Raw genomic sequence first — 72,089 nt, forward strand, 5'->3', positions numbered from 1 at the left:
AACTCAACAAACTCAATCACAACTCATCCAAAACAAATCCTATAATCATACCTAGGTATTTCAGAATCTCCAACTCATAGAAAACAAGCTAAAACAACATACTAACCTTCAACTTGTGTCTATCACCTAGTATGCTTCCTAACTTGATTTGTTTGGCTTGAAAATGGAAGAAATTGGAAGATTTTTCTTTGGAGGGTGTTAGGACATGAAAAAGGAAGGTTTGCTGAAGCTTTGGTCGAAATTGTGGCTGAATATCATAAGGATTGAGTTGTGCACATCCTTTGTAAAATGAAGAGGTGTATTGTGTCTTAATATTGGGGTGACACCTCGTGCTTGCTCACAAACCTCAAATTCAGCCCTCCTAAAGTGTAAGTTAATCAATTTAGGACATATGAATTCATTCATTCATTCATTTAAGTCCTAACTCAATTAACCAATCGTTACATCTTAACGACACACTAATCGCCTACTAATCGCACGATAATCGCATTATGCATACAAAACTTCTACTGACAATGAGATGAATCTAAAATGTATGTATTCAATCATGAAAACATATATGAATGTGGGAAGACTCATATGTTAGGGTTTTGGGGATGTGACATCCCACTTACCCTGACCTAGTAAGGGAATTGTACCACAACTTACGGGTTGCTAACGATAACCAGGACTACCTAGTAACCATGGTAAAGGAGAAAACAATCTTCATCACCCCTACCTACCTTGCAAATTTGCTGAAGTTGAAGAATGAGGGAACAAAGATGAGGAGAACTGGTGATCATGAAGGAACTGGGTATATAGCCACGTTCTGCAAACCCCCTGGCCATTCTGGAGAAATCTCAAGTTCATCCATGGGCCAGCACCAAAAGATGGCACACTACCTGCTGACCAATTACATCTACCCCAAGATTAATTGCACCAGCTCAGCGACAAATTTCGAGCAATGCTTCATATGGCATATGCTGACCTTCAAACCCATCAACATGCTAGTTTTCTTAATTGCTGGCTTCCAGAGGAGCACTGGAACTCTTAGGCTGGGCTCACTCATAACCAGAATCCTCAAAGTCCATCAGGTTGACTTGTTCGAGGAAACTGAGGCCCAAGGCTCTGAGATCACAGCTGCTGCGCTGCGTGCCTTGAAATATGACCAACCAATTAAGAAAGGAAAAAATGCGGATGAGGCTGATGAGGAGACAACTGTCCCAAAGAAGGGCAAAAGGACAAAGGCTCCAGCTGCCCGAAAAAGGAAAGCTGTTGGGACTCCTTCAAAGAAGGCTGAGCCTCAAACTAAGAAGCTAAAGTCAGCTTCTCAAAAAGGTCAGGAGAGACCTAAGTCAGCCGAGAAGAGAAGTATGCAAGATGAGCCTGAAATAGAGGAAAGAACAGATGCTGATGAGCAACCTCAAAAGAAGCAGAAATCTTCTGAGCTGACCCCTATTGATGCTATCCCTACTGACATTATTGTTCCTGGTGATTCTCACTTCACACAATGTCTGGGAACCGAAGCTGAGCATCAAGAAGATGATGTGGAATTGGATGATCACTTCATCACTCAAATGGAAGAGGAACTAGATCACGAAGATCAGGATGCTGAGGAAGAAGAAGAAGAAGACAGTGGTTAGGATGACACTGAGGAGACAGCCTATGAAGAGGAAGCTGCTGACCCAACTAATACTGAGTTGGGTGCAGATAAAGAACAAGAACAAACTGACCAGCTTAATGCTGATCAAGAAGAGACTTCTCCTTCTCACTCAGGAGAGTCTATCCAAGCTGACACTCCTCCTCGCAGAAGAAGATTAATAAAGGCAAGTCAGAAAACTGTCATTGACCTACCGATTCAAAAGCCAACTAAAGATCCTTCCTCTCTCAAGTTTAAGTTTTTCAGTAAGCAAACCCCTTCTTCTCAACAAGCTTCTCTTGAAAAGCAAGCCTCTGTTTCTTCACAAAAGGAACAAGCCGACTTGAATGCTTCCGCTAACTCAACGAGCCAAATCGAGCAAGTTCTCGTCAATACTGCTGCTCCAAGCACTGTGCTGACTCAGAATATTCCTGCACCAATCATCACTGACAGCATTAGGATTACTACTTCACCGACCATCACTACTGCCGATCAATCCTCTCTTCCAGTAAAACCAAGTACAGCTTGAAAACACACTTCCAGTCACTGACCCTGTCATAACTCTGACTCCTCCACAAACTGGTCATACTGAGGAAACTAGGCAACATGATGATGAATCCCTCAACTATCTGCATGCCACCGAGACTGGTAGAAAACTTATCAACTCGGTGCAGTCATTAATTAAGGACATTCATCAATCTGCTGAACCTACTGTTGGGTCTAGTAACAATGCATCAACTCAGCTGTCCCAAGTCACTCAGCTCTTAAATGAGGTAAAAGGACTGAAGGATTTGCTAAGTGATATGATCTCAATCCAATCACATCAGCCCAAGCAGGACTCAATAACAAAGCTGGCTGAGCTCCAACTGACAACGTATAACATCTTAACACTCTTCAAGGCCAATTCCAGACCTTGTCAGTTGCGAACACTCATTATGCAACTTCTGATGAAGTTAAGATGCTCTTCGTCCAGCTTCACACTGAGCAAATCAAGACCAACAATCAGCTGGCCTCCTACTCTCAATGCTCGGTGGAGCAAATAAGCGAAGCAGTTCGTCTGCTGAACTTAAATAAACAAGAGATGGACACTGACCAAATGAAGCAAAATGAGATATTGGTCAACTCCCAAAGGATCTTCACCCATGTGCGTCATAACAATATCCAGTGTCAATATTATGACACATCCTTGCTGAAGACCTTTCATCAAGTTTTTGCTGCATTGACAGATTCAATTACTTGGGTAGGTAAGTCACAAGCTTACATACTGAGCCTGCTCAGCGCCGCTGAAATCGGCATACCCAAAGAGGTCTTGAATGAAGGCGTTATTGTCTTTGACGGCATTAATGAAAGTGCCGACAAACTTAAGGAGCTGTCCGCCGTGCTAACTACCGCTGTCTTAACCGACTCTTTTAGAATTCCTGCTCCTCCCGATGCTGACAAAACGGGGGAGAAAGAACAAGCTAGAACTCAGCAGGAGGCTCCTAGAAGTAGCCAGTCTAAGCAAAAGAAGAAGAAGTAGAAATAGGCTAGGCTTAGTTTCTTACTTAGTATGTAGTCTCTATGTTCTTTTATGCTCATCTTTTGCTATGTATGCTGACTACTTTACTTCAATACAATACTTGCAGCTTTTATCCTAACTTGAGTTATTTCATACGATGCTGAGTATTATGTTATTATGTATCTTCAATTACATCAACTGTGTTTACTGTCTATAATACTTGTTGATTGTATCCCATGCTGATCATATGTTTGACATTGTCTTGTATGTTTATAAAACACTGTCTCATAAGACCCATTGAACAAAATGATTACTCAGTGCTCTCTGAATGTTACACCTTCCGCTTAATACTGAGTAAAATAGAATATGTTCCATGAGCTGACCTATATCTGAAAACTGACCTTAGACTTACTCGATTAAACCTTAAAATGTTTAGAGTCAAAACTAAGTCAGTAGCTCAACCCTGACGGGGGAGTTTGCTAAGTAATAATAGGTCAACTATCATGGGGGAGCTCAACACTGAGTTCCTCGCTGAATAGTTTTGCCAACATCAAAATGGGGGAGTTTGTTGAAATACCTTTCCACATGATTTTGATTTGACAAAATTATTTAAGTAAAATTAAATATATTCTAAACACACTAAGTTTAAATGCTTTGATTTATTATACTAATGTGTTTGTTCAATGTTGAGTTAAAATTATTTATAAGACATAAAGAGTAAAAGGCCAAAGCCCAATACGGAAGTCAAAGCCCAAGTCAAAAAGATCAAAACAACTCGGCCCGCGTGTGCAAAACGTTGTCGTTATGTACAAAATGCAGCTCAGCGGAAGAAGGATCTAGAAGACCTTCGTTGAACAACTTCAGAGTGAAGCTGCTGAGTTGAATCGACAAAGAGTACAAGACAGCAGCTGAGCAAAAACAACTTCCAAACAAAGTATTTCCACTTTGGGTAAAGTTCAGAAGACACAGAACGCTGTCTAGTTGACCTTACCATTAATGGAGAGACATTCTGCCGAGCTGACTAAAAGCTGCTCAACACTGACCGAAGACAGAAGATACTCAAATCTGATTGGCCGAGAGCTCTGAGCAAAACTGAGTGACAACGACAGGAAGTCGTTTCCCTCCAACGGTTATTTCGAAATTCGAAATGACCGATGTCTCAGACGTCTCTATAAATTGAGCCCTTCAGTTGCTTCATTCGACACAGAACTTTTATCAAGCCATTACGCTGACCAAAATTCTACGCAAAGTTCTGCAAGAAAAAGCAAAGCAAATTCTTACACCAAATTCTATATCTTTTGTGTAAAAGTCTAGAGTGATTATTCAATCATCTAAAGTGTCTTAGCAATTGTTGTTTAGGACAAATCGTTATCATTTCTAGAGATTAGAAAGGAGAGGTTGAGTACTCGGTTATAGTACTCAGCGAGAGTTTAGGAGTGAGTAGAGGTATAGAGGAAGGTACTCTTGTTATACTCAACTTCTAAGTTGTAAAAGGTTTGATGCTCTACCGTTAAAGAGCTCAGTAGAGAATTCGAAATCTCGGAACGTGTTTCGGGGACAGGACATAGGCTCGGAGGCCGAATCTGGATAAATCTGCTGAGTAATATCTTTCTAACCTTAAACTCCTTAATATATATATTGCTTGCTTAAACAAAACTGACCAAGTAAAGAGGTCACGCTGAGTTGTGTGCATTGAGTATCTGAGTTCAGGAATAGACTCAAAGTGCTATCTCCTGACTCAACGAAAGAAGCTGACTTAGTCATCAGTTGACTAAGCTAGTGTCTTATTCACTCAGCGCACTGTGTAATCATTTTTTAAAAAAAAAGAAGTCAGCCTTAACGTACTTAAATTTTAAATAGTTTCTATCCCCCCCCCCTTTGGAACTAACTTGTTACGTTATAAGGGACCAACAATTAGTTCTGTTTTCTGTGTTGAACAAAAACGTTCGTTGCTCACGGGTTGATTATAAGAAGTTGTGGGCACTTCGTTTGCAACCGTAGATAGTTCTTCATTAAAGGTATTGCTTTCTATCCTTTCTTGTATGAAATAACAATTAACAGATCTTGGAAAAGGGAAATAGATAAAATAGATAAAATTTTATTATTCCGCTACGCCTAGGCTTGTCTATTTTCCTACATACTTGGCACCTTGTTACAGGTCTGATAGGAGATCAATCAAAGTACACTAAGAGCCATCTACGCCCCACAGTGAACTTGGTCTAAGGATTCAACCTATAGTGTTACATGAGAACCACCTATAACTATTCTAACCATATGGTGTTCTCATAGCGGATCAATCCAGATCTTACTATTTCATAAACCATAATGCCCCTGATTTGACATCCAATGTCTACAAATGATGAAACATCATTATAATCAAGGCACATACTAGTCTTTACTCAGTTGTCATTCCCATGAAAGTAATAGATCGGAGATATTTAGATTAGTATCTTATTGCCTTACAATTTTACTTGACTATGTCATTGATGGGTGTCGAATCCATCAAAGATAATCTCGGCTTTTTCTTAACAAAATAATTAGTAGATAAAGCAAGTAGAGGTCGTACCCAATGGATTAATACTGATCTAATCACTAATATAACCAAGCAATTAACAAAAAGTAAATAGGGGGGATTGAAATTGTTGATTAATGAATAAATAAAAATTGCAGAATCGAATTGAAATTGAATGTAAAATTATATGTTGGAATTTCAGTTAAGGGAGATTCCGCAGGCCAAACAATTATTTCCCATCGATCATTGACGGTGAGACAATATATTAATTAACATGATCTGGATTGGTTATAGTCGTTCCTTATTCATTCCCGACCTAATCCTTCCTGAATTTTAAAGCAAATCCAAGTACTCCTAAAGATAAGCCCCTATTCGATTAAACAGTTCTGACTTAGCATTAGACTTTAATTTATCAAATGCATTATGAATTAGAAAGACCTAATCTAAGTTAACCAAATTCTTAGCGACTCCGATTTAACCAAATCACATGTTCATGAGCTTAATCGTTGTTAAGATATTCAGATGATTACAAATCATATTTCCTAACGTTGTTTAATGAATGAAAAAGCAAAAGTCCGGCCGGTCCGTCACCTGAACCTCCAATGAGCTCATATAAATTCAGATGTCTAAATTGAGGAGTAACAATTTCACGATAGAAAATAATGCTCGCCTTTGATTAATCTCTTAACCGAATAAAGTGTTTAGCTACACATAGTCATGGATTCGACTATGATAACCATTAAAGACGATAAAAATAAATAAAGCTAACTAAGAACCCAAAAAGAAAAAAAAACTAAAAAGAACTTCCTCTTCCAAAGCGTAAGTTCTGATATTTTTATAGAGAAAACCCCTTCCTAAAAGTTAGGCAACCAAATAATATTTATCTAAATCAACAATCTTTTCTATAATCTCAAATCCCTGATTTTCTGCCTTCTTTTTCGAGTTGGAAAAAGTCCTAGTCAATTTGAATATCAGCAGATTCGGAGGTCCTTAGTCTTGGGCAAGACTAACTCCATTCTCGTTTCAGCTCCTTTAATTCACCACCAAATTCCTTTCTGATCCAAAGTTTCTTCAATTAAGTCCAATTCTGCTCCTTTTAATTATTTGAGTCCTGTGGAGGCAAATCAAACCAAAACAAGCAATAATACCCAAAATAACACCAAATTAATTAAATAACCTAGCACTAAAGTGGACATTTGAACGTTGAATTGGACACTTATTAGCCATCAACCAGCCAAATGTGAGCAGGTCACTAATTTTTTATGCTCTATTAATCAGTTTGCATAAGTAAACTGACTTAACAGATTATTTCCTTACAGTTAATAGATATGATATATATAATGTCCCAGGACTAGGGCATACTCCAACATTTAGTTCCACCAATTTTGCAAAATTGAATTTTGCGCTACAGATGTTACTCTATACCTGAGGCTGTCTAATTAAGGGTTAAAGAAATGAGAAGAGCTCTCACTTTCATATCCATCCCATTTTAGGTTATCCCATCCTATTGCACTACCACTTAGGTTAAATCCTCTCCACATGTTTTGAGTCATGTGATGATTAGTCCTTCTCTCTTTTAACCTCCAGTTGTGTTCCTTGTAGCTTACACCACTACTTATGCCTTTGTTTTACTATGTTTCCTTCGTTCTCACTAGGCGCATCACCGCCAATTGAGAGCACGGGTTGTGCATATTCACCTGGTAATGTGTGTGTTTCTTAAAGCCTTTGACAAAATAGTCGACACCTTTTCTTTCTGGTTGTCATGGAACCACAGAGCTTACCGGTTCAAATTCTTCTAATATTCAGCCACAATCTGCTTTTGGTGAATTACAACAAACTCTTCATAAGGATTTTGCAAGATGGCTAAATCGTTGCAAGAGTTCATCCATGAAGACGTCCCAAGTTAGTTGCGATGTGTGGACTCATTGAGAATAGTGAACCGGTTGATGGTTGTCACTTCCATACAAATTTTAGTGTTGTCAATCCACAACGCATCAAGTGTATGATTAATTCGGAAATACATCTTTATTCTCCTATTCAACCTTTGGGATCAACACTATCAAACATTGCAACTTGATTACTCTCCCTACTACTTGGGTGGTGCAAGAGGAATGTATGTGGTGCTTTCTAGATTACCCCGTCTATTTCAATGTTTCTTTTTAGTCCTAGGGTAACATCCTGACCCATCTGATTTTTGTCTATTTCTACCCTCAAATATCCTCCTCGAGAAACTGAATCCTCCTCCATCATTATTTTCTTCTCTTGTTTTTTTCACCCAGTCTGAGAACTAAACTCAAAACTCCTCAAAGGCAAACTATATCGAAGTCATGGATTGAGACAACATTCTGACCTAATTCACCATTATGATAAGTTGTTTATCTAACCCTACAACTTTACCATTATGTTGTGGTGTAGAACTTACTTCTAAATACCAGGATTCATGTCGTCGACGATCTTTGATATCCGGTAGATCGGACAAAAAATGATAAGAAACAACAGTGAAAATTTAATGGAAATAGCTCAATGAAAGGTAAGTACTCGAGAATGAAGTTAAGATAGTGTGCCATAGATGAAGAATATAGACAACAAGGATGACAGTAGGAGATTACAATAGGATGTAACAACTCATTTGTAGTAAGAGTAAGTCAAATGTTGTATTCTCTAGGATTGGGAACGATATTAAGTGATAAATTGCCTTAAACAGCTAGTCAAATTATCTTGGAAAAAGGTGTTTCAACTTTGTTAAACATGAAAAGTGAAATTAACAAGAGAATAATTGGTTGAATACATATTGGTTAAGCATAAGCCTATCACATACTTGGAACATGTAGTTGCATCATATTTCCTTCTTATTCATACCAGAATGTTATTAAGTGTGATGGTCTAGGGTTTCTTCCACATTATTCACTAAGGTCAAGTCTCCCTTTCTCCAAAGGTCCTTGATGCTCGTAAAATATATAGCAGTTAATAGAACAAGTGTATCCTATCGCAACAAGTAATATTGTGCTAAGCACGAGATCGAACCACAAAGACTATTTGTTATAATTAGTAAATCTACCTAGAGTGATCTAATTGTTTAGAGGGTTGAATAATAGTTTGGGTTTTGAATAACTAATTAAATGAATTGAAAGCAATAACATAACAAAATAAGGTGAACAATTGACAGGGTAGAAGGTGAATTAATGGATGGCACAATCTAGGCTGAGGAATCCTTTGATTAAATCCTATGTATGGGTTTAGGGAGTTTAGATTTATGTTTTACTAGTGATTGATGGTAATTGCCCTAATAAGAAAGACAAATGTGTACAAGATTTATCTAACCTATTTACATGCATTCGGGTGACGGCTTGATTAGGCATATACCCTAGGTCATGCAAAGCATTAGGTTCTTTGGCAACTAAGGCTAAAGCCGTAGCCCATCCACGAAGCCGCACTCCTAGTGGTCTCTAGCGAGGCCGGATTTACACAAGTTCAGCATAGATAATTCCATGGTCAGGTTCTTATCTATCTATAATTCTATCTTTGTCAGGTTTATAGGCATTATGCACAATATATACATAAAGTAGGCTAGTTGATCGTCATCGAGTCTCATTCTAGCAGTAATCCTATTTCTGACAATTTCAAGGCATTAAGCATGCATAAACTGATCAATCAAAAGGCCCTAGATCCCTAATCATACATATTCATACAATCAATTTCATCCCCATCCCAATTTGGATGATGATCAGTTCATAGACAAACCAATCATAGCAATAGGAAAATAGGAATAATGGAAAACATCTTCAATAGATTATAAAAGTAAAAGATAAAAGAGAGAGATAGAAATCTAAAACCCGCTTTGTCGATTCCGATTACAAAATAGAAGATCACGAGCTTCTCCCATTAATTGTTCTTCAACAAAAGAAAATAAAAACTGAATTAAACCTAATCTAGAAAGCATGAAAATAAAACTAACTAAAAGCTAAAATTCTACATTGTGACGGCTAAAAGAAAATAATGAATGCCTCCTCAAAGATTAGGATTAGCTCCCTATTTATAGAGTTAGGGAGGAAACCCTAATGCATCAAGAGTAAAAATGGACTATTACAAAGTGTTTTAATGGGCTTCAGGCCCAAATCCTGCGCATTCCAGCAAAGGGGAAGGCATTGGTGCGCCTCCCCCCGTCTCGTCTCATCGAGACAGAGCATGTCTCGAAGAGGCGAGGGCCTATCTCGACGAGACAGGTAATGTCTCGACAAGACAGGTCCTAATTGAGGCGATTTTGCTCCGACTTTTATCCGTTTAGGTCTCTGGGCTTCCGAAAAGTGCTCTAATGATCCTTGATGAATCTTAAAAGTGCTCTAACGGTCCCTGAATAATCCGAAAATGCTCCAATAGGCTTGGATCTGGTTCGGAAATGCTCAAATAGGCCTAAAAACACCTGAAAATACAAAAAATGCCAAAAATAACAAAAATTACTAATTTTAACTAAAAGGTAACAAAACGATACTAAAATTAAAAGGAAATAAAGCAAAAACGAACTAAAATGATCTTAAAAACCTATACAAATGGGAGCTATCAGTTCTAAGAACATTTCATCCTTACATTAGGAACATTCAAATTAAACACAAGGAAGCATTTTACTTAATAAAAACTCATGATACTTATCACTTTCGTCTCCATCCATAAATAAACAAGCAACAAGGTAGATCCACATGATAAAGGTACTATCGCATCATTCCATCATAATTAATATATAAAGTGGTAAATTCCATGAAATAAATTCACCTTCAAGTAACCATTTAGGATAAACATTCTATTATTAATTAGGGAAAAAATACTTACAACCACCAGTCTAAGCTGGCTAGATTTGTTATCAGACTACTCCCTCATTTTCATGAGGGAATAAGCAAAAGCTCCTTCAACAAAATGCTTCACTAACTTAGAAGCTTCCAAAAAATATTAAAGGCTAGAGGTAGAAGACAATGAATGTCTTACTTAGGGCTGTAATCGAGCCAAGCTGAGCCGAGCTTTGGCCTGTTCAAGTTCGGCTCGCTATAAAATTAACGAGCTCGAGCCCGAGCCGAGTTTGCTATAAAATGAACGAGCCGAGCCCGAGCCGAGTTTTGGCTTGCTCAACGAGCTTGAGCCGAGCTTCGAGCTTGTTTCGAGCCCAAAATCCTCTTTTGGACTTGGTTCATTAAGAAAATTATCTAACAATGAATTGTTTGTGAGTAAATTGTTAATTATATTTGTGAAGTTTGCCCGCAAATAACTCTTTAATTGTGTACATAAACAATCTCACAAGCAAAGTTCGTGAATAAATAAACAAGATGCTTACAAATAGTTCGTCTATTACTCATTTATTATGTTTGTGAACGAACTCGTCTAATATCAAATGAAATAATATTAAGTTTAGATATTTATGAACTAACACAAAACTATATAGTTTTCTACAAAACTAAAATTTGTTTATAAATGTTCTAATCGAGCCTGCTCGCGAGCTTTCGAGCCGAGTTTTAGCCTGTTCAAGCTTGGCTCGTTTACGAACCGAGCCAGTAAATCATGTTCACGAGCGGCTCGTTTACAAATCGAGCTGAATCGAGCCGAGCTTTTATCGAGCCGATCACCGAGCCGCTCATGAACGGCTCTGTTCATTTACAGTCCTAGTCTTACTAACCAAAAAATGTGCTATTTGTATCAACACAAAAAGTTCCTAGGTCGAAAGGCTAAAAAAGTAAAACAAATGTTCAATCTAAGATTAGCCATTAGATTACAAAATGAGTAATAATTACATTCATAAAGAGTAAAACAAATGTTCAATCTAAGATTAGCCATTAGATTACAAAATGAGTAATAATTACATTCATAAAGTTGCTGCCAGTTGTAATGCACTTTGTCTTTCTCGTTAACCCGCTAACAGAGGATTTCGCACAAGACCCCGAAATTATAAGGACCCCGAAATTTAAAACGTGCTTAGTCAAATATAGATATTAGCTTAAATTAAAAAAAAAATAATATAATACAATAAGATTTATTTACACTCTTTTGTTGCATTGAGTGTATATACGATTTAGATATTTAACTATTCAAAATTCACAACCTTACCATTCATTCTTTTCTTTTTTATATTTTCTTAATATGAAATTATATTAAATATTAACGGGGACCCAAAAAAATTAAGATGGCCCTGCCCGCTAAAAGACCTGATTCTGGATGAAATAAGTTGTTTGACCTTTACACAAGTTGTTTGGTTGAATTTTTCTCAAATGTCACAAAAGGCTAGTTTGCAACAAAACTTGCTGTTGATTCTGATCTTTTCCATAAATGTTTTTCCAATTAAATCTTGTTAAATATGCTCACATCGCCCACCTACGGGGACAAGCTCCGCATCACAACCGTGCTCCGAGATAACAAGTCTCAAAATAAGCAAGACATTACTCTAAATCCTCTGACAACGTCCCTCGTTTATTTAATAAACTCATAACACACACACACTTATACCCCTAAACCAATATTGTGTTGCCATGTGTCTCCATTTCTTTCTTTCAACACCCTTTGCGCTCTTATCTCCTTCCATCACCTCATCTTAGGACTTCAATTTCATCGTATTTTGTGTTCTTATCTCCTTCTATCGCCACAGTATGAAGGATCAACTTAGGACTTCAATTTCATCGCATATTCAGACATTTTCACTGATCATATTTAAGAGGATGGGGCATTTTTGTTAAGGAAGAATACTTGATGGACTTCAATTTCATCACATTGAGACATTTAAAATTGTATAAGTAATCTGCCATTTAAGAGGGTTAAGGGAGAATACTTGATGAATGCTTAGGATTCTCACCCTTTATTATCCTTATTTTAGATTGTACAACTTGAATATGCCTCTATTGTTTCTGGTAGGAAGAAACTTGTGTTCAATATAATGGTAATTATTCTTTTTAAAGAAGAAAAAACGCATTATTTAGGATTGAAAAGTGATTTTGTCAAATTTACATTAATTAAATTAAAGAGAAAAAGTTGGCTGTCTCTTTTTTAGCAAATATTAAAACTAGTACAGATACAGAGAAAAATGCATGAGATCTGAGAGTGAAACCATGTAAGCAAATGAGTAGAGTATTCCTGATTCCATGATAAATACATTTTGATAGCCTAGCCAACAAGTACATGTACAACAACAAACTCTCACTTCTTCAACTTCAACTTGGCTCTTTCTTTCTTTCTTTCTGATACACCAATTTTGTTCTGTTCCATATGCCATTTCATTTAAACACTGAAATTACACAAATTAAAATAAACATCATTCTATCTCTTCTCAACAACTAAGACATGTCGTCATTTATTACTCAATCGTTTTCCCAAAACTCATTATCACAAATGTTACGCCCTTTTCTATGCCAACTAGGATAAAAGAGAGGGCTTCTCATACAACACATTGGACCTCGAATATTCTCACTTCAAGCCTATACAAAACTCACACACACTCCAATTCAGAAAACTCAATTTACAAGGGACAAATTAATAAGCATATAGTCCTCATTGCTCAACTCAATCAAAGGTTTACTCTCTCCAACCTCCTCTAACTCAACATCATTTTTCTGAGTTATCACAACACTTTAGTCCTCATAGTGTATAAGAAACAGCTGATCATTTCAGCACTAACATATGTACCAACCCTTAATTGCCCCCTAAACAAAAGTCCTGTTTCCATTGACTTTCAAGTAAAATGGTGAACACAAAGCTACATACAAGGAAAAAAGTGGCATTTATGAGGTCACTACTTTCAGCAACGCCAAAAAAAAAAAAAAACTTGAAGAGTGCAATCACAAGGTTTATTCCTACTTTCACTCTAAGTGTAGTTAAAGGAAAAGTATAAAAATTAGCCTACATTGATGTAGCATAGACAGTATCAAAGAAATGAAATTACTCCAAGAGGATGCATAAGTGCTAAGAACAAAGAGAGATGGCAACACCAACAAACGACTCAATTTTTTCATTTTGGGGGAACAAATACCTAAACAATAGAAACATTAAACTTAGAAAGACAACAAATGAAAATAGAAAAGAGGGGAGAATACCTTGAAATGCAAAGATTACAAAACAAAGCCCTTCAAGTACTCAGGATCCCGCTTAGCCCTGTCCTGAAACTTCTTAAACCAGCGGTCTAAGATATCCATAGGTACAATCAATTTGCTCCCATCAAGTCCACAAAAAGATTGCATATAATTAAACAGGTTCTCCCCAACTTTCATAGCTAGACGTTCAATTCTGTTCCCAGCCACAACATCCAAGGAGGGCAAGGAGGGCAAGTCTTGGACTGAAATCCCAATTTTGGCTGACAGCGAAGGGGAATCCGGTGCAGTCAACTGCAATTGGCCCCCGGGGTCTGGCCAACTGAGGGAAAGAACAGCAGAGGGGCGTGCTATGGTGACAGCACCGCAGTAGAGAAAGGGAGAGCCGGGAGACTGAATGTAGACAGCTAGGGCTTTATCAGGCGGGAGAGTAAAGTTGTTTAGGAGGAATACGCAGATTTCTCGAACTTGATCATAGTCCTCACCTGACCAAATTAGAATGAAGGAATGAATAAATAAATAAATAAATATGGAAAAGAGGGAAAGCAAGGACTTACCGACGAAAGTATTCATGTCTAGAATCCAGTGGAAGGTGTCTATTTGGGAGAAAGTAGAAATATCCATAGGGAAGCTCCTGTTTGGGAACACAACGCCGAACATTTTGCTCTGCTACAAAGAACTCGACTAGTGAATTGAATTATCAGACACCATAATTAATTATTCGGGAGGTTCTAAGCAGAAATGGGATGGCGAATGTTCCAGTACCATCTAGACTACTTGGGGCTTAACATTGGGCCTCATCACACCCATCACCATTCTGCTCGGAGCTTTTTACATATTCTTCGGTTCAACTATTTTTTCAAATAAGAGTAAATTCTAAAAAACAAATGTGGTTATATTTCTAAGGTGTTTCTATACTTACTTTGTTACATGTCTAATATTTTTTTTTAATTCTAAAAAAAAACCGTGATTATATTTTTATTCAATTGCATTGCATGTCTAATATTATTTTTTGTATTACGAAAGGTTTGAGGTTTTTCGCTTTGTTAAAAATGAGTATTTTTTTAATTTGATATTATAAAATTATCGTTAACGATTTTAAAATTGAAAATTACAATAATTAATGAAGCTTATTTAGGGTTTGATTCTAAACAACTTTAATTTTTAGAATTTTCCATTTTATGATCGTCAAAGCGAAAAACATATGTCCTCTACTAGTCGAAAAAAGAATCAATATGCATGTAATTAACAAAAAAAAAAATGTAACCACATAGGTTTTTTTAAAAATTTACTATAAAAATAATTATATGACATTTTATTTTTTATGTATAACTTTTTAATCCTTTTTATAAAAATCAATACTCAAATTATATTTATACTTTAAAAATGGAGAGATCAAACAGTAAAATTAAATATAATTGTCTAAAAAAATTAATTGAATTTGTCTAATCCATTTATAACCTTTTATTTTCTAGGTATTTTTGTCTTCTTCACTATTTTCACTCAGCCATGTCCATGCCCCTGCTTTTTTACTACTTGCTTGTCATTTTGCAGTCTCATTGACCTAAATGTCTCTATAAGCGTATTTCCGAAAATGCTCCATGATTATGCATACGACAGATGCCTGAAACGATGTTGCTTTGGTAAACACGATGTCGAATTGGAAATTCATTCATAGGTCATAGATTTTTAATACAACCCTTTCTCCTTTTTCTCTAATTCGGTTTGGATCCATTCTCTGCTTCAGCTTGCGTTCATTTCCTTCTTTGCTTCCAAAATATCCCTAACTACAAGGTTGTTGACCGATTCCCAACTTAATTAAGGTACTTTTAAATCCACATCACTTCAATACAATCTGGTCTTTCCAAGATGCAAGAGATCCTAAGATACCCAGCATCATCGACACAAGCCCTTTGATGGGTCAAGCACACCTTAAAACTACTAATGCGAGCTCGCCTGACGCGCTAAGAGGAAATGGACTTCCTCCTCCCGTCCTTCTACGGAAACGACATTCAAGTTTTCATGTTAGATATTTGTTCATACCTTCAGCAACATCGAATTTTCTATGAAACCGACATCCATCTTTCCATTAATGGGTTTGAGCTCTAATAGGTCGATTTCATAATATATCTTTGCCATCAAGTTACTAGATATCCTATGTCTTATGCTTTATTATCATATATATTACATATACAATTAGCTTTACTGCTTTAGAGGCATTCATCTATCCATTAATGGGTTTCAGTTGTAATAGGCCGGTTTCATAATATCTCTTCAGAATGAAGTTACTTTTTACTGTCATCTACCTTACAAATACAACTAGTTTTGCTGCTTTAGAGGCATCCATCTTTCCATTAATGGGTTTCAACTCTAATAAGTCGGTTTTATAATATCTCTTATGTATTAGGTTACTGCATACCCTACATCTCATGTTTTACTTTATTCTACATTACATATACAACTAGGTTTATTGCTTTAGAGCACTTTGTTACTTTTTTTAAATTATTTAAGCCATACCGAACGGAATGGTTGCGACCCATACCAATGATATGTTATGTTGTCATGCTATGCCATATAATTGGAATGTTACTACTATTAAGAATGTATTTGTGTACCATGTGTTTTGTTGCCTTACGATTTCATATGAAAGTGTGTATATTGTTTGAATTAACATACAAGAACTATATTGCACATGGTGATGTTTGTTTTCATAAATGTATATTCTTTTATTCTATGTAAAAGCAAAGTACAACTACCGATTTGCGTTTGTCTACCCTCAATATATGATAACTGTTTCCAGAGCGAAAACTATAATTTTATTATTTTGTTTAATGTGATGTAAGCAAACATAGATGCTTAGTAATTTATGATTTTCATAAAGTATATATGACTCTACGGTATACGAATTGTTTGTTAAATGCATTTAGTTAGATGTAATTAGGAAGCATTTGTTTAGTTTTGGCATATTTCTTTTCCCTACTATCCACTATCCACCTTTGCAAATTTTACATGTTGATGTTGCATTGCATTTTAGCTTCTGTTGGTTTGTTTAAAGTGACTTATTGGGGTATTAAATTCCTCAAAGTTGCCTATTGGTTTCCTTAAAGTGGCATATTGGTATCATCATAATTATTTTAAATATTTATATTTGTTACGGGTTAGAGAATTCACGCCTCAAAACTATTTTATTACTTAATTTGGTAGCTATTAAACCACAAAAATTGTGTTTTTATCATGTTGTAAAATCGTGTACACAGTTGACACTTGTATGTTCTATCCTAAACGCAAGAAAAACTATTATATACATGATGTACGACGTTGTTTAAGTGTCCAACCAATAACTCAGTGTTTGTTACATGTTTTAGCTCCTAAAATCTATAATTTAGAATCTAAAGTTATGTGTACATACCTAAGAGTTTATATAAATAATAAAGAAAAATATATAGCTATTTAATTTTGCATTTTCGTTCTGAAAGTAACATCCAAAGATGGGAGGGAGAAACATTGCCTCGTATGAAAGTTAGTTTTATTATTATGGACCTGCAATTATTTTTAGTTTTCTAACATCATATTTGGTTTGAACTGTAAATGCACAATTAGGATGATCCAGCACATATATTGGCGGAGCCAAACAAATTTTCAACGACAAAAAAATTTTAGACTCCAGAGTAGATATATTTAAAAGTGACTAACGTAAAAAGAGTAGATATATTCAGTTTTCTATAAGGTCAACGACGATTTCTTAAACATGATAATATTTTTACACTTTTTCTTTTATTTTTGTTATAATTTTCATAAATTAAAATTTAATTCATAAATTTATTTATTTGAATATATGTTTAACGCCTTTGTTAATTCATGTGCGAGCGTGCCAGTAATTTTATAGAAAAACTAGAAAACGTGTGTCAAATCTAACTTCTAATCATAGGATTATGAGAAAAGCTTAAAGGACATGAAAAAAGCTTAAAGTTCGTAGTTTAATCTAGAAGACTGATCTTAACTAAACTGAAAATATTGCCAAGAAATGTAAATAGACTGGAATTGAATTGAATAAGCTTGAAATTGAGTAAGTGAAATAACTAGAAAGCTAGAACTTACAGTTGAAAGATGAACGAAATAGTAAATTAACTAAGATTGCAGATTTTCTATCAAAAAAAAAAACTAAGATTGCAGATTTATCTAAAGTCCATTTGAAAAATTGTTTGAATTCTGTCTGGTTTTGTGTGTTTTTTATTGTGTCTTTCTTCCAAGAAATCTCCTTTAAATACTAACTTCCAAAGGCATATAACTGCTCCATCCCCACTACTCCTGATTTTAATCCACTTCCAACTGTTGGTTTTCCATTTTTAGCAAGTAAGTTCCAACTTTTCGTAAGGAAGATCCCGGATTCGCTAAGGTTGCTCCATAACTGTCCAATAAGAAAGTTCTCAACTGCTCAACAAGGAAGTTTCATAACTGCCCAGCAAGGAAGTTCCATAACTACCCAGCAAGTTCTTAACTGCTTTCTCTCTCACACTAACCCACATTTCGCTCCACTAACTTTATGTCCATCATTTCCACGATTTTGCTGCTGTAACTCTTTGATTTAGTGGATAATTACACATTTCAGTCAGAACAATTGGTAAATTATCCAATTCAAACAAAATATTTGGTAAATTACCAAATCGGTCTGAAAATTCATATTTTGCATAATTTTTTGACGGAAAAAATAATTAATAAAATAATTATAAATTCATGCCAGAATAATTGGTAAAATTATTTGGCTCGAATCTTGTCAAGACCGAATTAAGTAATTAATTACAAAATCAGTCCAAATTAAAATATGAGTTAAATAATTACCCATTCCCCCATGTATTAATTTATGAAATGAACTGATACACGGAGAAGACTTGTTATTAATTGGCACAATTAAAGATCTTACTTTCTTGAGAACTTTCTTTTTTGGTCTGGACGTTACTGAGCACCTTTTAGGCCAACGAAATTTGTTGCCCAATGAACTTGATTGGCCCAAAATCCCCTCCCCCCTACAGAACCCATCATGTACAGCATCTGAAGTCATTACAAAATTCCCCTGGTTAATAGCCCTGGATAAGATTCATGGAATTTCGGCCTACCAACCTGTCGAAGGACATGACCATATAATTCTTGCACCATATCTCTCACATCATCCATATCCATTACTGGACTACCAATCTGGTTCTGGTGTGTATTCATCTGCGGAACAAAAGAATCACCACAAGGACTGCTCCCACCTCCTTTAACTTTCATCGTGCCCCCTGAGTCATGGACTATTTTTTCTTCACAGGTAAAAGCATGAGGAGCAGCTTGCAAACTAGTATGAGCTTGTAGATGAACAGCTGGAACAACATGCTGAATAGGCCTGCTACCAATTGGATTTCGGCTTACAATATTAAGGCATTTAAAACCATTGTCATCTCTCAATGGTGGAATTCGGTACTTCTCAGGCTATCCTCTAGCCTTTTCTATTACAACTACATCCTCCTTCCCTTTTGCATGAGAAATATTGTGTTTGTCTCAGCTTGAACCTTCTTGGTTCCTGTCAAAACCTCCATTTGCCGAGCCATCTGTGTAAAACCATCAGTAACTTGTTTGGACATGTTCTCCAATGTTTTGTGCATATTATACAATGCACTAGCAATTGCCAAATAATTCTTTATGGAATCATTCCTCTGGCCTTTGTTACCAGGCACAACATCTTCAACAGACACATCAGCGACATTTTCATTAAAATTTCTTCTTTGCAGCATTTTGAGTATGGTCCCACCAAGTGTGTCAAACTGTTTAACGCTTTTGTGATTAGTGTGTGAGTGTGCCAGTAATTTTGTGGAAAATTAAAAAACGTATGTTAAATCTAACTTGTAATCAGAAAATTATGTGAAAAGCTTAAAGGACATGAAAAAAGCCAAGAGTTCGTAGTTTAATCTAGAAGACTGATCTTAACTAAACTGAAAATATTGCCAAGAAATGTAAATAGACTTGAATTGAATTGAATAAGCTTGAATTTGAACAAATGAAATAACTAGAAAGCTAGAACTTACAATTGAAAGATGAACGAAATAGTAAATTAACTAAGATTGCAGGTTTATCAAAAGTCCATTTGAAGAATTGTTTGAATTCTGTCTGGGTTTGTGTGTTTGGTAGTGTCTTCTTTCTCGAAATCTTTCCCTCTTATACTGTTTCTCTCTCTTGAGCATATAACTGTCGACTCCCACTATCTCCATGCCATAACTGTCCCACATTCCTTATGAGTTCCAGTAAACAAGGAAGTTCTGTAATCGCTTAAGGTTGATCTCGTTGCCAACCAATAAGATCTTCAACTGCCCACTAAGCCACTGCTTTTTCCCATTTCTTTTTTGATAACTTGATGGATCCGATTAGATGATCTCCACCGTAGTTACCTGCAAAACAGAACCGGAGACAGGATCTCCGGGAAAACTCTCCGACGATCAAGTCAGTTTTTGTAGGAGGGTTGGTAAATTGATAATAGTATTGCTGGAAAAATATGAACGTACCTCCCCCTCTGGCCTTATGGCTTTTTATAAGTGTTCTGAAGTAACCGCCGATGGCGGTTACTCCTTCTAGGCCACGTCCCTTACGTGGCAACAAACGTGTTTGAGTGGGAGTTTTAATGCTCCGTTTAGGATGTCGGGGTGGTTATTCGCTTTACCCGCTTCCTTTATTCGGAGCCCGTTTGATCTTGGACCATGGGTCTAAGTGTAGATTGGGCCCGTGTTTATGATTCGGCCCGTTTTGGCTTCGCGGATCATCACATGCCTCCCCTTTAGTTTGGCAAGAGCCCTTTAGGGTCTTTTCACATGTTATAGGGGACTCTTCGTCTTTGTCTGGATATTCGAAAGTTGTTCTTTCAAAATTCGAAAGTTGTTCTTTCCTTCTCCTGTCATTTCTTCTCCGGCGTATCTTGATTTATTGTAATGTTTATTGTTCTTTATAAGCTATCTGCTGTTCTTCTGATCTCTTTCCTTATGCGTTCGCAGCCTATTCCCGATATTAGCGGGTGGTGGACTAGGACCTTTGGCATGGCCGTGAGTTTCTCCTGTAATGACATTGTTTCTTCCATATGCAATGTCCTTGGGCGACTCCCCTCTGCTTCCCGCGTGCGAGAACAAGTACCGCTTCCTACTGCTATGGAGGGGATCGAGAAGCGCGCCATAGAGGTATATTGTTGTTTTGGGGGTAGAAGCTTGTCATTCCCTTTCAAGGATTTTGTGTCCATAGTAATCGCATGTTTTTATTCGCCCTTTTTATTCGCGAGCCGTCTTATATGCAGATTATCAATTTCGCGGAGGGCGCTCTCCGAAGGGATGCTGAACGAGCCAAAGAGTTGGAGAACCTTGGTACTGAATTGGCGACCCAGAAGTCGCTTTATGATGATGTCCAAGGGAAGGTAAAGGCTCTTGAAGGCGCTTGTCAGAAGGCTATGAGCGAGAAGGAGGAAGCTCTCAAATCCCTCCAGGCTAAGTCCGACGAGCTGCAAAAGGTCCTTGATGATCTAAATTCATCCAAGGAGGCTCTAGAGATGCAAAAGAAGAGGGTTGAGGAGATTCTAGCTGAAGATAGTGCTCGCATCTATTGGTATGGGGAGCGAATTCATGCCGCTTATGAGCATGGACATCCAGATCGAATACTTAACCGCCCCAAGGTTCCCATCCCTGAAAAGGATTTAACTGAGAAGTGGGACAAGCTGGAAGCCGAGGATGCTGATATGGATGAGGTACTCCTCTTAGATTGGCAGAGTTTTCAGGCCTCTCCAATTAGCTGCGAGATCCCTAATCAGAACGCGGAAGAAGAGGTACCACAAGGCGTTTCTCAGTCTGAGCAAGAGGTACCTCTCTCTGAAGCGGTTACTGATTCGAGGGTTGAGGATTCGCTTGAAGCAAATCCGCCCACTGGAGGAGATGAGGGAGCCGCTGAAGGCGAGGAGGGCAATAGGGGTGAAGGAGAGGAAGCTGTAGCGTAGTTTGATTTATATTTTGAACTGTTGTATGTAACAAACTGCCCGTATATATTAATTTTCTTTTACTTGCCGCTTTACCTACATGTGCGATTGTCGTTTTATTCCTTGTTTCCCTTTACTTTCATATGTTACCCTTGTCTTTTGCCGACTTCATCCTTGTAATTCTTTGTAGTTAGTTTCGTTTTCGCTAGGGTGGCCAGACCCTTTTTGCAATTTTTTGAGTACTCGTTTATTCGCTTAATTTTATGCCTTATCTTATGATTTTTCTTTCGAAAATAATCATAAGGTTAATCATAAGGTTTTGCGAGTGATTTTTCTTTCGAAAATAATCATAAGGTTAATCATAAGGTTTTGCGAGTGATGCGTAATCATGCATCCGCCTTTCTTTAATAGGCAACACATTTATGTGTTTTTAAGATTAACCATAAGGTTTTGCGAGTGATGCGTAATCATGCATCCGCCTTTCTTTAATAGGCAACACATTTATGTGTTTTTGTGATCATGTTGAAAAGGATCCGCCTTCGGACGTAGTATATTGAATAAATGTAATAATTGAATACCTTTATTGATAAAGAAAAAAGGCTTCTTATTACATGGGTACATAAACTGCGTGGGATCAAAGCCTCATTAAAACCTTTTATCAGAAAACCCAGTGGGAAAAACTCATAAAAGGAAAAAGAGTACTCGTCATTTCCTTGAACTACTCGGCCTGTTTATATAGGCGTAGATTCTCTAGATTCCAGGTGCGCGGGAGCTTTTTGCCGCTCATTTCTTCTATTTCAAAAGTTGATGGTCCTAGCTTCTTGGATACTTTGTATGGTCCAATCCAGTTGACACCTAATTTGCCTTTGCCTTCTCTGGATTGTATTTTATCCGCTTTTTTCAAGACCAAGTCGTTCTCGTTGATTATCACTTTTCGCACCCTTCTGTCATGATATTTCTTGATTCTATTGCGGTACACTGCCATTTGCATGTAAGCTTTTTCCCTTCGTTCTTCAACAGAATCCAATGCATCCCTAATATTGATAGGATTTTGTGTGTCGCAATAATAAATTATCCGATCTGTAGGCGACTTGATTTCAACAGGCAGGACCGCTTCGGCTCCATAAACCAGCGAGAAAGGTGTTTCGCCCGTTGCTGCTTTTACAGAAGTTCTGTATGCCCATAGCATATGGGGTATCTCATCCGCCCAACCTGTTTTTTTATCACCTAGCCGCTTCTTGATTCCCTGAATCATGGCCCTGTTGGTAACCTCTGTCATACCATTCGATTGAGGATGATTTACAGAAGAAAAATGATTCTTGATTCCCATGCTTTCGCAGTATGTTTTGAATTTGACACAGTTGAACTGGGTGCCATTATCGGTTATAAGCTTTTGTGGGATTCCAAATCGCATGATAATGTTCTCTCGTAAGAACTCGATCATTCGCTCAGGTGTTTGAGCGGTTACTGCCTCTGCTTCTACCCATTTGCTGAAGTGGTCAACTGCGACTATCAAGTACTTCCTTTTCTTTGTCGTTTCTGGGAATGGGCCCACTATATCGATCCCCATGTTGCGAATGGCCATGCCGTCATTATAGTGATTTGTTCGGCTCCGGGAACATTCTTTTCATTCGCATGGATTTGACAGCTGCGACATTCCGCAACCATCTTCCGGGAATCATCCACCACCTTGGGCCAGTAATATCCCATCAACTTAACCTTTCTTGCCAACGCCGCCGAGGCTTCATATGCGCCACAAATTCCTTCATGTAGTTCTCGCAGCACGTAGTCTCCTTCATTGCGGCTAATGCATTTCAACCATGGACATGTATACGATTTCCGATACAAAGTTCCATCTCGAATTGAGTATCTCGCTGACTGCCCAATTAGCTTTCTGGCTAAGCTTTTATCAACCGGCAAATCTCCCTGTTCCAAATATTGGCGAATGGGCATCCGCCAATCTTCATCATCTACCAGTTCTTCGATGACCATAATCTGATCGACTTCGAACACTGGTGCCGATCTTATCTCCAAATCGCATGCTTTTTGACTCCATGGTTCTCTACTCGCCGCTGCTTTTGCCAATTCGTCAGCCTTTGTGTTTTGGCCCCGCGGAACATGCACCATTTCCCAAACGACTCCCTTGCGTGTTAACTCCTGCGTCAATCTGCCGACCTCTTTATGGTATTTTACTAGATCCTCCTGTTTCACCAGATAATTTTTTGTGATCTGATTTATCATGAGTTTAGAATCGCTGTAGATTACCACTCTTTCTGGTGTAAGTTCATTAAGCAACTTCAATCCGCATATCATTGCCTCATACTCTGCGGCGTTATTGGTAGTTTCGAAAGTTAACTTTGCCGCATAGTACAGGCGAATAACCTCCGGGCCTTTGATGACGACTCCCAGTCCAGCTCCATCTGTGGATAATGCCTCATCTGTGAACATGCTCCACTCTTCTTTTTGTGCCTTTGGACATTCGTCATCATCCCATGTGAACTCATTCACGAAATCGGCGAGTACTTGACTCTTTAGTGCTGGTCTTCCTTCATAGCGAATATCGAATTCTCCTAAGCGAATTGACCATTCCATCAATCGGCCGGATGCGTCAGGTTTCTGCAGTACCTTTCGCATTGGAATACCAGTTCTCACAATGATAGTATGCGCCTGAAAGTATGGTTTTAATCTAGCCGCCGTGGTTATCACCGCGAGGGCCATTTTGTCTAACTTCGAATACCGGAGTTCTGCATCCTTCAAGACTTTGCTCACATAGTACACTGGATATTGTTGTCCTTCTTCTTCTCGCACCATCACAGTGCATATCACCATACTGGTGACGGATACATAAAGAAATAAATCTTCTCCATCCTCCGGCCTTCTCATTAAGGGCGGATAACATAGTAATCGTTTTATACCCTCAAATGCCTCTTGACAATCCGGCGTCCATTCAAAGGACTTAGATTTTTTGATGGCATTGTAGAAAGGTAGACATCTCCTAGCTGAGCATGATATGAATCGCCCTAATGCCACCAACCGCCCATTCAGTCTCTGTACTTCTCTTACGTTCCTCGGTGTTTTCATCTCCATCACCGCTTTTACTTTCTCCGGATTCGCCTCAACTCCCTTGCCGCTAACAATGAAACCCAGGAATTTTCCTGCTCTTGCTCCAAACGTTCATTTTTCTGGGTTCAATTTGAGGCCATATTTGATCAGCACTTCCATGATTTCTTTAATATCCTGCGGGTGGTCTTGCATCTTCTTGCTTTTAATGATCATATCATCTACGTAGATCGAGAAGTTCTCGCCTGACTTGTCTGAAAATATCTTGTTCATCATCCGCTGATATGTTGCTCCCGCGTTTTTCAGTCCAAAGGGCATCACCTTGAAGCAATAAGTTGCCTGATGAGTTATAAATGATGTCTTGATTTCATCCGCCTTCTCCATGGGTATCTGATGGTAACTGGATTTCACGTCGGTGAACGATAAAGCTTCAAATCCTGCCGTCCCATCTACCAATATATCAATGTTAGGTAGCGGATACATATCCTTCGGACAAGCTTTATTCAGATATTTGAAGTCGACGCACATTCGGTACGTTCCATTTGGCTTTTTGACTAGCACCACATTGGCTAGCCACTCCGGATAGGTGACTTCTCGAATTGCATCTGATTTTAGCAAATCCGCCACAGCTTTTTCAATCGCCTTCTGCCTCTCTGGAGCGTGTCCTCTCTTTTTTTGTCGCACTGGGGTTGCACCTTTGTCCACATTCAAACGATGGGTTACTATGTCTGGACTTATTCCTTTCAGCACTTCATTTGGAGCTGCGAATGCCGACTCGCATTGGATCAACACCTCGGTAATGGCTTTCTTCGTTTCTTCTGGGAGTCCTGCCGCTATTCGTACGTTCTTGTCATTTGAGATGGCGAATAGTTCCGTTTCTCCCAACGCTTCCGCCGGCAACTTCTCATCAACCTTATCCTCTTCATCTGGTCTTGGTTCAAGTGACAATGTATAGGCTTGTTGAGATACAAGTTGATCACCTTCCACTATGACTCGCCCTTGGTGTGTTGGCAAATGTAACGTCAAATGCTTCATTGAGATGAGCGATTCCGTTTCCGATAGGAACGGACGCCCCAGAATTATGTTGTAGGCCAATGGGAGATCAATAATTGCGAATTCTAGATCACCTCGCCATTTTAGATTCTTATCACCCATTTCTGCCTCCAGCACCACCTGTCCACTTGTTTGAGATGATTGACCTCCAAAACCAGTTACATCCATGAACGTATGCTCCACTCGTTCGTCATTAATTCCCAGCTTGTTGAATGCAGTCCGAGTAATAACATTACAAGAACTGCCTGTATCAATAAGGACCCGCTTAACGTCCCATCCTTCTACGGCCATTGTAATCACCAAAGCATCCGCATGTGGCTCCGTGATTCGCGCAAATGAGTAATTGACGGCATCCCCCCTATGTGTGTTGCTTTTTCGCTGTTCACGGCGAGCCCTTTTTGTTGGAGGCTCATAGATCCCGCCTGCTATCACGTTTATCACCCCTTTTTTCTGCTTCTTTTCTGGCCTTGCATCCACTTCATGCGGGAGCGTTGTTTTCTCGTCACTCGCCTCTTTTCTTACGAATTGACTCAGTTTGCCTCTCTCGATCAGCTTTTCAATCTCCTTCTTCAATTCATAGCAATCGTTTGTGTCATGGCCATTCAATCTGTGGAACCTGCAATATTTGTTAGGATATCTCCCCAAATTGGTTCGTCCCTTGGCCTCAGGAAACTGCACATCCTTTTTCAGGGGGCTTTTCTCAATCCAAAGTAGCACCTCATGACGAGTCGTGTTCAATGGTGTTTGGTATCCCCCCCCCCCCTTGAAAGGAACGATTGCCCTTTCGAACAAAATTATCCTTGTAATGTGTTTGGTTTTGATGCCGTCGACCATCTGAAGTGTGTCTAGCCGCCTCCCGTTCTCGCCTTGTTTGAGCTCTATGCTCCCTGTTAACGTCGTCCACTTCCATGAATTCTTTTGCTATCTTCATGAGTTCAGCCACGGTGCGTGGCTTGTTCCGAATGATTTCCTCCCGCATGCTCCAATCCGTGGTTCCATCCGCCATGATATTGCGAATGCTCACTATATCCGGGTTCTGTAACCGCACCAGAATATCATTAAATGCGACAACAAATTCCCTTAGGGAATTATAATTTCTCTGTTTGATCTCCTTCAGCTGCCTATACGTCACATCCGCTGCTTTACAGCCCACGAACTTTGCACAGAAATCACGACTGTATTGATTCCAGTTGTGAATGGATTCAGTAGGTAAATACCGAAACCAATCAGATGCCGCTCCGCCCAAAGTGGTCGAGAATAATCTGCAAATTATGCTTTCACTCGCTCCTGCGACATCCATTAATTCTCTATAGTTCCTGACATGTGCTTCAGGATCAGAATTTGGGTCCCCATAGTATTTAGGTATCGCCGGCGCTTTTATCCTGTGATCTGGAATAAATTCCCGCAACGATGGAGCGAAGGGCGAATCGCTCTGCACCTCTGCTCTCGCCCTAGGTGTGTACCCCATTCGCTCCATCATACTCCGCAGTTGATCTTCCAATTCAATATGGGGTATTCGCCGATCCTCTTCCATCCGCTGCTGGTGAACTCTAGGTGGCATCCACCCGCCAATTGGTGTTGAAAGTTGTTCCCGCTGTGGTTCTAGCCGCCGTCCAGTTATAGGATCAAAGTTCCAAGTGTGCTCCTGTCCAGACGTATTCGCCCCAGACGTCATCAACTCTGAATATCCGTGAACAAAGGGCTCCGTTTGTCGTAGCGGAAGGATTCCTGACATTCTCGGCGTCGGTTGGGATGTTTGCCAGGTCGGATGGATCGTCATACTAGGATCGTGATACGAGTAGTTGCCTGGGTGGATGTGTGGGTTCATGCGACTACTCTGACCTATCTGATTTGGCTCTCGAGATGGCTGCGGAAGCGCAGATATGGTGGCAGTAGTCGATGGTTGTGTGGAGATGACAACAGGTTGTTGAGGAGCAGCCGCCACGGCGTTATTGTGATCAGCGATTGCGGTTAGCAAACTAATCATTCGATCCCCCGCCGCTTGGCTCATATTTGAAGCCAAGACTTGTCCTGCCATTTGGACGAAATCGCTATTGGACATCTCCATCTCAGTTTGCACTTGGACTTCCAATAATGGACTCAATTGTCCCGAAGGGTTCGTCGAGCTAGGCACCATAGGTTGTGTACTCGCAGGCTGCGAATTCGCAATCCGTGGACCCCTTGAGTTCATACTAGTTGATCTGGTTGTAACGCCGGTCGTTCGTGATGGTTCTGACATGTTCTTTGTGTACCTTTAACCAAATGTTGGTAAAAAAGGTCCACGTTCACCGCACCAATGATAACTTGCTGGATCCGATTAGATGATCTCCACCGTAGTTACCTGCAAAACAGAACCGGAGACAGGATCTCCGGGAAAACTCTCCGACGATCAAGTCAGTTTTTGTAGGAGGGTTGGTAAATTGATAATAGTATTGCTGGAAAAATATGAACGTACCTCCCCCTCTGGCCTTATGGCTTTTTATAAGTGTTCTGAAGTAACCGCCGAGGGCGGTTACTCCTTCTAGGCCACGTCCCTTACGTGGCAACAAACGTGTTTGAGTGGGAGTTTTAATGCTCCGTTTAGGATGTCGGGGTGGTTATTCGCTTTACCCGCTTCCTTTATTCGGAGCCCGTTTGATCTTGGACCATGGGTCTAAGTGTAGATTGGGCCTGTGTTTATGATTCGGCCCGTTTTGGCTTCGCGGATCATCATTTTTCTTTTGATTTGGCTGCACATTCTAGAAAATAAACCTCTGAAACTTCCAATTTTGATCCTTTCTGCCATGAAGAGAAACTTCATGCAGGTGATCTATGGCTCCTTGATAACTAAAATCCTTCAGAGCCAAGAAATTACCGTTCCGGACAAATCCCCTTACGCACAAGGCTCTATCATAAACAAGTGCATTCTAACCGGACTTGAACACAGCAAACCTCACAAGGTTCTGAATGTTGCAGCTGCTGAAACCAAACCGTCCAAAACCTCTAAGACCAAAACATACAGCAGACCCTCCGAAAAGGCCTTAGAAGCCACTGAACACAAAAAGATTAGAAAACCTTCCAAATTTGAACCTTATGAGTCACCAAAAACCAAAGCTGCTGAGAAGCAAGCTTCTGAACCCCACTCTTTTGAACCCAAAGCACACAAGTGGTCCAAGAGCAAATCTGATAAGAAAGATCACTTTGAACCAAAGGCCTTTAAGAAAACCAAGCCTCCATCTTCTAAATGATTGGTTGAAATTAGTACTATCTCCGATGATGCGCCCCTTCTGAAGAAAAAAAAAAGAAATCTTCTGGACATCAACACATCCACGTATTATTCACCAAGTTCTCTACTGATTCCATTATCCCAAATAAAGTCGTACTGGCTCTATAGTCATATCTGATCAACCTTTTGCTCTTAATGTCAAAACTCCTGAGGTAGCTAAGCAGATGTATAAGAGAGATCAGAATAAGAATAAGCTTCTAACTCCACCATCTACAAATTCTGATACTGAAACAAATAGGCCTAATGTTGATGTAGATGCTGAAACAACCAAAGTACTAAAAACTAAGCAAGGTTAGGCTTTAGAACACATTCCTTGGAGGCACCTCTGGCAAATCTCCAATCAAGCCACCTCCTTCTCCTTCAAAGTTAGAAATTCCTCCCAAGTCAAAAAGGATGAAGAAGACATCCAAACTGTCCTTTACTCCTAATGCTTAGAAAACCCAAAAAGATACTTCTACAATTAACTCTTCTGTTATGGAAAATCCAGTTAATTATGTTGTTCTGCTAACAAATTCTCATGTGCCATCTCCTCTCGAGGAAAATCAAACATTTGAAGAACCAATTTGAGAATCAACCTACTGACAATCAAACAAAAAATTCTCCTGTGTCATCTACTAACACTCGATAATAGGACAAAATACTCAATATCCAATTGGCGGTCCCCTATGATGGTGAGGTTGTCGTTGGCGTTTGGCACGGTGAGGCTTAGGCTGGCAATATTAATGGTCGACGCGGCTGCGAATATGAGTGGTCTTCCTAAGATGGAGTTGTAAGCGAGCGGGATGTCCACCACTACCCATTCTGCCATCAATTCAAGCTATTTGGTTCATTCAGAGAAAACGATTAGCAAGGAAATTAACATGCCAACGGGTACTTCGATGTTTGAGAGGTCGACCAGGGGGAACGTACCCTCTCGAAGTCTACTCTTGCTACACTTTATTGCTGCTAGGACTTTTTAAGTCATGAGCTTAACTAAATTTTCGATGTCCACCGAGATCCTGTGCACGTTGAAGTTGGAAATCGCCAAAGTGACAACCAGGGATTCCAAATGTGAGGCACGGAGCGATGGTTGCAGGGGAGTGCATCGTCGGTTGCTCCATTCCTTCTTTTTTCGATTGTAATAGTCTCTTTAGGAGTTGGCACTCCTTCCTAAGTTACAAGGATTTCGCCTTGGTAGCAGGGTCTCTTGCTTTTCTTCTGCCTAAGTGCTTAATCTCGAGGTCTATGATGAATGTCGATTTGTCGAGAGACCCTGGGCAAGCCCCTGGTCTAGCAACTTGTCAATCTCTTTTTGCAGCTGGTTCCAGTTCTCTATTGAACGTCCGAAGGACTTATGATACATGTAGTAGAGTTCCTTGTCAGTTTGAGGCTTAGGTGGCCTCCCTGAGGGGACGAGTTGTGTGATTTCTGATCTTGCGGGGAGGTTGAAGGGTCGCCTTGTTAGATAAGTGAACCTCATGCCCAGTTGAACGGTTTGTCTTGCTCATGGATCTCGAATCTATATGGTCTTCATCTCGCCATGAGTAGTAAGGCATGGAAGCTTCTTCTCTCTTGGTTCTTCATGTGTCTCTACGGACTACATACTGTTTCCCCTTGTCCGGAGGTACTCGTTGCCTCTTCTTCAGATTCGACCTCTGTGAGCAAAAGGGCAAGATTCTGGGGCATCCCGATAGCACTTAATGAGGCTCCCTCCCGTCTAGAGCCGGACACCCCTGTGGGTGCGACCAACATCTCTTTGACAAGAGTGGAAGTTGACTGATGATCCACCATAATTCGGCACCAAATTAATTTTACAATCGAATGGAAATGAAGATTGCTTGCTACTCCACACTCACTGCACCAAATAATAGAGACGTGATATCACCATGGTTGCTCTGTTGTACCTTACACCTCTTGTGACGAGAGCTATCCCTGAAAACACTAATGTCCTAGTTAGATAAGTAGATGAAGGGAAAGTAATTAGAGAGGAAAAGTCAAAGAGAGAGCAATTAGACCTCTATTCATGGTGTTATGTGTTCCTTACACAGGGATTATGATATGGGTCAGGCCTTCTCTTTAGTGAGTGCTTTGGTTGTTGGGCCTTGTTCTTTGTCCTGTTGGATTTGGCTCATATACCTTATTAAGAAAAGGAAAGGTTTAATTTTAGATTTAGGATTTTCTATCTTTCATTTTCTTAACTTTTAGTTTTAAGTGTTTTACTTTTTCATTTTAGGTTTCTTTTTTATGGGAAAATTAAAAAAGCATGGTCATCTTAATTTCTGGTTGGACCACCAAGATTTGACTTCGATTTAGTCTGATCCATTGAAAATTAAGAAAACCAGTGAAACCTAGACTGGAAATTTGACCGATTTCCGATTCGATCGGTTGAACCAGTCCGGATGTTAACCGGATCTGATAACATTGGTTATGAAATTATTAATATTGTATTACTATGTAATACAAATTACAGTACAACTAAACACATGTATTTACGCTGACACCTTATGGCCCTATTTGGTAAAGAACGTTTTGGGATAAAAAGAGCGGTTTTGACCAACTTTAGCGGTTTGACCACTGAAACCGCTGATTGGAGTATTTGGTGGAGAGAGGTTTGGGGAGAGAGTTTTCGGATGAAAACGCTAATTTAGAAAAAGCTCCTTTTATGAGCTTTTTCAATTAGCGTTTTGCAATATTAATCTTTAACCCTAATAGATAGACTCCTCCTCTAATATTAAAAAAAGAAATGCCTTTATTCGTCTTTTTGCACAAACCGCTATTATCAATCAGCTAATTTTTACCAAACAGCTAGTCAAATCAGCTAATGTAATCCGCTAACAGTTAATTCCCAAACAAGACCTATATGTATCTTAATCCTAATCTATTATATTGATATCCACATGTATATTAATCTCTATATAATCCATAAATTCATAAGACGACAAATAAACAAATGAATTTGAAGTCTGTTGAAATTTTATCTAAAAAATCAAATGATGAAATATGTATGCATATTTTATGTTTATTTGATTGTATATGATCAAACATTTTATCTAATTTGGATTAAAAACTTAAAGTTAGTTAATGGATAGGAGTTGATCTATTTTTCAGTTAAAAAAGAGTTTCATTGTGCTTTTTCATGATAGAGGTGAGAAAAAGGTAAGGTTTTGGGTATGGAAGATGAGTGAAGGGAGTAGAGAGTGATACAAATAGACTTACCCTGTTAATTGAATTAATAAAGGAACAAAAATATCATTTTAGGGAAACATAGATACATACTAGAATGTCAAAGCCAAACAGACAAATCAACTAAAAGAGTGCAAACCAAAGTAAGATAGTGAATAATGCAAGTTGAGTTGAGCCAATCCAAGCCAGTTGAACCATAAACAGCACATCAGGGGTCCAAAACTCCATCTGAAAAACATAACATTTCAGTCATATATATTTTCATTCCCATAACTAAACTAATACCAATTGTTCAACCAACTAACAACTCAAGGTTTATATGATTTTGTCCCCTTAAAACATTGATTCATATTGAAATCACATCACCCAATCATCAAATCAATCCAATGCTTTAAAGACGGTCCTTATAAACTAACCCTAACCCATTGGATCATTTTTTAAAGTTCAAAATCTTCCAACATTCCCAAGCTAGGAAATCATTTCAGAAATAAATACAAAATAAAGAGTGAATAGAAATACCGATGAATAGTTGAATCAATGGTAAAGGGGCAAATCGGTCCAAGCCCCAGAGACATGGCCATTCTCACAGACATAGGCTCGAACAACTGGCTCACCGTCTTCATGGTAACCAAAAAACCTCCTCAAACAAAACGCCGCCTGCAGATCCCAGGTTTCATTACATCCACAGAAGGCGCAATTCAGATCAAGCTTGCTCCTGTTTCCATCGTTTATCGCCCTCCAAACCCTTGTCCGCTTAAAATTCTTGAAAATTCCCCTGAATAACATGTAATTCCGCTTCTCTTCCATGTGAACGCACCCAGGCCAATCAGAAATGTACAAGCAGTCCCCGCGAAATCGGCTTGCTAACAGCTTATTTCCTTGTTCTCGCCTCAAATTCCAAATCCCGGACGCTAAATGAGACCTCATGCATCGATTTCGCTCCCTCCTCTTACAATTTTCTGTCTCCTCGACTTCCACCGCGCCTACATCAGCGATCCCCCCTTGTGATTCAGATACATCGTACAATGTATCGTAATAAAGATCATCGTATAGCGACCAGGTGGCACTGGAATTTCCGTCGCAACTTGTAGAAGAAGACGGTGGAAGAGTTTTGGCCGATTTGTGGTAATTAACATTGGGACCGAGCTCGCGTTCGAGACCGAAATCAGAGTATTCAAGAAGAACGCCAGCGTGGAGGAGACCAGGGCAGCAAACGGCAAGCTTGTACAGAGCGGACCAGCCACCAGGAACAACACCGTCAGAGTCAGAAAGGAGATCGTAGAGGACGTAAGGCATACTATTGTGACATTTAGCTTTGAAACAAATATTGTGGATCAAAGATGAGAATTTAGTACAAACAGAAGCGAGACGAGCCCAGTTGCGTGGGTCATCTTCAAGCTTGAAGAAAATAGTGAGAACAACATCGTCGGAAAGCTTTGAGAAAACTGTTGCATCTGTCATTTTTTCCTCCTCAGTGGATCGATAATCTCAATTTTCATTTATCAAGCTAGGTCACAACTCTGACGTCTTGTCTTGCCTTTATAAGAGAGGCAGTGGTTGTGGTGCGGCCTCGTATTCAGTGGCCAAAGTGAATGAACACAAATAATCAGGTGGCCGAATTGTAAATACATTTGTCAGTCTAATGGCTTAGATTTCATATACAAAATAACATCAATATAAATATACAAAATAACATCAATATAAATATAAAACGTTAACGTTTTATTGTCAATATCTAAATTGGTAATCTTTTTTAAACACTAAACATGTATTAATGCAATGCTATTTAGCACATACAACCTCAAAAAAAAAAAAAAAAAACTTTGGTTTATTGTCTTGCGATACAACCACCCACCCTGCAGTTTAATCAATGATAATAACTTAAAAGTATCATAAGATTCCTCTACTACTGTGATATTTTTTTAATAAAACATATTAATTGAAAACCATTCTATTTTTTTCAAAGTTGGTAAAATAATTAAATTAATAGAATTTTAAATTTTCAGTAAACTCAAGAAATAAAGCCATATTATAAGAAGTGTGGCATAACTTGAGGTGTCTTCTGACAAATTGGATTGAACGAACCATAACAACTTGATAATGAATAAAGAAGAAACTGATAGGGTCGATGAATGTGATGATGGGACTAAAATGGGATTTTGAATTTAGTGGAGGCAAACAGGAGAGAGAGGAGCTACCACCACAAAACACCATTATTGATGGATGGATGGATGGATGGATGGATGGATTGAACACCTCTCACTCTTAATCCTAGTAAACTTCCCACCACCTGAATAATAATAATAATAATAATAATAATAGAAATAGAAATGCACAAGTTTTGGGTTTATAACTAGTCCTCCCAAAATATTTATAAATTCGATACAAGTAAACATTAACAGAGATTCATGGCCACTCAAATCCTCCATCAAAACAAGTTATCAATTCAAAACACATCAATCCTACTACACTTGGTCCAAGGTGCCACAAAAATACAGTTCATCATTCTCACTTCATGCCTATCCAGCCTTCCTTGCTCCATGTAATCAGTCTTCTTACCTGTCGCACATCAATGAGAACAATGTCACTAACAAGACTAACAACCAAAACAAGTAACAATTAGTTAGATGAGATAGCAGACCGGGATAAGCTCTTGCTCCTACTTCTGCTACCACTAGGGCTCCTACTCATGCTCCTTTTCTTTGGACTTGGACTTGTGCGCTTCTGACGCTGCTGCTGCTGCAAACAACAACGTTAACAACTGCCAGAGGAGACTTATTTTGTCCCAGGGACCACCCCCATTCAGAAATTTTGTAAAGTGGAGCTAAAAAAACATAGTTGGATTATCACACCCTTTCGGTTCCATTTTCCAGGCCTAGGTTTTTTTCAATTACCCAACTCCATTATGCACACACTTTCCAAAGATCCAATAAGGCTAAAAACAAAATTCTGTCACATTCAACAATTTTGCCTACACCTACATGATAATAAAACTTACAGATGGAGGTGGAGATCTTGATCTTGAATGTGATCTGCAAAAGTTCCAGAAACAACCCAAATTTAAAATCCACACGTTCCTTAACAACTCTCATCCAAGAGCCTTGATGCCCCTTCCACTTCAGAGTTACCAAAATCCAAAGGGATACAAGAAGAACAAAAAAGACAAATCTTTAGCAACTCAAAAGAAAACAAAATAAATGTGATCCAAGCCATAAAAATCCCACCCAAACAGAATGCCTATGTAAATAAATCTTAATTAAAAAACCAAAATCATAACATGTTGTTAAGACACTAATGGACAGGAAAGAAGCAAGCTTCCTTACTGTACCACAAAATCCATAATAAGTGCAGCTAGCAGGTCCTATTAGCCGGGCAACTGTTGGAGTAGAAAATGATATTGACAGTTTCTACCGCTCATTGCATTGACTTCCAGATCCACTAGCAGTTAGCTCATAGAAATCCGGCTTTACTATTGCAATCCATAATCTCCTTTGATCCCAATCTAGCACTCATGCACATTTGCCATGCTAAATACATTAGATAATAGACACCATAAGGGTTTCCAAAGCTGCCCATTGAAAAACAGCATACCTCCACAACCAAAAAAGATGCAGGAACTGTACCATATCCCATCAAGATCCTACTATCCAATCCCCAGTTTGCTGCATTTATCAAACAAGGTAATTTTCATACAACAAAATGAATGAGAAAGAAAATGTTTTGAAAATCCGAAACTGCTTTGTTTCAGTTACCCCAACCACTGAATGCAACAAACACACAAAAAAGGCATTTCTCCATTACAAATTAAGAAAGAAATTTGAATTTGAAAATAACTGAAAATTACCAGGTTACTGCATTTTAAGAATTAAAGTGACTATAATTTCTACAAATAAGTCCAGCTAAATCACCTTGACAGAAACACTCATGGCAACCACCAGTTCACACTATTATACTATGACACTGTAGAATTCCAAAATCAAACAGAGGCAGTCAGGAAACAATAGTGTCAGGCCAAGACTACGGAAATAACAGTTCAAGTCAAGTATTAGAACCAAAACCACAAGGTAAAGTAACTTAAAACCATCTAAACCAAAAACTTCTACTCAGAAGAAAAAAACAACTACAAGAAGAAAACTATAGTTTTCATTAACTGAAGCCCCAGTGACCCCTTTACCAATAAAATCTCATTATAAAATTGGACCAGGTCATTCAAATACAACACTATTCAATTAAAGTTCTCACATCTGCATCTGCAGACCAGAAAATACAGCCAATGGCAATATATCATATATCCACACATGACAACAATTCGCAAACAAATCATCCATGTCAATATAAAAATCATAGATGTTTCTTTTAACAATATTCAGCACCTCGTTACACATATTAAGACATTAAGAAGAAAAGTAAAAAATACCTTGACAAAGAACGTGGTTTTGACCCTGAGCGTGAACGAGAAGCAGATCTGGATCTTGACCTTACAGGCGAGCGGCGAGAAGATTTGGTTTTAGGAGATTTGCTGCATTGCATGATAAGGTCAATAAATAATTAGAGATCAAACAACTTTACTGTAGGTAAGAATGATCTAAACCTCCGGCTTCTGCTCCGACTGGAACTTCGGCCACGACTGTAGCTGCGACTCTCACTACGACCTCTTGAACGAGACCGACCACGACTAGGGCTCCTAGAGAAGTCCCGCTTGGAATCATATTCCTTCACCTATAAGCGAAAGGATCATTTATCAATGAAATGTGAATATACATGTGGGGGGGATGTAGGCAAAAACATGTCAAAATGAGAAGAGGAGCCCGTCATACACGAACATATGCCCTCGAAAATGCATTTCGAAACTCAGTGTCATCAAGTTTCTTGATCTGAGAAGAAAACGAACAAAAATACAAGGAAATGAAATGTAAGATTAACTCAAATGTCATTAAATTGGAGAATAAAAAGAGCTGAAATAACTTACTGCATGCTTCATGTCTTCATAGTTAGTATAATCCACAATCCCTGTAGTGCCTAAAGAAAGAAATATATGATAACATACAATGGCACGAAGAGTTCTTTTAAAAAATAGCACACTACATAATACCCACTTCAATTAATATAAAAAGGTGAAAAAATGATTAACTTGGATGCAAAAAGTTACTGCCAGTAAAATGTCATGTTCATTAAGCTCTTGGACATCAACAGGTAAACAAGTTCATCTATCACAACATAATTATAATAAAGAAAACAAGGAGGATTTTTAAAAATAAAAGCAGTAACCGCAAAATCAGCAGTAAATACCACCCATGGGAACACCCATGGACGCAAACATCAAGCCACAAGGATAAACAAGAAAAAACAAGAGCGGAAAAAGACTTGAGTATCTCACCACTGCCATCACGGAAAACTTGAGAGAAACAGACATCACCAGCACGTCGCATGTGATCCTGAAGAGGAATAAATAGGCAAGGCAATTTTAAATTACAATAACTCAGAAACTCAGACTTCAGAAATAGTCAACATGCATACATTAGAACACACGGAGTTGCACCAAATAAAATACAAAATCAAACTAGGAAGGAAAAGATTTAGCCACCTTAAGGTCTTGCCATGAAGCAGAAGAGGGTAACCCAGTGACCAAAACTGCAAGATAAAATAATAATTCAGGATAGAAATGATACACATGCAATAATATGCCTTTCATTATAAAGGGCCAACGATGCAAGTTGTATGACATGTAATACACACCACGGTACTCAGAGCGCCTGGAGACTCCTCTTCCACGCCCACTACTGTGACTACTTTGACGATCTGAAGAAGGATATCCTCGTCCACCATGAGCAAGCTCCACCTATTTTAAGTCCATAATGTATGAGATCTATAAGTGCCACAGCACCATATCATGAACAGATATAAATTACAACATTCCAGAAAACAACTAACACGTAAACGATGCCCATCAAAATCATATCCATCTCGGCCACGAATTGCATCCTCAGCATCTCGAGCCTCTTCAAACTGCACAGAAAATCAACAGAGTCAAAGCACGTGAAATAACAGGGAAATAAGAAGAATCAGTATGCATAACTCACCTCAACAAACGCATAACCAGGTGGCCTCGGTGGAATCTTGAGATCAATGTGCGCTATAGGTCCATACTGCAAACACGAAGAGACATTCAAAGACCACAAAAGGCAGCAATCTTACATTACACAAAAAAAAAAAAAAAAAAAAAAAAACTTGTTCAGAAATAATCACTCATATATATATAGACACACACACACACCATTCTTACACACCTACAAGAAAATCAAGATAATAATACTATTTTTCCTAGAGCAAACAAAGTTAAAAAATTATAGAATCGCCCAATCAACAAGTCCCAGTTGAATCATAACAACCACCTATTTCTTAAGGTTATATCTAAATGGCTGTTCATTACATTGGCACATTCATTAAATCTAGATGGTGAGGCTACTGTAAACATTAATATGCACGCTTAAGTTTCAGCAATGGCTCGATGACTCCCATGACTCTATATTTTAAAAGCAACTCAAGAAAACATCGAACCTATCAACAATAGAGACTCTGGAAAACCAAAAACAATCATACTTTTGACGTTTGGCAATGGCCATAAAACAGGGTAGAAATCATAAGCCATGACAACAACAGAAGACGTATAACCTTGTAAAACAAATCTTCTACTTCTCTCTCGCGAATATCTCCAGGCAGATTCCCAACATAAAGAGTCCTGCTAGCGCGGCTACTCATTTTCCTGAAATAATCAATACATTCCACATGCAACAATTTCCAATTTAACAATCTTTACACGCTTCCAAACAGAAAATCCGCATATCGTACTAATAAATTCATCATCAATCGACTATATATTAACAAGAAGATTAATTAGCTTAGTCGTAGAATATCTACGATAATTTTTACGAAATTAAAACAACACATTCAAACCTCGATGATTTCACCGATTTCCAGCAAAACCAAAGACGGTTAGGTATCTTTTCTCAGAAGTGATAGATAAAGATCATACCTTTGGATGAGTAGAAGCTTTGGGTCGGGGAGATAACTTCGAAAACTAGGGTTTTGAGATTGGAAGAGAGTAAGGTCAGTAAATAATAATTATTTGATAAATATAATGTGTTGCCCTATCTACGGTTTCAAATTGCGCTCTCTTTGCGTTAGCACAATCAGCACTGTAACTTCAACTGATGGTTAATAGCAATGTTTTAAAAAGTGGCCCCAATTTCACACTTCCAACTCCGAAAAAAGACATAACCGTCCTTTAGCCAAAAATTGAAAATTCCAAACCCTCCCAAACTCTCTCAAATACATTTTGTTCCGAAATCAAAGGCAACACGTTTGATGGAGAGCAATCCGCTATCACCGGGAAGAGACGAGAATGACGTTGTCCCTGAAGTCGAGGTATTTTTCTGATTGAACTTCCATTGATTTCTGTAATTTTTTGCAAAAAAAAATCGATGTTACGGACCTCGGGCGTGTGAGCATCACGCCTCACTGGGGCGTTTGAATATTACGTCCCACCATGTGGTGGGGTGTGATGTTCATACGCCCCACCATGAGGTGGGACGTGATGTTCATACGCCCCACCACATGGTGAGGCGTGATGCTCATACGCCCCACCACATGGTGAGGCGTGATTTTCGCACGCCCGAGCTTATTTTTTACGAATTTTCGGGTTTAGACACTGAAACGTTGTAGAAATGTCGCGTATTGGAATGTAATGTTCGTTATTTATCATTTGCATGAGGTTTCGTTTGAAGATTTTGGCGGAAACGGCATTGATTACAGTTCGCAGTTTTTTCCCAAACAAACGTTTGAAACATATCATTAAGCTGTTAACTGGGCAAAACAGACGGCAATTGGGATCGGCTTCGAGTTAACCACAGCGTCGCACAAGATAGGGGGCAAGTCAAAATGGATATTGGTTAAATGTGCTCGTGGTATTAAGAATTATCGAAGGAAAAAGGGATATGGATATGGAGGAAATAGTACGGAGGGATACAAAAAACAAAGTACAGTGGTTGCAAATTCCAAATAAAGGTTCTGGAAATCGCTGAATTAGGCGGTTGGGTGGTGAATGGGATTGCTGGAGATAGAGGACATCACTGTCATCAATTGGTTGTATATCATCAGGCCTACAGACAGATGAGCGGACTAAGCCCGGGTTCCAAAAAATTTGTTCGTCAAATGAGTGCAGCTCAAGCTAAGCCTTGTGCTATTTTTGCTGCAATCAAAGAAAAACATCTGGAGGATTGCCCGACACAAAGACATGTTTATAACTACAGGGAGAAAATCAGGACTCAGAGCTTTGAGGGTCGGGATGTAATCGGTCAGTTTTATCGGCTTGCTATAGATAATGAATACATACATTGGACGCAAGCGGTGCCGGGCAGCAATGTTGTGACTCACTTATTTATGGCACATCCTACATCAATCACACTGTTCTGATCTTATTACTTGTTTGTTGGTATGGATTCAACATATAAAACAAACGAGTATAAGATGCCATTCTTTGAGATCATTGGAATGACGCCTTCAAACAAAAACTTCTTGATCGCCTATGCAATCATGAAGGATGAAACTGAGGGAAGTTATATGTGGGTGTTACAAAAATTGAAGCTTTTGCTCCAACCTGATGTGCATCCGACAACCATTGCTACGGACCGGGAGTTAGGACTGATGAGACCGGTTCATGAGGTATTTCCTCATAGTCATCATTTATTGTGCACATGGCATATTAATAAAGATGTGGAGGATATAGTAGGCAAGTTGTGTGGCTTGAAGGTTTTTGGTGAAATTTTTAGAATTCCAAATGGAAAAGTATAATTGAAGCCCCGACAGTACCGAATATGAGGCGGTAGTGGTAGCCATGAAGAATACTACTGCCAACTGGCCTCGTGTGATAGAGTATGTGGAGACCAAATGGCTAGTGCATAAAGAGAAGTTCTGTCAAGCATGGACGAACAAGGTGTTGCACTTAGGAAACACCACAACCTGTCGAGTGGAGAGTTCACATGCACAGTTAAAATAGTGGTTGAATTCATCTACTGGTGCACTCGATACAGTGTGGACGAAGGTGCACAAGGACATTAAGGCTCAGATCGATGCAATCAAGTAAGACATTTATTATGTTATTTAATTTAATCTTTTAAATTGTAATACATTAGTTTTGTAATCCTTTACTGTATATAATCAGATACTCACTTGAGGACTCGAAAAGAAGATCTGTGGTGGCTCACTGTAAATAACCTTTCTAGTACCTCGACTTACACGTTTCACATTACTGTTTGCGTGTACTGAATGATGAGCTCAAGCGTATGCACGGATTGAGTATGGATGTGGTAAGTGAATGCGGATGCGTGTTGCCCATGACTCATGGCATTCCGTGTGCATATGATCTTAAAACGTATATTGACACGAACACATCGGTCCGTACGAACCGCATCCATCCTTTTTAGAGATCTCTTGCGTTTGAAGGTTTGAGTGACATACCAGTTACTGCTCTCGTATATGCTGACGGGTTTGAGGATCGCCGATTTTTTCACTCTCTTGTGGAAAAGGTTGAAAATTAGATCCTTCAATGGTGCGTAGCATATCGATGATGATTCATGATCAGATAAACCCGGATCAAAGTGGCTTCAAAGAACCTGAGATCAAAGACATTGTTAGGGGTAGACCAAAGGGGGATTCATCAACGAAACGGAATCCGAGTGCATGGGAGTACAGTCAGGCACCACGTGTCGTGCATGGTCCTCTCCTTCGAGGAGTAGTCGTAGTCGAGGCCGATCCTCATCCTCATCTGTGCATAACAACGAGATGTCGAGTATATTTTATTTTAGTAATTTATATGTTGAAGTTAAAGTAAATATATTATCGATCACGAATTTCATATATGAATATTTTCAGCCGGATTTGATGCGGATATCGCCGATTACCACCATTTACATCGGGTTCAAGGGCTCATCGTACCATTTATTACTGGATACCATGATGTTGTAGCAGATGGTAACTGTGGATTTCGTGTATTAGCCGATGCAATCACCTATAACCAGGAGGAGTCGAAGCTGATGAGAGTGCTCATAGAGAATGAGATGCGGGCACACCGTGATCTGTATGCGCCAGTGTTCTAGAACGGATTCGATGCTGCCCTCACGCGTATTAGATGGGCAGGAGCGAAGTGTGGTGAGTCCCACTGGATGGTGTTGAGCGATTTCCACAAGTGCACGGTATACGCTTGTAGTAATAAAAGATATCGATCCCACAGGGAACGTTTTTCGAACAGAACAAATTTATAATCGGTTAAAGTTACTTTTAGGTTTATAATATGGAAAAAATCGTTTAATCGGTTTTGGTTTTGAATTTGTTAGAATGAGAATTAGATTAGATTATGAAAACGTTAGAAAATACTCTGATTTAAGAATGAATTTGCAAGATAGCAACGTTTAGTACTTTTTAGAAAAGTAAACATATGTATTTATCTGCATTAAGCAAAGAAAACAACTTTAAACTTTGTACGAATTATAAAGATGAAATAAATGACGGAACCTCTAATTAATTGGCTTTGAACATGACAAAACCCTTCCGGGATAGTTTCCCTTAATCAAATTAAAACTCTTTCGAGATAATAATTTGACTAAGTGTTCAACAAAGTTTCCTTGTAAAGATTTTGGATTAAATACGTTTTAATGAAAACACCAGCAGTCACTTTAGTGGATTGGTTACCATAAGTGCTGCATAAAAATCTATCGAATAGAACGGGCTTTATTAGATGAAATATAAATTGATACAAGTTTACAGAGAACATGGAGCATGGAAACATTCGACGACTTGCAAGTGAACGGGTTGTCAATCCTTTCCTTGGGTTTCGTTAGAGTTTGTCAGGCTCAGGGGCGGATCCTCTACTCAATCTTCTCGTTGAATCTTCGTAATAGAGACTGGGTCGGTCTACTACCAAAATGAAAACTAAACTGGAACAATGTCTAAACGCTACTAAACTTGTTATTATTGAATAAACAATGTGTGTACGGCATATTGCTTTTTACAGAATCGAAATCTAACTTCTGAATCATTTGACTCGGAATTTCTGCATAAATTCTATACTAATCTCTTTTTTCTACATATCTTCAACTCTCCATCAACTCTTTATTTATAGATGTTGAAGAGTCTTGATTGAAGTGTCGTGTCCGTTGTGAAGGATCGTGTCCGTTGCGAAAGGACGTCTTTATCCACCCGAACGATCGCATTTCGTCGAAAACGAAAGTGTGTAACTAGGCCTCTACAAACTCCTGCTCGTACCGAGAATATTAAATTCTCTACCGAGAATGGGGGAGCATCAATTGGTCTTCAAACGAAGGGAAGGAGAAGCTGAGGAACGCGTGTCGCGACCGTGAATGTGGGGGCTGTTAGGGATTATTGCCAGTTAATCAACTGTAGCGCAGCGGAATTGCGGTTTAAAATTTATTTCTAATCCCTTTAATTTGATCTTTGTCCGTTAACCATTGATTGAATAAAACCTTTTGATCCGTTTAGGGATATAAACATACCCGGACTGTCTCTTCTAGAGATGGCTGAAGAATCCACAAGGTAGTAAGATCTCCGTAGTCAGGTGCACGAACAGCTATTGAGTCAGAACCGGTGCTAGCCGAAGAACGGAGAAGAACTGGAAAGAAAGAGAACTTTGCCAAAATTCCACTATCTCAATTGTGGTGGTTCTGCAAAATCAAATGTTTTTTTATTTTCTTTGATGGTGGCCGAATTAGCATATAGGTTAATTAGGGTTTTAGTGTTTTAATTTATATATATAGTGTATTCCTAAACCTAATTGGTTTAGGGTTAATTGGTTAATTACAAAACTAATCCAATCCTAATCTAATTACATAAATAAATACCAATAATATTTATTCTATGCAATTAATTATGATTAGATTAAATTTAATTACCCCAATTAAATAAACAACACTAATTAATAAATTAACGTATTAGTTTAATTAATTATTCACCGAATGCAATTTCATTAATTTACAAATTAATTAATTACATCCCGTAAACTAATTAATCAATTAAATACTCAACACTTAAGACCATTAATCAATTACCTTGATACAAAGTATCAATTAATCAATTAATTAACCACCAATTAATTACCTTGATATTTTACTATCAATCAATTAATTAATTTCATCTCTCCAATGTACCGTTCTATAAGTTCTAACTCAGATGTTCGATGTGCACGATCCTATGGGACTGTCCTTAGCTAGCAGTGGGCTCACGGCCCACAGACAGTAAGTGGGTTCTAGCAAACCATTACTGCCCCTAACCAAGACAGAGTTTCAGCAGTCTAAAGATGCAGAGACCCTGTAGTTATCTCTTAACTTCTTTTACCATTTGATATCGATATTATAAACTAGAGGCATGGCGGCTGTCATCCTCTCTGATGTTTATGATATTTCTTGATCTAAAGTAGATTGATGAAACAGATAAGTAAACTACTTATCAGGGTGTGGCCACACACTTATCAATCTCACTTATCAAGTGGCCTGTGATATCATCTCATTATTACATGAGTGGTAATTCCATCACTTCAATATCAATACCAACGTGTTCACCTATTCACCCAATCATACCTGTATTTAGCATCCTGTTACAGACCTGTTAGGCGTATGTCAAAGTGAACTGGATCCCATATTGATATTATAATGAAATCTGGTCTGAAGATAGTTAGAAACCTACTTAAGAAAACTAATGACACAACCACCATGTAGTTTTCTCGGGCGAATCGATCCAGTCACATGTATACAACATGTACCCATATTCACAACTGACTTATCAAGTGCTATGGCTAGTATCAATTACTACCATACAGTCGTCGAATATACAAGTCAGTGGTCCTAATCATTCCCATGATAGAATAGACTTGGGATATGGTTTTACGATTATCAATCAATGGATTCTCTATTCATATTATAGCACAAGATATAAATGAACTAGATTAATGCCTTTATTAATGTGACACAAATGCATTTTATAAGAACCAATGCCTATGAACTAGGGCACACCAACAGTCTCCCACTTGAACTAGTTCCAAGCGGGTATTGCCATAAACACTATAGATCTATTACTACCAATTGCGTTGGTAAACTGATCAGTGACATTGTTCTCAGTGTCAACCCTCTACAATGTAATGTCACCAGGTAAGGTGTTACTATCTAAGTACGCGTTTGGATCTCTTGGTGACATGGGATCCAGTGCTTGTGCTATTGTCCCATTATTGTCACAGAAAACATCAACTGACCTTAGGAGAGTTTGACCTACTCCTAAATCAGTTATGAACTTCTTAATCCAAACTTCTTCTTTTGCATCATCGCATGCAACGATGTACTTAGCTTCCGTCATAGAATCGGCAATGGTTGGCTACTTTAAGGATCTCCAACTAATGGCATCGCCATTCAGGAGAAATCCATACCCAGTATGTGACTGGTTATCATCCTTAAAACCTCAGTCAGTGTAACCTGATATTGCCATTCCTCCTACTCATCAAATACTAAGAAAAACATCCTTGGTACGATTGAGGTACTTCAGGATTGCCTTGACTATCTTCCAGTGTTCCTTATCGGGATCTGACTGGCACCGACTAGTCATATTTGGTGCAACACGCAACATTTGGCCTTGTACATAACATAGAGTACATGATGGATTCTTGTCTATGTACAATGCCTGACTCAAGCCTAGAAGTCGGTTGGATCTAACCTTGTAGATCTTAATCGGCTTCTCCTAAGTCTTTCATTGTGAAGTATTTACTCAACCACTGCTTGATCTTGCAGTGTTAATATATTGCCTCCAATGAGTAGTATGTCATCGACATACAATATTAGGAAAGTGGATATGCTCCCACTGAATTTCATATACACACAGGGTTCATCAGAATTCTGTATGAATCTACTTGAAACACCACCTGTATAACCGGTTTAGCCTCCTCAATGTTTTGAGGATCTATATCGGTTCCCAAAGCATCCTCAACATAAGCTGCAGGAGTTTGTGAGTCTTGAATCTCAACAAGATCAATATCACTCCCACTGTCTACTTTGGAAAGGAAATCCTTTTCCAAAAAGATTGCAAACCTAGCCACGAATGTTTTATTCTCAGCTGGGTTGTAGAAGTAATAACCCTTAGTTTCCCTAGGGTAACCCACGAACTGGCATTTAACAGATCTGGACTCTAGTTTGCCACTTATCAATTTCTTGACATGTGCATCAAAGCCCCAAATCTTCATGAAGGAAACATTGGGCTTTCGGCCCATCCATAATTCATATGATGTTCCTTCAACTGCCTTACTCGGTGTATTGTTAATTATATGAGTAGCAGTTTCCAAAGCAAATCCCCAAAAGGAGATAGGGAGAGAAACTTAACTCATCATTAAGCGGACCATGTCGAGCAGGGTCCTATTCCTCCTTTCTGACACTCCATTCCATTGGGGTGTACCAGGAGGAGTGAGTTGGGATACAATCCCACACTCTCTCAAGAATGAGACAAACTCTTGGCTCAAGTATTCACCCCCTCTATCAGACCGGAGCGCTTTTACTTTCTTGCCAAGTTGATTTTCTACTTCATTTTGAAATCTTTGAATCTCAAAAGAGTTTCAGATTTATGTTTCATCAGATACACATACCCATACTGGCTATAGTCATCTGTGAAGGTAACAAAGTACAGAAAAACAGATCTAGCACTGGTGCTCATTGGACCGCATACATCTGAGTGTATCAGCTCCAACAGCTCCGTGGCCCTTACACCGGTTTTGGTGAAAGGCGCCTTTTTCATCTTCCCTCTTAAACAAGATTCACACGTGTCATAAGACTGCATGTCAAATGACCCTAGCGCTCCACTAGAGTGAAGCCTAGTTATGCGTTTCTCATTTATGTGGCTAAGACGATAGTGCCAAATATATGTAGGATTTAGTTCATTAGTCTTAATCCTTTTAGCTTTTATGTTATAGATTGATTCACTACGTTTTAGATCAAGGATATACAAACCATTTTCTAGAAATGCGGTTCCATAAACAATATTGCCACGATGTATAGAAATCATACCACGTCCAATATTAAAATTAAAACCATGAATATCCAACATAGAAACTGAAATAATATTCCTGCGCATTGCAGGTACAATATAGCAATTTCTAAAACTAATCCACTAGGTATCTCTAAGAATAATCTTCGACCTTTAAGGCCTCTACATGAGCACCATTGTCGACTCGAAGATCCACTTCAGCAGATCCCAGCAATCTCATATTTCTTGGTCCCTGCACATTTGAGCAAATGTGAGTACCACATCTAGTGTTTACAACCCAAGATGTAGAAATAGCCAGATTAAATTCAACAACATAAATACATGAACTAGAAGCTTCATTCTTCTGTTTCTCCCTTAGCTTTGGACACGCATTTTTCCAGTGTCCCTTCTCATTACACTCATGGCAGATATCATCTGCTGAGGCCAACCTACCTTTAGAAGCTGCCGCCTTCCTAGCCTTGGGCTTGGCCTTTTGGGCCTTCGCTTTGGACTTGGACTTGGCCTTTCCCTTAGGTACGTTCCCTTTGTTAACCAGCAACACTTCTGGAGTCCTCTTGCAGGATTGCTCAGCAAGTTTCAACATGCCATGCAATTCTACTACAGACTTATCAACACCCTGCATGTGGTAGTGCATGATAAACTGATTGTAGGATGCCGGAAGTGATCCAAGAATGATGTCGACTGCTAGTTGTGCAGGCACTGGTGAGCCAAGCCTTGACAATGTGTCAATAAAACCCTTCAACTTTAGCACATGTGTGCTAATAGAAGTCCCGGCTTGCATCGTAGTGCTGCATAGCGCCTTTGTTGTCAAGTATATTTCCTGACGAGCTTGATCTTGGAACATCCTTTTGAGTTGATCCATGATCTCAAAGGCATGCTGCTCCATGAATTGTTTCTGAAGATCAGGAACCATGGTACCCAGCATAATGCATGCCACATCTCTATCATCCTTAACATGTCGGTCATATTCCGCCATTTGATTAGCGGTTACGCCCTGACCTGTAGGACGAGCTGCTGGTAAGGCAGCAGTCAGCACATATTCCTTCGACTCGTGTCTAAGAACTATTTGCAAGTTCCTGGACCAGTCAAGGAAATTAGTCCCTGAAAGCTTTTCCTTTTCCATGAGTGGTCTGAGTGAGTTGTTGCTTGTTGCAGCCATTTAATTTTCTTTTCGTGTAATTTTGATGTGGAGTTTAATCTACGTGGAAAAAATTACATTAGAGTTAGAATAAAGGGCTTAAGCCAAAGATCAAATTAATAATCCATTTTAATTCGTTATTGGTGATATTTATTTGGCTATCTTGACCAAGATCCACAATCCATCAACAATCGACCGAGCTAGGGCTCCGCCGTCGACCATTGACGATTTGGTAGGATAAACTATCCAATCCTCCACGAGGACTCTTGGTTTGATGGGCTTTGTGACACTTAGCCCATCTGTGCTTAGGGCCCGCTCTGAGCTAATGCTACCCACGTTGAGTCCAACCACCATACACGCGTTAGCCATACCGAAGTATCCTAACCCTCGACGGCCCACTAATTACTACAGCATACCTGCTAGGGCACGTCATACACTGTAGCACTACCTGGGAGGAAGAGGTGTGAATCTGGAAAGCACTTTTAAGCGACTCAATATTTCATTATCCGGATTAATTAAGTGATACGACTTTAACATATAATTATCACGGGTGATGATCTGGTGATCGTTGCTACTTATATTTCATGTTATACTAAGCAATTGTATAATCAAAATAAACATAGAGACTCTATGGGCCTTATAATACATCCTAGTGAAACTAGATATACTATCTAATCTTCACGGGCTTGCTTCAAATCTCCTTGGGCTCCCACTATGGGCTTGGACCATCTGGGCTTCTTCACGACCAATTACAATTTTTATAAATAGAACCTATTCTAAAATTGCATTAATGAAAGAATGGCACGCAGGCCATATTTGCCAAAATAAATTAAATTACAAACCGACTTTAATTTAGGGCCCATAGAACTCTATAACACATTGCTGCACGGTAAGACATATAAATATAATGCATGATCATGGCATTCCAAAATCATCTAATAAAGTTAAGCCGAGTTACTTAGGGTGAAATCGCCAATTTTACCATATGTGACTAAGGCCGATAAAGGCCCAAACGGTTAACATCCATTTGTATGCAAAATTACAATTTCGCTCCCACTAAATTTTTAGGGTCGTCACATATCTAAAATTTAGCACTCCCAATTTAAACCGGTGTCACGGTCTATTGGACCAATTTCACAAATTAACCATATTCAATTTTACACAAATTATCAATTCGATTAAAATTAAATATGCATGCCAATCAAAAACGTTTTAATACCAATTAATTTTTATTCAAAACACGTTTAATAAATTAAACGGTATTAGGACCCTGATTTTATTAAAATTACCCGTGAAAAATTTAAAATTAAAAGCAGTCCCTATAATCTAAATTTATACTAAATTTAGACCCAAAAACGGACCCGAGACAGTAACGGAGTTGCTGTCCGCCCAACAGCAGTCGCGGGGCTGCTGTTCGCGGACAGCAGTCCCGTGACTACTGTTCGGTGTCCGGAACTATTTTTTTTCTTTCTCTGTTTAACAAAAAAAAACGTTGCTGTATTTTTTTTTAATTAATTTAAATTATTTAAAATAATTTCAAAACCAAACAAAAACAAAATACAGACAGAAATTAAAAAATGAAAACTTCCTAGATCAATTTCTACACGAGGAATTTAATAGGAAAATTCAAAAAATTGATTTGGAAAAATAATAAAACCAAATCATATTAATTTTTCAATCAATCAAAACGGACTAAACCATAGCTCTGATACCACTGTTAGGGATTATTGCCAGTTAATCAACTGTAGCGCAGCGAAATTGCGGTTTAAAATTTATTTCTAATCCCTTTAATTTGATCTTTGTCCGTTAACCATTGATTGAATAAAACCTTTTGATCCGTTTAGGGATATAAACATACCCGGACTGTCTCTTCTAGAGACGGCTGAAGAATCCACAAGGTAGTAAGATCTCCGTAGTCAGGTGCACGAACATCTATTGAGTCAGAACCGGTGCTAGCCGAAGAACGGAGAAGAACTGGAGAGAAAGAGAACTTTGCCAAAATTCCACCATCTCAATTGTGGTGGTTCTGCAAAATCAAATGTTTTTTGATTTTCTTTGATGGTGGCCGAATTAGCATATAGGTTAATTAGGGTTTTAGTGTTTTAATTTATATATATAGTGTATTCCTAAACCTAATTGGTTTAGGGTTAATTGGTTAATTACAAAACTAATCCAATCCTAATCTAATTACATAAATAAATACCAATAATATTTATTCTATGCAATTAATTATGATTAGATTAAATTTAATTACCCCAATTAAATAAACAACACTAATTAATAAATTAACGTATTAGTTTAATTAATTATTCACCGAATGCAATTTCATTAATTTACAAATTAATTAATTACATCCCGTAAACTAATTAATCAATTAAATACTCAACACTTAAGATCATTAATCAATTACCTTGATACAAAGTATCAATTAATCAATTAATTAACCACCAATTAATTACCTTGATATTTTACTATCAATCAATTAATTAATTTCATCTCTCCAATGTACCGTTCTATAAGTTCTAACTTAGATGTTCGATGTGCACGATCCTATGGGACTGTCCTTAGCTAGCAGTGGGCTCACGGCCCACAGACAGTAAGTGGGTTCTAGCAAACCATTACTGCCCCTAACCAAGACAGAGTTTCAGCAGTCTAAAGATGCAGAGACCCTGTAGTTATCTCTTAACTTCTTTTACCATTTGATATCGATATTATAAACTAGAGGCATGGCGGCTGTCATCCTCTCTGATGTTTATGATATTTCTTGATCTAAAGTAGATTGATGAAACAGATAAGTAAACTACTTATCAGGGTGTGGCCACACACTTATCAATCTCACTTATCAAGTGGCCTGTGATATCATCTCATTATTACATGAGTGGTAATTCCATCACTTCAATATCAATACCAACGTGTTCACCTGTTCACCCAATCATACCCGTATTTAGCATCCTGTTACAGACATGTTAGGCGTATGTTAAAGTGAACTGGATCCCATATTGATATTATAATGAAATCTGGTCTGAAGATAGTTAGAGACCTACTTAAGAAAACTAATGACACAACCACCATGTAGTTTTCTCGGGCGGATCGATCCAGTCACATGTATACAACATGTACCCATATTCACAACTGACTTATCAAGTGCTATGGCTAGTATCAATTACTACCATACAGTCGTCGAATATACAAGTCTGTGGTCCTAATCATTCCCATGTTAGAATAGACTTGGGATATGGTTTTACGATTATCAATCAATGGATTCTCTATTCATATTATAGCACAAGATATAAATGAACTAGATTAATGCCTTTATTAATGTGACACAAATGCATTTTATAAGAACCAGTGCCTATGAACTAGGGCACACCAACAGGGGCCGCGGTCGCGGCACGGAACATTTTTCGGTTCTTCTGCTTTCGTTCGCATCCTCGATTTGGCGTTATTAATTTCTGTCGTCTTCGACTCCTTTTGTAGGGTTTTTCTTTTGTTTTTGAGCTCTTTTCGTTCCTATTTGGATTTTACCAAATATTTATGTACCTTACAAGAAAGAAACATATTCGAGAGTAAAAGCTTTCTAAACAGTTATAAATAGCATAAATTCGTAGCAATATTGATGTAATTAACGATGATATTTTAGGTATATTTTGGGCTTAACAAATCTCCACACTTAATCTTTTACTAGTCCCGAGCAAAATTTCACTGAATTTATTCTCTTACTAATCTCTTTATGAAAATAAAACATATATCTCTGTATTACCTTTTGAATTAGTTAAGCCGAAAAGACTAACTTCGCATGGCAAATTTATACGCAAAACATCAAACTAACTTACTATAAATACGATATATCATTTGTCTTGTATTTCTAATTTTGAATTGAAGCATTCGGGACGATATAAGCACGCATGTTATTGAGTATTTCATCTTAAGGCATTTCAAAGCACAAAATTTCCTTTCCCAAACCTAAACTAATATATGAGATATATTATATATTTAAATAAGTACTTGGGATTAATTATTGCTTAGTTACGCCCGAGATAAGGGTGGTCTTGATCGTAACTTTATACGTATTTTATTGCTTTGTGTTTGCTTAAGAGGTACCGACCATGCCATGGGTGGACGCAATCGTTACTTTAAACTCATACACGCTTATAATTTTTTGCTTTAAACGTTCCTTCCATACCTCGATTGTGATAAGGGTGGTCGCAACCGTGGCCAAAAGTAAACGGTACTTAATTTTCTTCCCTTTCATACCTCGATTGTGATAAGGTTGGTCTCAATCGTGGCCAAAAGTTAAGAATTTAACTAATTGATTAATTAATATGAAACATGAAATTTAAATTGTAACTTGGGAAAAAGAAAGATAGCACATTCATCCTATATTGACTTAAAATTCAACATGTATTATGGCTAAAGTTTCCTTAAAAACTTCAATTGGTGTTAATGTAAGACGAAATCAAACCGAGCTAAAAATTGTTAGTTCAATTTAATGCCTATAAACCTAATTGAAAATTTAAAATAAGATTTATTGTATCATGAATTGCATGATATAAAATAGAGATTAAAAATAAAAAAATTTATTAATTAAATATATTCACTCGAGACAATTTTACTTAAAATCGTATCGGAGATTTGTGAAAATTTTTGAAAAATATTACCCGTATACGTATAGAAATATTCTTTCTAACGATAATGATAACCTAAACAAATAATCATATTAACTTATGGTTAATTTATGAACATATGAAAAATGTGTTACAATATATTAGTGTTGAAAAATAAAATGTGTTGTATTTGTATAAAATTATTCGTTGCATTTATTTGTTTTGCAAAATAATATTTTCGTAGCATTTATTCGTATATATGGAAATGATATATATATATATCTCCTCCCACACTTAAATTGGACCATGTCCTCATTGGTGCAAAAATGGAGAAAACATAAAAAATAAATACGAAATAAGGCATACGAAACAAAGATTGAAATTGTAGGAAATTAAACATCCAACATAAAATTAAAAATAGAAAATGTACCAAACATATGAAAATTAAAATTGTACCAAATATAACAAGATAAAAAGAAAATAAAGAAAACAACCTATGCTTGAGGCGGGGAATCCGGAGGTGTAGGTGAAGTCTCCACATTGCGGCGTCGGAAAAAGGAAAGCATCCAATGCCGAGTCGATCTATGCTCACGCCTCAAAAGGTTGAGGTTGTCATTCATCACCATGTTGTTTTCGACCAAATCATCAATTCTTAAGTTCATTTGACGATTGTTGGAATTGATTTGGTTCAAAATCCTCCGCAAATCCACCGGATCATCCGCTTGAGGTTCTTGGGGTTGAGGTTGAGTTTGGGGTTCATCTTCCTCTCCTTCCGCCTCTCCACCGCCTTCAGTACCTGCAAATTGAGAACTTGAAGCGCCACCACCCATAGTGCCACGAAGGTGGGCAATACGGGAGGCATACGAAATAAAGACGGGGGGACCTTGTGGAAGTAATAAATGAGCTCGCTCAAGAGCCGAGATATCCAAGAGTGGAACATACCCACGGTAGGTGGACATGTCAAAATCAGCCAATTCACCCCGAGCTCCCAACACAATAGCGGTGATAAAATTACAAAGAGGGATCTGAATGGTAGTAGCCCTCGAAGCACGGAACAAATTATCGAACAACATACCAATGCTATCAATCCTCAAGCCTTTAAACAAGCTATCCAAAACATACAAATCCCGAACCTGAACCTTTGAACTCTCCACACGCCCAAATAAGGAGAAACTCAAAAATTTGTGAAAGAAGAACACACAATTGTCCTTAATCAACTTGCTTGAAGTGTTTTTGGAATTAAAATAGTCTTGGTCCGAAAGAGTTTGCCAAATAGCATCATTATCAAAATCCGTAGGCTTATCATAAAAATCAGAAGTAGGGAAACCGAACATATTTCCCATTGCTTCATAATCAATGGTGTATGTGATACCATTATTCCTAAAAGAGATGGAGGTTTTCTTTTTGTTCATTTTCAAGGTGACCAAAAATTCCACTACATATTCATTAATACGCGGAAAACACATATTAACGAATTCTTGCCAACCCAACGCCTCAATAAAAGCATCAATTCGAGTAGAGAAATTCAATGTTCGTACCGAATGGAAGTCTAAGAAGTGTATATCCATAAATTGGTGGTCGGCTTGTGAAAAATGTTTGAAACGAACTACTTCCTCCTCCGAAGCGATGTCGAAATAAGCTCCACATTGAACCCGAAGGCGATTAGCTTCCGTAACAGCGGGCTTGTTACCAACACGCTTAGTCCTAACCATGGTGATGGTATTTAGTGTGTTTAGGGTTTGAGAAGAAGAAGAAGAAGAAAAAGGAATTGAGAGAAAGAGTAAAGCTTGAAGATGAGTTTGGGGGTTTTGAATTGGAAGTGATTGAATAGAAAAGAGGGTAGAAATTTGAGTGAATAAATTAGGAAGAGTAAATTGTAGGTGTTTGGGGAAGAGTTTGGAGTAAGGGATTGGGTGAAAATAGAGGTGATGTGAGGGTTGTGTAAGAGGTAGGTTTATATAGGGTGATTAGGTGAATGTATAGGTAGAATAGGAATAGGAATAGGCAAAAATAATGGCAAAATCGGAATCAAAAGGGCACATATTACGCGTGTCGCGACCGCGAATAGCAAAGCCGCGGCCGCGGCACGCGATTTTCAGGGAATTTTCCCCTGAAATCCGTCCGTTTTTGCTGCTCATACCGAGAATTATTAATTCTCGGTAGAGAATTGGTCAAAATGGCCTATTTGGATGCCTATTGACTTGGTTTGTGCAATTTTGTTGATGTATTGGTTCCTGAACTTAATATAAAGTGTCCCTGCACTTAAAAACTAAAATAAATGACATTAATTGCAAGGAAAACCAAAGGTTTAACCATAATAAATTGAATTAAAGTGTAATAAATTGGTTTATGAATAATTAATGAAACTTAAATGTTCATTTATTCATATAAGTTAAAAGAACCATATTAAATGCATAATAAGTGCATATAAATATACATTAATAATATGAATTTAATCAATTGAATGAATTAATGTTTTAAACTCAATGAACGAAGTTTGTGAAAATTGGATAAAGTGTGAATATATGTGTTAATTAAGAAAACCATGATTGTTCAATATTATAGATTTTATATGGAGCTAACCATGATTATATAAGAAATGGAATCAAACATATATCTATCCTTTGTAAAAATAGTAAATGAACTAAAATGAAATAGAACTTTATTGAATAAAACAAACTATAAAAACAAAGAATGAAACTAAATAATAAAAACACACAAAATATGTACAAAAAGAAAACCTATAAACCTAAGCTATTCTATATACTCATCCCTATCAAGCGGGATATTTCTAGCCTTAATACGATCAATTTGAAACTGCACGAAAGTTTCACGTTCCGGTGCAGACAGAAAGTGAGGCCCTGCTCGAAAGACACGTTTCACAAGTCCTTCGTGCTCGAGAAATTCATAGTCAATTGTCGGGAAGAATTCATCATCACTCCAGGGAACATCAATGGTACCCTTTGTACCAAGAATTATTCCACAGATTATATTGCCGAACCCAATCTTCTTATCTTTGGATCGAGAAGCGGCGACAAGACCCTCCATCAGAATTTTTGAAGAATCTACTGCATTTCCCTGGAATATATCTCCAAGAATATAAAGATCTGTGTCACGGACCACACTACTGAATGTGCGACCAAATAAAATGTGACACAGGAATTTGTGCAAATACAGCATGGAGTTGGAGCGAAAAGAGTGATTATAGACGAGTTTTGAATTGAATCGCCAGAAACCGGTGAACATTCTCCAAACATCGGTGGATGTCATGTCTCTTCCAGGATGACGTTTGATTGTATCCCTCGGGGAAAAACCAAACCAAGCATGCAACTCGGGATAACCGAAAGTGAAGATTTTGCCTTCTCGACGAAAACTGAGACGTACTCGTCGTTTGTTAGTGAAACGCACGGTACAGAATAATTCGAGTATCCAGTCGCCTATTATTGGAAATCGCATTTGGGCGAATTTTGTCCACCCTAGGCATTCCATATAGCGGCTCATGTCATCAGTAATGCCTAGTTGGCTGTTAAGAAATTCATCCATATACAACATTCCGGTGAAGAATTTGTAACGGAGATTCCAATAATGCCTACCTTCATCGTGATTGAAGATAGGAAAAGGCGCCCCATATCGTTTGGATAAGTCTGGGCGTTTGTTGCTTGAGGCAGCATTGTGCCTTGAAGGTTTGTATTTGGTAGGCATGGTGGTGGTTTGAAGGAAACAAAGTTTCTGTTACTAAATGAAAAATGGTGTTTTGAAGAAATCAGAGGTCTGATAAAGATGAAAAGAATTGTAACAGAACTTGAATCCTCTAGGACTAATTTATAAGAGTTTTAGATGAAAAGAGGTGTTGTTTTAATCATGAAAAGGTATAAAATTACACCTCTCGGTAACGAAAAAACTTAAGGTTTCGTTTGTCAAGAGGTTCGTCGAAAGGGTTAGGATGTTTCAGACTTAAATGTGCAGGAATTACGCGTGTCGCAATCGAGAATTCTGAATTCGCGGTCGCGACACGCTGATTTCCTTACGGAAATCAAACGTCGTAAGCCATATCCTGATTCACGGTAGAGAATTTATTATTCTCGGTAAGTTCAGAGAAAATCTATCCTATTTGGACAAATCTGAAAAATAGAATTCTCGGCAGAGAATTCCAAATTCTCGGCAGAGAATTGCCTGAAACTTCAATTTCATTCTAATTTCCTAAAATTAATTCTAAAATCATGAAATAAACATATTTTATGCATCTAAATCATAATATAAAGTCATCTAATCACAAAAATTGGCATTTGGAAAAATAAAATAAAATAAAATAAAATGAACAAAAATATAAAAAGAAATAAAACAAAATAAACTATGATCGAAAAACTGAGTGATTTATACGTCAGAAAATCTTGTTACGAACGGAATTTCTATTTGTGAAATATTTTCGTAATAGATTTTACATCGATTACCATTAGCTTTGAAACGAATTCCGTTAGGACCTTCCAGTTCTAAAGAACCATAATCGAATGTTTTGACTACTAAATATGGTCCTATCCATCTGGACTTAAGTTTTCCTGGAAATAAACGAAGTCGTGAATTAAATAACAACACTTTATCCCCAACATTAAAGTGTTTGACTTTAATTTTGGCATCGTGCCATTTTTTCACTTTTTCTTTATAAATCTCTGCATTTTCGTAAGATAGATGGCGTAACTCATCTAACTCATTTAAGTCGAGCAAACGTTTCTTACATGCTTATCGTAAATCAAAGTTAAGTTCCCTAATAGCCCAATAGGCTTTATGTTCTAATTCGACTGGCAAATGACATGCCTTCCCATACACTAAACGGTATGGAGTCATTCCTATTGGTGTTTTAAATGCAGTACGATATGCCCATAACGCATTATTTAGTTTATAAGACCAATCTTTTCTTGAGGATGAAACTGTTTTCTCTAGAATCCATTTGAGTTCTCTATTTGATATCTCCGCCTGACCATTTGACTGAGGATGGTATGGCGTTGATACGCGGTGGCGTACTCCATATTTTTTCATAAGCGTTTCAAAACTTCGGTTTATAAAATGAGTACCACCATCACTAACGATGACTCTTGGACAACCAAATCTACAAAATATATCGTCAAGAAAATTAACGACAACTTTAGAATTGCTCGTCGGGGTTGCAATTGCTTCAACCCACTTTGAAACATAATCAACGGCAACTAATATGTAAGTTTTACCAAAAGAAGGGGGAAAAGGTCCCATGAAATCTATTCCCCACATATCGAAGACTTCAACTTCTAATATGGTTGTGAGGGGCATCTCATCTTTCCTTCCTAGATTTCCTGTTCTTTGGCACTTATCACAACGAGTAATAAATGAACGGACGTCTTTAAACATCGTAGGCCAAAAGAAACCACATTCAAATATTCTAGCTGCTGTCTTGTTAGCTCCATTATGTCCTCCATAAGAGCTAGAATGGCATTCCGACATTATGGATTCATATTCATTTTCACCAACGCATCTCCTAATTATCCCGTCACCACAAGTCTTGAACAAAAAAGGATCTTCCCAAAAATACTGTTTAATGTCGAAGAAAAATTTCTTCTTTTATTGGAAATTTAATCCTTCCGGAACAATATTGGCTACAAGATAATTAGTAATATCTGCATACCATGGTGACATGACGCTTTTCATTTGATAGAGATGTTCATCAGGGAAATCATCTCGTATACCGTTAGTTTCACCTATGGGACCGTTCTCATCTTCAAGTCTCGATAGATGATCGGCGACAAGGTTTTCTACTCCCTTTTTGTCTTTTATTTCTATATCAAATTCTTGTAACAATAAAACCCATCTAATTAGACGTGGTTTTGCATCCTTTTTAGCAAATAAATATCTTAATGCTGCATGATCAGTGTAAATAATAACTTTCGAACCTAACAAGTATGACCTAAACTTATCACACGCAAAAACTACAGCTAACATTTCTTTCTCAGTTGTGGTGTAGTTTAATTGTGCACCGGAAAGTGTGTGACTTGCATAATAAATGACATGAAGTTTCTTATCCTTCCTTTGTCCTAAAACACATCCGACAGCTAAATCACTTGCATCACACATAATTTCAAATGGTAAATCCCAATCGGGTTTAGCAATAATAGGTGCACTGACTAAAGCTGTTTTTAATGTTTCGAAAGCTTTAACGCAATCTTCATTAAAATCAAAGGTGGAATCTTTCATGAGTAGATTAGTGAGTGGTTTGGAAATTACAGAAAAATTCTTAATAAATCTTCTGTAAAAACCGGCATGTCCTAAAAATGATCTTACTCCCTTAATAGTAGTTGGAGGGGGTAATTTTTCTATTACTGAAGTTTTTGCTCTGTCCACTTCTAACCCTTTTTCAGATATTTTGTGACCTAAAACAATTCCTTCGTCAACCATGAAATGACATTTTTCCCAGTTTAATACCAAATTTGTTTCTTCACACCTAGACAAAACTTTATCCAAGTTTTCTAGGCATGAATCAAAAGAATCTCCATAAACTGAAAAATCATCCATAAAAACTTCCATGATATCTTCAATGAAATCATTAAAAATCATAGTCATACAACGTTGAAATGTTGCAGGTGCATTACATAGACCAAAGGGCATTCTCCTATATGCAAATGTTCCGTAAGGACATGTGAAGGTTGTTTTATCTTGGTCATCCGGGTAAATGTATATTTGAAAGAATCTGGAGTAACCATCTAGAAAACAGTAGAAAGCATGACCAGCTATCCTTTCGATCATTTGATCAATGAAAGAAAGAGGAAAATGATCTTTCCTAGTTGCTTTATTTAGATTTTTATAATCTATACAAACCCTCCAACCAGTGGTGGTTCGCGTAGGTATTAATTCACCTTCTTCATTCCTTACAGCTGTTATGCCTCCCTTTTTAGGTACATAATGGATTGGACTAACTCATTCACTATCCGAGATAGGGTAGATGATTCCATTGTCCAGAAGTTTAGTAATCTCATTTTTTACTACTTCCTTCATATTGGGATTTAGGCGTCTTTGCCTATCCGCTTTAGGTGGCTTATCTTCTTCTAAGTGAATTCTGTGCATTACAATGCTCGGATTAATACCTTTTAAGTCTGAAATTTGCCAACCCATACTTCCTATCCTATTTCTAACAACTTCTTTCAATTTCTCTTATTGGACTTGTGTTAATTTGTTAGAGATAATTATAGGTAGAGAATCGCCTTCGCCTAAGAAAGCGTACCTCAAATGACTTGGTAATTCTTTAAGTTCTAATTTAGGTGGAACTATAATTGAAGGCGGAACTGGTCCATCTTCTCGAATCAAAGGTTCTGGGTCCTTATCTTCTAGTTCCTCACTCATTATAGGTTCTATTATTTCTTCTTTTTGAACGATGTCATTTACACATTCTTCAATTAAATCAAGCTTCATACAAGCGAAATCCTCCATAGGATATTTCATCGCTTGATTCATATCAAACTCAATCTTATCATCTCATATTCTTAAAACTACTTTCCCTTCCGACACATCAACTAGAGCACGTACCGTGTTCATGAACGGTCTACCAAAGATTAGCGGACAATTTATGTCATAAGCAAAATCTAAAATAACGAAATCGGTAGGAAAAATAAATTTGTCAACTTTAACTAAAACATCCTCAATTATACCGTATGGTCTTTTAGTGGTTTGATCCGCTAATTGCAAAACCATATTGGTACGTTTGATCTCTTCTTCTAAGCCTAACTTATTAAAAATGGATAATGGCATCAAGTTAATGCTTGCTCCTAAATCACAGAGACAACTGGGAAATTCAATATCTCCCAATTTACACGGAATGGTAAAACATCCGGGATCCTTGAGTTTAGTGGGCAAATTGCTTGACACAATCGAACTACAATCTTCAGTTAGTGAAATGGATGAAATTCCTTCCCAACTGATTTTCTTTGAAATTAAATCTTTGAGGAATTTACCATAATTGAGAATTTGCATAATCGCATCCATAAATGTTAAATTAATATGCAAATTCTTAAGTTTGTCTAAAAATGTTAAAAGTTGTTTGTCATAGTCCTTATTGCGGACTTTGTGTGGAAAAGGTGGTTTGGGTACAAAAGTTTTTTTACTAGAGTCAATTGGTGCATCTTTTTGTTTTAATGTATCTTATTTGGGCGTCGGTAAATCAGTTCCAAGTAAGGTCGAATTTTCGGGCATTTCCGGGCCTAAGTAATTTTTCCCTGAACGAAGAGTGATAGCCTTAACATGCTCTTTCGGATTTTCTTCCGTATGGCTTGGAAGACTTCCCTCTTTGCGGGATGGAATTGATTTAGCGAGTTATCCAATTTGAATCTCCAAATTATGGATGCTAAATGATTGGTTTTTAATAAGCTGATCGAATTTTTCTCGATCCATTTAAAACCATCGTTGATTACTTATTTTTCCGCTCATAGCATCAATAAATTTGTCGATTTTAGAAGATAAAGTGCTAATCGTATCTCTTGATTGATTTTGATAATTAGTAGTACGATTTTGATTAGCATTAGCATTATTATTATCTCTCCAGTTAAAGTTAGGATGATTTCTCCACCCAGGATTATATGTATTGGAGTAAGGGTTATTATTTTGGTTTTGCCCTTGGACAAAATTTACCTCTTTAATTTCACTCATACCTTCGTAATCCACATCTGTTTGGATTGGCTTACCATTAGGATCACACGGTGCCATAAACCTATCAATTTTGTGCGATAAGGCAGAAAATTGGGCTTGCAACATCGCTACTGGATCAAAATTCACTATACCTTTAACTGATGATGTTGTTGAGGATGATGGTTTCGCTAATGGTACGTGTCCATGTTCCGCGGGCCACATACTGCTGTTGATTGCCATTTCCTCCAAAAGTTCCCTTGCTTGGGCAGATGTTTTCTTCATAAATAACCCTCCAGACATAGCGTCCAATGAACCTCTAGTTGTAGGATTTAGTCCATTATAAAATGTTTGCATTAAAAGTTCAGCGGGCAATTGGTGGTGTGGGCATAAATGTTGAAGTTCTTTAAAACGTTCCCAAGCCTCATAAAGAGTTTCATTATCATTTTGAGAAAAGGATGTTAACTCTTTAATGACTCTTGCGGTTTTTGCTAAAGGAATTTTTTTTGATAAAAATGCTTGGGCTAATTGTTCCCAAGTGGCAAATGATGCGGCTGGCATAGAAGTTAACCATTCTTTGGCTCGATCCTTCAAAGTAAAAGGAAAAAGGCGAAGTTTGATTGCTTCTGCAGTTACATCAGTAATTTTAAAAGTGTCACAAATTTCTAAGAAATTTGTCAAATGGGTATTAGGATTTTCGTTAGGTAACCCGTAAAATGTTACGTTATTTTGCAACATATTAAGCAACGCAGGCTTAATTTCAAATTGGCTTGCATTAATTTGGGGTCTAACTATACTATTTGTTACACCGGCCACTCCTGGCCTAGCGTAATCCATAAGTGTGGCCATAACTTCTGGCTCGGTAATTCTAGTTTTTATTGGGGTTTTTTTTTCTTTTTCTTTTCTTTCTTGTTCTTTTTAAGAGTTCTTTCAATTTCTGGGTCAATAGGATCTGGTGACGTGCCTGAACTTCGAGAACTGCGCATAAACTTGAAATTTCGCACGAACCGAAACTACCTACAAAACAGAATTTGAAAAATAAATATGTTAGTAATTGAAAATAAATAAAATATAAAAGTTTGAATAAGTATGAATAAACCTAGATTCGTAATAAAACACGAAAAATTTAAAATTTTGTCAAAATTTTTGGCGTTCCCCGGCAACGGCGCCAAAAACTTGTTGAGCGATTCCGCAAGTGCACGGTATACGCTTGTAGTAATAAAAGATACCGATCCCACATGGAACGTTTTTCGAACAAAACAAATTTATAATCGGTTAAAGTTACTTTTAGGTTTATAATATGGAAAAAATCGTTTAATCGGTTTTGGTTTTGAATTTGTTAGAATGAGAATTAGATTAGATTATGAAAACGTTAGAAAATACTCTGATTTAAGAATGAATTTGCAAGATAGCAACGTTTAGTACTTTTTAGAAAAGTAAACATATGTATTTATTTGCATTAAGCAAAGGAAACAACTTTAAACTTTGTACGAATTATAAAGATGAAATAAATGACGGAACCTCTAATTAATTGGCTTTGAACATGACAAAACCCTTCCGGGATAGTTGCCCTTAATCAAATTAAAACTCTTTCGAGATAATAATTTGCCTAAGTGTTCAACAAAGTTTCCTTGTAAAGATTTTGGATTAAATACGTTTTAATGAAAACACCAGCAGTCACTTTAGTGGATTGGTTACCATAAGTGCTGCATAAAAATCTATCGAATAGAACGGACTTTATTAGATGAAATATAAATTGATACAAGTTTACAGAGAACATGGAGCATGGAAACATTCGACGACTTGCAAGTGAACGGGTTGTCAATCCTTTCCTTGGGTTTCGTTAGAGTTTGTCAGGCTCAGGGGCGGATCCTCTACTCAATCTTCTCGTTGAATCTTCGTAATAGAGACTGGGTCGGTCTACTACCAAAATGAAAACTAAACTGGAACAATGTCTAAACGCTACTAAACTTGTTATTATTGAATAAACAATGTGTGTACAACATATTGCTTTTTACAGAATCGAAATCTAACTTTTGAATCACTTGACTCGGAATTTCTGCATAAATTCTATACTAATCTCTTTTTTCTACATATCTTCAACTCTCCATCAACTCTTTATTTATAGATGTTGAAGAGTCTTGATTGAAGTGTCGTGTCCGTTGTGAAAGATCGTGTCCGTTGCGAAAGGACGTCTTTATCCACCCGAACGATCGCGTTTCGTCGAAAACGAAAGTGTGTAACTAGGCCTCTACAAACTCCTGCTCGTACCGAGAATATTAAATTCTCTACCGAGAATGGGGGAGCATCAATTGGTCTTCAAACGAAGGAAAGGAGAAGCCGAGGAACGCGTGTCGCGACCGTGAATGTGGGGGCCGCGGTCGCGGCACGGAACATTTTTCGGTTCTTCTGCTTTCGTTCGAGTCCTCGATTTGGCGTTATTAATTTCTGTCGTCTTCGACTCCTTTTGTAGGGGTTTTCTTCTGTTTTTGAGCTCTTTTCGTTCCTATTTGGATTTTACCAAATATTTATGTACCTTACAAGAAAGAAACATATTCGAGAGTAAAAGCTTTCTAAACAGTTATAAATAGCATAAATTCGTAGCAATATTGATGTAATTAACGATGATATTTTAGGTATATTTTGGGCTTAACAGATGGTGAGTCCGGATGACTTATTTGCTGCTACATCTGTATTGAATGCAGTAATATTCCTTTTTACTACATCATAGTCAGGATGTTGCACTATACTACCGATGTGTTCGGACGATGGAAGACACCAGAGCGAGAGATTGTGATTCGTCATTTGGGGAGTTATCAACACTACATACGTCTTTATTTTAGACCTGGATTTTCAGTGCCTCCCATTGCCACCTAATGGCGTACATTTCGTGATCCGAGTGTTCGTCACTTGGACAATCTATACGCTAAAAGGAGAGCGGCTTGGACTAGATTATATTAGTTTTATGTGTTGTAATTAATAATATTTATTCATGAACTTATATTATTGTTACTGATTTTAGTTAAAATTGTATGGTATTTATAGGTTTTAAGTACAATTGTGTAGTTTGAGCTGGTAACAGGTATTTACGGGTTTAACGGCCTATTTTTTTTGCCTTTCCGCCACGCGGGCGTGTGCTATCACGCCTCACCGCGTGGTCGGGCGTGTGGCTATCACGCCCGACCACGCGGTGAGGCGTGATAGCCACACGCCCGCGTGACGAAAAGGAAAAAAAAATAGCTTTTTCACCCCATAACCCATGAAAGGGCATTTTTGTCCTTTCACGGGGCTGGGGGTGGGAATTTGTTGCTAGGTTTAACAACACCCTTTAAAAATCTTTGGATTGACAATTGAATTAGAAATTAATGTGTTCAACCAGTTGATTTGGATTGGTTAAATTAAATGATTTTATATATACAGTAAAACCTCTATAAATTAAATAGTGTCTTCTAGACTTATTTTGTTTTTGACAAAGCAAGTTTTACTTTGTTTTTTTAACCATTAGATGAGCTTACTTTGTCAAAAACAAAGTAAACATAGCCTAACCCTAAATGAATGATATTAGGGCCATGAAATTTTATTAATTTATAGAGATATTAATTTATCGAGTATAAATTTACTGAACTGACCCAAGTCGGAACCAGAAAATATTATTATTTTAAGGAGGTTATTAATTTATCGAGTATTATTTTATAAGGGTTTACTGTATATATATGTATAGATATAATTCTGTTCGATTAAATATAAAATTATGATATATAAATACAATATAATGTATATTTTTTAATTTAATTTATAAAACCTACTATAGTTTTAAATTTTATTTTGTATATATAAAATTTAAATATTAAGTAAACTTTTTGATTATATTGTAAAAATAAATCAAATTTTAAATAATATTTATCGAAATATATAAAAGAAATACTAAATAATATTTTTAATTTTTAATGTATATTGTACATATATAGGGGTGAGATCTAGTGAGATAAGGAATTGTGGTATGACAATGAGCTTATGGTGTGATAGAATGAAGGGTTAATACACATATTTGCCCTTGTATTTTCTCGGAAAAATAGATTTGTCCTTAAATCAAATAAACCCATAAAACTATCCCTGAATTTTCCATAAACCTGCAATTATACCCTAATCTGACGGAGCTGCTAAACGGCGATGACATCAAACCTTCTTATCTCCAGAAAAACTTCAGAAAAAACAACCAATCACAAACAGAACAAAATATGCACATTCAATTTCGATTAAAAGCAAGTTAGAAGAACAGATTGGTCAAAATTCATTTTCATAAAAGCTCAATCAACCTAATAAAATGGCGTCTAAACCTCCTAATTAATCCAAAAACAATAGCAATAGAAAACAATAAGAAACCAAATGAATTTTGATTGTCGTCATCCAATTTTTTTGGAGACAAGAAGATTTGATGTCATCGCCGTTTAGCAACTCCGTCACATTAGGGTATAATTGCAGGTGTATGAAACATTCAGGGATAGTTTTGTGGGTTTATTTGATTTAAGGGTAAATCTGTTTTTCCGCGAAAACACAGGGGCAAATATGTGTATTAACCCTAGAATGAAACTACGTAGTTTTGATGATAATTGACAAGGGCAATGTGGCAAATTTATAAATAAAAGAAAACACATAAGAGAGAAAATTGTTTTATTTCTTTTCTTTAAAATACATTTTTTCGACCTTTCTAACCTCGTTTTTCGGAAAGGTCATTTTGAGATCCCTGAAGCTCACGTAAAAAAAAACTCGTGAACGGAACTCGACGATTAGGTGGGCGTTTTCCGGCGAGAAAAAAACAAATACCCAAAAAATTTCAGAATATGTAAAACATTATTTTGAGAAACTTTAATTCTTGGGTCGAAGCGGGTTTTCTTACGGTTTAGTCCCAATAAAACTTTTTCCTTAATTTTATCAATTTTACATGCTTCAACAGTTTATTGGGTCAAAATTGTAAGGAATCTTGCTTTAAGCCAAGAATTAAAGTTTCTTAAAATGATGTTTTACATGTTTTGGAATTTCTTGATAATTTTCTGGGCACGTTTTTTGTTCTACATTTCAGCACTATGTGTTGGAAAAACCAGCACATACTGTTGGACGTCAGCATGTTGTACAAATTGTTCTAATTAGTGTACCAATTGTTTCAAATCAGTGTATCAATTGTTCCAACAAAATAATTATATTGTTCCAATAGAATTCTTAAATTATTCCAACATAATACTTATACAGTCTTGATCACATGCACCTTAATAAGCATGTAGAATTTGCTCATTCACCGTTAGATTTAGGCTTATTAGAATCATAAGGTGAAGATTCAAAATATCCCGATGTTTAGATTTAATAAGCATATATCTAACGGTGAATGAGCAAATTCACTTGCTCATTAAGGTGCATGTGAAAATTCCTGAATACTTATATTGTTCCGACAGTGTACGAAATTGTTCCAAATCAGTTTACCATTTGTTCCAACATAATACTTATATTGTTCCAACAGAATAAATTAGTGTATCAATTGTTCCAACAAAATAGTTATATTGTTCTATCATAATACTTATATTGTTCCAACATAATAAATCAGTTTACCAATTGTTCCAAATCAATTTTATTATCTATCGTCTTTAATTTCATTTTTATTTTTTTAGTATTTAATATAGTATCTTCAAATTTATATTAGTTATATTATTTAGAAAATAATTTTAATCTTTAAAATTTATTGAAAATAAAAAATTACCCTTAAAAATCAATAAATCATTTTCCTTAATTTTATCCATTTTACATATTTCAACAATTTATTGGGACTAAACCATAAGGAATCTCACTTTGACCCAAGAATTAAAATTTCTCGGAATAATGTTTTACATTTTCTGGAAGTTTTTGAGAATTTTCTGGGTACTTTTTTTCTCGCCGGAAAACACCCACCTAATCGTCGGATTCCGTTGATTTGGGACTTAACCGCAAGGAACCTCACTTTGAGTCAAGAATTAAAGTTTCTCATAATGATGTTTTACGTTTTTTGGATTTTTTTAAAATTTTCTGGGCATTTTTTTCTCACAGAAAAACAGGTCGTCGGATTCCGTTCACCGGGAAATTTTTTTTACCTGAGTTTCTGGGATCTTAAAATGACCGTCTAATTAAGACGAGTCCAACGGTATAAATTTTTTTGAAAAACGAGGTTGGAAAAGTTGGAAAAATACATTTTAAAGAAAATAAATAAAACAATTTTCTCTTTTTTTATTTACAAATTTGGGGTAAATTTCATCTATGGTGTACAACATTTGCCCCATTTCACACTTTAGTGTACGACCTTCATTTTATCTCAGTAATATATATGACCTTATAGGTGACCTCACAATATGATATACAACATGTAAAAATGACCGGTCAACGTGCCACATCGGCAGTTTGACCGGTCAAAGGTAAAAAATGGACCCACCACATATATAATTACTAAAACACCATAAATAATTATCCTATATTCATTTACCCATTTATTTGCCATCTTATCTTACTTTTTTTTTCCTTTTCTCCCATTCTCTCTCCTCTTCCAATCTCTTTTCCACGATTTTGAACCATATTCCCTTTTCTCTCTATTCTTCCATTATATTCATCACATTCTCTCTCCTCTTCCCTTCGCTTCTTCACGAGTTTTGAGCCATTTCCTCCTTTCTCTCTCTTCTTCCATTATCTTTTGCAATTCCTTTTTTTCATTATTGATTGTTTAGACTGGCTAAAACACTGCCGACTAAAGTCTTTGTACATCTGTTTTCCTTTTCCAGCAATGGATACCTTGTAATCCAGTAATTTTCGGTGTCTTAAAGGAACTAACTTAATCGATCGGCGAAAAGAAAAAGCAGGGAGTTTTCAAGCTCTTCATATTGTGAAACTGGAATCCTGGAAGGAATAGAAATCCCAGAAGCTACGTAGGAAGGGTAAATAAAAATTACTGAGGTAGTTTGGTGGCTAAATCGACCAGGAACGACAGATTTTTTCTACTTCTTTAATCACAGATTTTTTTATTATGAAGATAGAGCACCAATAAAGAGAAAGAATTAAATGAGAAACCTCATTATTAGCAAATCTTTTCTTAGCAAATCTTTTTTTCTACTTCTATCAAATCCCATTTCCTCCCGAAGCTTTAAATATGAATTAAATGAGAAACCTCATTATTACTAGGCTTTCCTTCTTCCTTGAGATTTCTATTCCCCAGTTTTTTTAATGAATATTGGAATCCAGCACGCCACCATCTTGTTCATAGGAATGCTGGATGGGTAAGTAGGAGGATGTCACACAATCTAGAATGAGGTGTTAATTACATTATGGAAATTCAAATTGAAATATTATATGATGTTGGATGTTGCTGCAGTTTAATGCGATGTTGAATAGGATATTCTTATCTCTGGCAATATTGAATCAAATCTGCATGCATTTAAAAATTTAACCCTCCAATCATTTCTTAGTTAAATTACATCTTGTCTTTTTTTTTAATGAACATATAAGAATGGCAGAAGCAGAGGACAACATCTCCATTGTTTCATCTAGTTGGTCATCGGGAAGCGTCTGTGTCATTGACGAAGAAGAGAGGAGTCTTTATTGGTTTTGTTGTGGTTTCCATTAGTAGTGTTGGCGGTAAACGAGGGTAAAAAAGTGGAATATTTAGTGGAGAGGAGTGGTCTTAAGGAGGAAGAAGAGTTAGTGGTGGTAGTTAACGAGGAGAGTTGGATATGAGTATTAACGGAGGAGAAGAGCAGGTTTTCGGGGAGTGGAGAGAGAAAGGTAATCTTCGGGAAAAAAAACATATGGAGGGTATTTTAGTAAGTATATATGTAGTGGTCAATTTTTGACTTTTTGACCGGTCAAACTGTTGAAATGGCGCGTTGACTTCACGTTGAGGTCAAACTGTTGAAATGGCGTGTTGACTTCACGTTGACCGGTCATTTTTACCTGTTGTACACCAAAGTGGGAGGTCATCTATAAATTTGTACATATTACTGAGATAAATTGAAGGTTGTACACCAAAGTGTGAAATGAGGCAAATGTTGTACACTATTGACGAAATTTACCCTACAAATTTGCCACATTTTCCTACTTAATTACAAAACCGGTCCTTGTCACACCATAACCCTCCCTTAGATGAGGACACTTTGTTATGTGAGAACAAGATGAAACGACGTAGTTTTGGTGCTTTTAATTAAAGATTAAATAAGAAAATGAGGGTGGAGGGATTCGAACCTGTGACTGGGGCATAAAAAGATAGACACGCGCACACCATCTACCGCTAGGCCACTAATTTAGTTTGTTTATTGTATAATTTCTTTATTTATATTATTAAGTGGCTCTGATACTAAAAAAAATCCAATACTATATTTTTTAAATAAAAATACACATGCTTTAGTTTGTTCATTATACAATTCTTTTATTTATATATTATTAAGTGTTTTTTATGCTAAAAAAAATCTAATACTATAATTTTTAAATAAAAATACGTTTGCTTTAGTTTGTTCGTTATACATTTCTTATTTATATATTATTAAGTGCATCTGATGCTAAAAAAAAATCCAATACTATATTTTTTAAATAAAAATATAGTATATATTTTAATAAAATTTAATATTAATATTTTATTTATATAAGAAAATATATTTTTTAAACATACGTTAGAACATATATTTTAACTTTTAAAACACGAACTATGAAGTTTAGAACATACAACATATTTTTTAGAACATATGTTATGTTTTTTAGAACATGCGTTATGTTTTTTCGAACATGAGTTATAAATTATATTATAGAACAAATGCAAAAATGATCCAGATATCTACTGATTTTTTTTAGAACATTATACTTAATTTTTAGAATACAAACTATAAACTTTAGAACATACGCTATGTTATTTAGAATATGAGTTATAAATTATATTATAGAACAAATGCAAAAATGGTCCATATAATATTTTTTAAGTAAAAATATATTATATATTTTAATAAAATTTCATGTTAATATTTTATTTATATAAGAAAATATATATTTTTAAACATACGTTAGAACATATATTTTAACTTTTAAAACACGAACTATGAAGTTTAGAACATACGACATATTTTTTAGAACATACGTTATATTTTTTAGAACATGTGTCATGTTTTTTCGAACATTAGTTATAAATTATATTATAGAACAAATGCAAAAATGATCCGGATATCTACTGATTTTTTTAGAACATTATACTTAATTTTTAGAACACAAACTATAAACTTTAGAACATACGTTATGTTATTTAGAATATGAGTTATAAATTATATTATAGAACAAATGTAAAAATGGTCCATATATTTACTGATTTTTTTAAAACATTATACTTAATTTTTAGAACACAAATTATAAAGGTTATAACGTATATAACAATATTTAGAACATCGTCCTTAACATTTAAAAACATAAATTACAAAAAATATAGAGGAATTAAATAAATAAAAAATTGGAGCATGTTTTTGGATTTTTTGTTCTATTAATAATTCATTATTATGCACATTTCTTTTTTTCTATTAATAATTTATTATTATGCACATTTAATCGATATTAATAAGTGCATGTGTCAAATATTAAACAATAAAAGCTACATGGATAATGGTATATTAATCAGCGCGCTCCATAATAAATAAGGGAAACAATTAGCTCAGTGGTAAGTAGCATGGAGTATATGTGAAGTGGCTAGGGTTTTGAACCCTACTAGTAGCATTTTGTTTTTTTAAATTTTTATACTCAAAACGACGTAGTTTTGAGTGGTTCCCTCTATATATATATTGAGGAAATAAAAATACATTTGGCATTAAGATAGACATCAACTCTCTAATACAACATTTGATGATGTGTTATTTTATTTTTTAAAGAAATTTTATCGAATTTTTGTTTTCAATTTTCTTATTACACGGACTCTCTTTCTCTGCATATACTGCTAAACTTTATTTCCAATCAAATTGACTCCTTCTTTATCCATCTTCCTATTCTCTAACTGTTTGGCTACATTTGCGGAAAGATTGACTTCCTCTACACATATCCATAATCGCAATTCTCATCCATTTCAATACCTGAAACTAAAAAATTAGGTAAGCTCTCTCTCATACGAGTACTGAGTTTGATTTTCTTCCCCTCCTCTCTCTATCACATTGCGATTAATTGAGAGTTTCAGTATGGGTTCTTCATATGGCTCTGCTAATTCTTACTCGGAGATGAACCAAGGTATTGCTACCAATATCTAAAACTATATTCGCTTGATGTTTTTTCCTTACCAAAACAGAAGAGCTGAATTCATTTTCTAATTCTGATTATAAGCATGCAGTTTTCTAATCATTTGTGATAAAGCTTGAAGCTACCAATGACAAGGTAAATTTTGGGACCATTTTGTTTC

General features: G+C 37.1%; 4 protein-coding genes and 1 non-coding gene across 22 annotated transcripts; 2 read left to right on the forward strand and 3 right to left on the reverse strand.

Annotated features, from left to right (window-relative positions):
- Positions 1-12,616: 12,616 nt before the first annotated feature.
- Positions 12,617-14,447, reverse strand: LOC136218422 (protein OPI10 homolog). 3 transcript variants are annotated; one of them, XM_066005280.1, is made up of 3 exons: positions 14,240-14,447; positions 13,689-14,167; positions 12,617-12,855 (listed from the first exon to the last, which is right to left on the reverse strand). In XM_066005280.1, the coding sequence occupies exons 1-2, from the start codon at positions 14,340-14,342 to the stop codon at positions 13,704-13,706; spliced, it is 567 nt and encodes a 188-aa protein (XP_065861352.1). In that variant the 5' UTR covers positions 14,343-14,447; the 3' UTR covers positions 12,617-12,855; positions 13,689-13,703. The 3 variants fall into 3 exon arrangements, with proteins under 3 accessions (XP_065861352.1, XP_065861351.1, XP_065861353.1); XM_066005279.1 differs by having other exon boundaries at positions 12,617-12,883; positions 14,240-14,444; XM_066005281.1 differs by having other exon boundaries at positions 12,822-13,351.
- Positions 14,448-20,776: 6,329 nt separating this feature from the next.
- LOC136217045 (uncharacterized) lies at positions 20,777-21,899 on the forward strand. The gene is made up of 4 exons (XM_066003621.1): positions 20,777-20,878; positions 20,992-21,363; positions 21,457-21,546; positions 21,870-21,899. The coding sequence occupies exons 1-4, from the start codon at positions 20,849-20,851 to the stop codon at positions 21,897-21,899; spliced, it is 522 nt and encodes a 173-aa protein (XP_065859693.1). The 5' UTR covers positions 20,777-20,848.
- Positions 21,900-32,215: 10,316 nt separating this feature from the next.
- Positions 32,216-33,790, reverse strand: LOC136218423 (phytochrome A-associated F-box protein). The gene is made up of 2 exons (XM_066005282.1): positions 32,720-33,790; positions 32,216-32,428 (listed from the first exon to the last, which is right to left on the reverse strand). The coding sequence occupies exon 1, from the start codon at positions 33,659-33,661 to the stop codon at positions 32,735-32,737; it is 927 nt and encodes a 308-aa protein (XP_065861354.1). The 5' UTR covers positions 33,662-33,790; the 3' UTR covers positions 32,216-32,428; positions 32,720-32,734.
- Positions 33,791-34,493: 703 nt separating this feature from the next.
- On the reverse strand, positions 34,494-39,382 carry LOC136218424 (serine/arginine-rich-splicing factor SR34-like). Of its 16 annotated transcripts, none has more exons than XR_010683779.1 (15): positions 39,234-39,382; positions 38,873-38,963; positions 38,281-38,346; positions 38,132-38,206; positions 37,937-38,039; positions 37,785-37,831; positions 37,578-37,635; positions 37,170-37,219; positions 37,018-37,074; positions 36,792-36,919; positions 36,618-36,719; positions 35,792-35,862; positions 35,199-35,316; positions 34,842-34,936; positions 34,494-34,759 (listed from the first exon to the last, which is right to left on the reverse strand). XR_010683779.1 is itself a non-coding variant. In XM_066005284.1 (14 exons), the coding sequence occupies exons 2-14, from the start codon at positions 38,957-38,959 to the stop codon at positions 34,756-34,758; spliced, it is 900 nt and encodes a 299-aa protein (XP_065861356.1). In that variant the 5' UTR covers positions 38,960-38,963; positions 39,234-39,382; the 3' UTR covers positions 34,494-34,755. The 16 variants fall into 16 exon arrangements, 2 of the variants coding, with proteins under 2 accessions (XP_065861356.1, XP_065861355.1); XR_010683778.1 differs by having other exon boundaries at positions 34,842-34,939; XR_010683771.1 differs by having other exon boundaries at positions 34,842-34,939; positions 35,199-35,702.
- Positions 39,383-62,039: 22,657 nt separating this feature from the next.
- On the forward strand, positions 62,040-62,146 carry LOC136221087 (small nucleolar RNA R71). Its single transcript, XR_010684878.1, has one exon. It is a non-coding gene; the product is annotated as a small nucleolar RNA R71 (small nucleolar RNA).
- Positions 62,147-72,089: the final 9,943 nt, after the last annotated feature.

This window comes from Euphorbia lathyris, chromosome 2, assembly GCF_963576675.1.
Source record: "Euphorbia lathyris chromosome 2, ddEupLath1.1, whole genome shotgun sequence".
Taxonomy (NCBI): Eukaryota; Viridiplantae; Streptophyta; class Magnoliopsida; order Malpighiales; family Euphorbiaceae; genus Euphorbia; species Euphorbia lathyris.

Coding starts and splice junctions, on each gene's coding strand:
- LOC136218423 (XM_066005282.1), bottom strand. CDS start 33,661: ATGACAGATGCAACAGTTTTCTCAAAGCTTTCCGACGATGTTGTTCTC.
- LOC136218424 (XM_066005283.1), bottom strand. CDS start 38,959: ATGAGTAGCCGCGCTAGCAGGACTCTTTATGTTGGGAATCTGCCTGGA. Junction 37,075..37,169: donor ATGAAGACATGAAGCATGCA/GTAAGTTATTTC, acceptor TTTTCTTCTCAG/ATCAAGAAACTTGATGACAC. Junction 34,940..35,198: donor CAAGATCTCCACCTCCATCT/GTAAGTTTTATT, acceptor TGTTGTTTGCAG/CAGCAGCAGCGTCAGAAGCG.
- LOC136217045 (XM_066003621.1), top strand. CDS start 20,849: ATGGAGGGGATCGAGAAGCGCGCCATAGAG. Junction 20,879..20,991: donor TCGAGAAGCGCGCCATAGAG/GTATATTGTTGT, acceptor TCTTATATGCAG/ATTATCAATTTCGCGGAGGG. Junction 21,364..21,456: donor GAATACTTAACCGCCCCAAG/GTTCCCATCCCT, acceptor TTAGATTGGCAG/AGTTTTCAGGCCTCTCCAAT.
- LOC136218422 (XM_066005280.1), bottom strand. CDS start 14,342: ATGTTCGGCGTTGTGTTCCCAAACAGGAGCTTCCCTATGGATATTTCT. Junction 14,168..14,239: donor AGACATGAATACTTTCGTCG/GTAAGTCCTTGC, acceptor TAATTTGGTCAG/GTGAGGACTATGATCAAGTT.